This window comes from Pelobates fuscus, chromosome 6 (genome assembly GCF_036172605.1).
Source record: "Pelobates fuscus isolate aPelFus1 chromosome 6, aPelFus1.pri, whole genome shotgun sequence".
Taxonomy (NCBI): domain Eukaryota; kingdom Metazoa; phylum Chordata; class Amphibia; order Anura; family Pelobatidae; genus Pelobates; species Pelobates fuscus.
The window spans coordinates 87,238,006-87,310,094 of record NC_086322.1 but is presented as its reverse complement, the minus strand read 5'-3'; the positions used below and the strand labels follow the sequence as shown (position 1 = coordinate 87,310,094).

Genomic DNA, 72,089 nt, shown 5'->3' with positions numbered 1-72,089 from the left:
CATAGCCCTTACTACTTCCCTCCCGCAAGTTAAGGAAACTGGTAGCAGAAGCCTGTGATTTTTATAATTAGGAGTAGAGGACAAAATAGAAACACCCAAGGCCTGTCCTCTAGAGAGACTTAGGTGCGAGCGTTTCCCGGGCGGTTAGAACAGTTCGAGAGTAAATGACCCTTAACTCCACAATACATACACAAACCCTCTCTTCTCCTGTACTGTCTTTCCTCCTCAGAGAGGCGGGTATACCCTATCTGCATAGGTTCAGGAAGCAAAGATACCGTGGAGTCAGGACTTGGAAAAGCGGGGGCTAACCTAAAAGAAGGTCTCCGGTTCCTCTCTCGAGTGTTCTGTCTCTCTCTTAAACGTTCATCTATACGAGAGATGAACGAAATTAAATCCTCTAAATTCTCAGGGAGTTCTCTGGTAGCAACCTCATCAAGGATTACTTCAGATAAGCCATTCAAAAATACATCCATATACGCCTGCTCATTCCACTTGACCTCCGACGCCAGAGACCTGAACTCTAGTGCATAATCCACCAGTGTTTGGTTCTCCTGTTTCAGACGCAACAGTAATCTGGCGGCATTAACCTTTCTACCTGGAGGGTCAAATGTTCTTCTAAAAGCAGTTACAAAGGTGTTATAGTTATAAACTAATGGGTTATCGTTCTCCCATAACGGGTTGGCCCATCTCAGAGCTTTCTCAATAAGTAGGGTGATAATAAATCCTACCTTTGCCCTATCTGTAGGATAAGAGCGAGGTTGCAATTCAAAGTGGATACTAATTTGGTTTAAGAAACCACGACACTTCTCAGGAGCCCCACCATAGCGTACTGGGGGGGTAATGCGAGAAGAAGCACCCACTGTGGTTACCTCTAGACCTGAACCGACAGGAGAAACAGGGGTATTACGTATCTCCTCTGGTGGGTTATTGGCACGAGATAATAGAGCCTGTAGCGCAAGCGCCATCTGATCCATTCTGTGATCCATGGCTTCAAACCTAGGATCAGGAGAAGCCAGCTGACTGTTTGTACTTGCAGGATCCATTGGCCCTGTCGTAATGTCAGGATCGGGACAGGGATCCAACACGCAGAGTACAAACAGTAGCCAGATACGTATACCGGACCTTAGAATGGCCGGACTAACGTAAGTAGTACAGTATAGAATGGTCAAAGACAAGCCGAGGTCGAGGGTAACAGAAGACAGGTAAGCGAGAGACAAGCCGAATCAAGGGTAACAGAGATAAGCAGAGTAAGGTAAACAAGCCGGGTCAAAACCAAAAGGGATAATAGAATACACAAGCACTGAGTGACTAGAACAAGCTAGAACCACGACAGGGCAATGAGCTAATGAAAGAAGCTCTGTTAAATACCCTGTTCAGAGCAGTAACCACGCCTCCGAGGCTTCCTGATTGGTCCTGCAGCAATTGAGTGACAGGTCGTTCCGGAGGAGTGTCCTGATGACAACTTCCTGCCTAGATGCTGTAAAAGGCAGTCACTCCCTCGCGGCCGGCCTTGCATGACCGGATAGACCGTGGGGAAGGGAGCCATCAGGCCGTCTGGATGGAGGAACAGCTAAGTCTCTACCTCTTTCAGAGGTAGAGACCACAGGTACCCTGACAAGGGGGACCTTGCGGGCACTGCAGGATTTCAGTCCTTCACGGCATAGTGTGTTACCAATTGTTTTCTTGGTGACTATTGTCCCAGCTGCCTTGATATCATTAACAAGATCCTCCCGTGTTCCCTCCCGAGTTCTGGGCTGATTCCTCACCGTTTTCATGATCATTAAGACTCCACAAGGTTAGATCTTGCATGGAGCACCAGACTGAGGGAGACTGACAGTTATTTTGTGTTTCTTCCATTTGTGAATAATCACACCAACTGTTGTCACCTTGTCACCAAGCTGCTTGGCGATGGTCTTGTAGCCCATTCTAGCCTTGTGTAGGTCTAAAATCTTGTCCCGGACATCCTTGGACAGCTCTTTGGTCTTGGCCATGGTGGAGAGTTTGAAATCTAATTGATTGATTGCTTCTGTCGGCCATGACACTCCCTCATTGTAAGGAGTCAAACCACTACTCTCTAACTCCGCTGCTGCTCAGCAATGCACAGAGGACCCCAGGTGAGAAGTCAAGCATGCTGTAGTGGTTTTGGTGCACTGTCTTCCTTGAACTAAAAAAGATACGTTATCAAAGCTATTGATGGCTCCGTTCCAGCACGGACCTTACCTACTGCCAGTATAAGGATTTTACATTTTCTTGATATAATGCCACCTAACATCCGTTGAATGGACTTACCTAATTAGTCCCTCAGCTCCTCGTATGTCCACATAATCAAAGTTGACTTCCCTTTATTTTACTAACAAGCTCCTTAGAGTTCAGTTGTTGGCTTCTGTTGCTTGTTTTTGAAGCACTATACAAACCAGATTTGTCAGATGCAATGCCTTCATGTGGTTAATTTGTACAACTCAATGTTAAAAGTAAAATGTTTTTGTTCTTCTACATTTTAAAGTGGTGCCTATAGAAAGCAGATATCATTAGACCAGCAAACAGGCTGGATAGTAAAAGAATAGTAAAAGAGCAAGCAGCCAAGGTATGGGAGAGGTCAGATTCACAAGATAACAAGCTGAGTCAAAGAGAACAGAAGACAGGATTAACAGGCTCACATTCAGTTCAAGATACCAAAAACAGACAAGTAAATAAACAAGTAAAAATAGTGATATTAGGAATGCAAGACGCCAAAACAGGGTCCCTGGTGAGAGAGAGGTACGTATATAACCATAGTCTGTGTCTTCTTGATTTTAGCAAGCATCCTTCCTGCGTCTGTAATGTGCGTATCTGCAGACACACAAATGACACCCTGGTGCAGGTGTATGTAGAATGACACATATTAGAGATACTACTTAGAACATGAATGCTGAGTAAGGTACAGTGTCAGCAGACGGAGAAGAGTCCGCCTGGACCTGACCTGCATGTGATATGACACTAAACCTTTGAACTTAATGTCTATCTGAGAGGGTGAAGCTGGCACAGAATTTATGAGTGATGAGCGTGTATAGTCAGTCAGAGAGGGCATTAGAGGGTTAAGTGAGAAAAGGGAATATAAAATAAATGACATAGAAGCAAAACGGGGACATGGAGTTTGTGATGGGATAGAAAAGATTACAAAGAATTTATGGGAGACTTCATCAAGGAGTGGGGAAGAAAGAATTGACCTTTAGAGAGTATCAAAAGCATTTTATTCACATACAAGTAGACATTTTATTCTCAAGATTCGACAAGGCGTGTAATTTATAAAGGTATCTATAGAAAATATTTATATATACATTATTTTTGCCATATGAATGACATCATGACAATCAATTGTACAATAGATCGTAAAATGTTACAATATTCACATGTATAGAGAAAAGATTTCTTTGTTATACACGGTATATAAAATGATATTGTAAAATATAATAAATCCAAAAACTAAATGCGTCAACAAAAATAAAGTAGAACGAAAATGTGAATGAAAACGGATAGCATTAGACTCTGGACAGATTTTTTAGGTCTGTTGATGAGCCACATGAGGTATTATTATGCTCAGCACAAGCAACGAGAATCAATTGTATGTTGTATACTGAAGGACATTTCTTCTACCTTGAAGAGTTCTTCCTCTCTGACATACCATTCTAATATAGTTGGGGGCTGTGGGGACTTCCATTTAGTTGGGATGAGGGACCTAGTAGCCATCAAAAGATTAGAATTGAGCTGAAGGGTAATTATGATGGTTTAAAACGTCCCTCAGTCAGGGACATTTAAGTGGTGGGACTGCGCCTATCCCTTATTTTGTTTAGGACCAGATCCCAATATGGCTTAATGAGTGCAAAGAACCACCAACGATTTATTAGAGAACCATGAGACAACCCTCATCTGCAGCAAATATCAGAGATAGATGAATCCATCACTTTGACAGTTGAATGATACCATAGTGTTAGTTATTTAGCTGGATTAATTGTCCTGGTTACCTATTGTGCTCTGCTCTTATGAATAATGGTATTTTTTTTTTTTTCATAGAGTGAGAAAGACAATGATAACTTTGTCAGCCTCCTGGCGAAGGTAAAATAAGTTTTAAACCATTGGATAAGTTTCATGTGCTCTGGAGTGTTAAAGAGATAGATGATGGAGGACATTCTTTATAAACAGGTGGATGTTTGCAAGTTGACACACAAAAAGCAAGGTGCAATTTGTGGATAGACCTCCCATTGGCCCTCCAGCTCCCACGCCAATAAAAATCAATCGAAAATAATAAAAGCTGAAACTGATACTCATTTGAAAGTTCTTTGAGTTTCTTTTTATTCCCAAACATCACAAGTTACTTTCCAAAAAGGATTTAAAGATTTCACATCAAATACAAACCTGTTCATTTCTGAGACAAGACTCCAGATTAATGATGCAGGCTTGTTCAAATCAAATCATTTAATTACCACCTGATTTGCCTTTAGTAACTTAGTAAAAAAAAATATTATTCTTTATTTTTGCCGTGTATCATTCATGTCATACATTGTACAGCAAGAGTATGGTAAAAGGGTGAATATACATGAGAGAAACATTGAACTTTTTTTTTTTAATTTAACAAGTGAACTCTAGGCTAAGTCGCATTGAAAACTACAGCATATACGGTTGCAAGCAAGAAGTTAGTAACTTAGTAAATTTTAATATCACTTTTACTTATCCATGTAATCGACAATTCTGTATGTGTAGGGGTGTAAAAAAATGTTTTGCTGAGTAACGAGAATATCCTTTGTATTAGATCTTGTAATGCGACCTTGTAGCCATCTGATGGCCCAGGCAAAGTGGTCTGACATACTAAATCTTCACATAAAAGATTGCCAATGTAACAACTATCTTGTCATATTCACTGGATGTATAAAGATGACGAATATATAAAAATTGCATGAATGTATTTATTGTATTGTACTTTTTGCATATAAAACAATAAACTTTAATTATGAAAAAAAAACAAAATAATCGCAGAAATTCACAATTCTTTATCCTGCTGTGGCACCTCCATCTAAGCTCCCCATCATTTATTATTATATACTCAGTCAGTATAGAGAAAGCATACATAGAAGATGAGAAATGAGACCATGTTTTTGTTTCTACCGTGTCCTTTACAATATCTGCCATGACTGTGCCTTGCCTTGAACTGGATTTGAATGTCATTTTCTGAATATTTCATATGAATTTAGAAAATGGAGAAAATATGACTATCATTATTTTATTTAATAGAGTAAATTTCAGAGAAGTAACAGTTCCCCATTACTTAAGGGTATCTATTGCTCCTTGAAATGTGCTGATGTATTAATTACAAGTCGAAATTCCACCTAACATCTGAGGCATGGACTTACTTAATTAGTCCCATTGCTCCTGTCTTGCCTGCGAATACTGCTGCCTGACATCCCTTTGGTTTACTAACAAGGTCCTTAGAGTTCAAGATTTGGTTTCTATCTAGTGCTTGTTTCTATTGCTTGTTTTTGACAGGCTGATCATGGGAACTACACACATGTAACGCAACCAAATAAATGCATGTAGGTCCTACACACACTATTATTATCTTTATTTAAAAAACATCAACATTTTCCTCAGTACTGCACTATGGATAGACAACTAGGACAATGTATTACTGAGCAATAGAAATATTTTGGGTTGGGTGATGGCTGGATTTTCATGCTTATTTAGCAAATTGTCAAAATGTCTGGTTCTAGAGCAGGCTTCCCCAAACTCCGGCCCTCCAGATGTTGCTGAACCACAATTCCCATGATTCTCAGCCTATCTATTTTCATCCATAGAATCATGGGAGTTGTAATTCAGCAACATCTGGAGGGCCGGAGTTTGGGGAAGCCTGCTTTAGAACCAGACATTTTAGCCTGTTCTAGAGTATTATACTACTACTAATAATAATAATAACAACTAGTATTTATAATGCGCCTTTCTCCCAGTGGGACTCAAAGCGCTTTTCAGTGCACGCTCTCAGAATTAACCAAATAGTCAGCTAAATAGTAATAGATTCAGGTTTGTCTGGTATGGCTAGTGCAACACACAGGGATGAGGGAGTCTGACTTAAAATGAAGTGCTCAAAACTGGATATGGGCAGAGATTTCACCAAAAATCTGTCTGAAATGTGAAGTATTGTGGTTAACACTATAAGTCCAGTGTAATGGATCCAGGAGCTGGTTCACTTGAAAAAGGCTTTGTTAGAATTCAGGATAAAAACACAATATTTGTATATATGGTGTGTATACCTTTAAATCTGTTAAAAACAGAGTGGGATTAGGTACATACCAAATACTATACTTTGTGCAAAAAAATATATAAATTGGGATCACTTTCATGCATAGGGAATCAGTATAGGGAACTGTTTCCTATGATGTGATAGATCAGTATAAACTTGATACGTAATAACACGAAAGTATATGGTGTATACGTCTTTAAATCTGTGGACACAGAGTGGGCAGAGTATATACCAGATAATATACTTTGTTATACAAAGGTATGTTTCTTATAAAGTGGAAATACAGTATAGATGACTGTATTCCATAATATAGTAGAAAAAATAAAAATCAGTAAAATCCAATGAAATCCAAATGAAGTTAAAAATAATTCTAAATTTATTAGAAAAAAACGCCTATGTCAAGGCATTCAAAGTGAAAAAATATAAAAATATAAAACTGCATATAAACAAATAAATATAAGTCAGGGACGTTTTGCAAGATTATTACCAGCACATCTGTGTATGTTGTTCCGTTTTTGTTATAGGGACCGATCAGGATGGATATGGATAGTGTGTTACACTCCCTGCCGGCTATTCGTGAGGTTGGCGTGCGTCCCAGACCTCACTCTGGATGATGCACGCTGTTGGCCGGCGGGTCCCCAGGTCTCGGAACACTCTTCGTTGGATGGAAAAACACTGCAGCTGGATCCTTAATCTCCGTCCGTACCCTGCTTGCTTCTTTGTGGTCTGTAGTCTAACGCGTTTCGTGGGTGTCAGCCCCACTTCCTCAGAGACGAGATCTCCTCGAAATACTGTGGTAAAAAAATGGATTGAATTGTTGCACTTTGAGATAATACATAATGATTTCTATGACAATTATAACATGACCCTGAACGGTGTGGGGTGTGTTCCCCAACAATGGATCAATTATTTTTGAATCAGAAGGTTAAACCTTGTACTGTATTGAACTGGTATATATTTTATTTTCCTTTATTTCATTTGCCATGTCATGAGTATGCTGTGTGTTACTAACTGATTTTCTCTTTGAAGTTTAAACAGGCACTACAAGCAAACATTAACCCAATAATTTTGTTTAACATATTTTATAGATAATCCATTAAAAATATGCAAACACAGTTAAAAATAAAAACGTATGAAAATGGTCGTCATTTGCAAAGTGCTTTCTTTTTCTTGACATTCCCACGCATCACAATCTACTTGCGAAAGTTGATAGCTGAATTATGCTTGCTTACAAGTCCCTACATAATGCTGCTCCAACCTACCTATCCTCCCTAATACACAAGTATGTCCCATTGAGGCCCCTACGCTCTGCCAGAGACCTACGTATATCCTCTGTCCGTACTCCCACCTCTGATGCTCGCCTCCAAGATTTCTCCAGGGCTGCACCTCTTCTGTGGAACGCCCTTCCCTTCTCCGTAAGACTTTCACCCAGTCTCCACTCATTCAAAAAATCATTGAAAACTCACTTCTTCAAGAAAGCATATCAGTTAAACTGTAAGCAGGTTTTTATCCCTCACCCCCCATGACTCCTCTCCTGCAACTGTCAAAAATTACCTACTAAGCCCTCAATGAATACTTTTCTAACAACCTACTTCGTACCCCTACTTTTACCCTTTGCATAGGCGTGCGCACGGGGTGTGCCGGGTGTGCCTGGGCACACCCTAATCCCCGCGTCACGCCTATGGATTAAGTCCTGCAGGAACGTTCCTGCAGGCACTCAGCGCCCCCAAATGCCCCCCTTCCACCCCCTGTCATGGGGGGGGGCAAGAGGTGATGGACCCCAAACCCCCCCCGGTCGGGCGCCTGTCTTCATCTCAGCCGCAGCAAGGGAGCTGTGTGCTCTCTGCTTCCCCTCGCCGCGCGCCGTTTGCTGATGCCGGAGCCGGAATATGACGTCATATTCCGGCTCCCAGCTACAGCAGACAGCCCGCACGGTGAGAGGGAGCAGAGAGCACACAGCTCCCTCGCCGCGGCTGAGATGAAGACAGGCGCCCGACCCACTGGACCCCAGGGACAAGTCCACGCCAGCACTCCAGGTAGGGAGGCCGGGTGGACATTTTTAAAATAAAAAATAATAATTTGTGTGTCTGTGAATGTGTGTGTATATGTGTCAGTGTATGTGTGTGTGTGTATGTCTGTGAATGTGTATGTGTGTGTATATGTGTCAGTGTATGTGTCTGTATGTGTGTGTATGTGTGTGTCTGAATGTGTGTGTATATGTGTGTCTGTGAATGTATGTATGGGTGTCTGTGAATGTATGAGTGTGTGTCAGTGTATGTGAATGTGTGTCTGTGAATGTGAATGCACACACACACACTGGCATGCATACTCAGAAACACACACATTCAGACACACACACTCATACACACACATTGTGTGTGTGTCACACATTGTGTGTGTGTCACACATTGTGTGTGTGTGTGTGTGTATATATATATACACACACACACACACACACACACACACACTGGAGTGTATGTTATTTTTTTGGGGGGGGGGAATCTTGGGAGAGTTCCCACACTTTATTCTCCCCTGTCGGCTCTCACAGAACCGGCGCTATCTGAGTGCCGGCTCTGCTCTAAGCCTCCATGGGCCGGCGGGGAGATCAAAGATCTACCTCACCGGCCCACAGCAGCATTGAGGGAGGCAGGAGAGGACCCGGGGAACTCCAGACAGCAGCTCCGCCAGGTTCCTCTCGCGATATCGTGGCAACGCTCAGATCTCGCGAGAGTTAACTCTAGCCCCGCAGGCTAGAGTTAACTCTCCACTGGACCACCAGGGATGGCACATGGCAGCAAGGATCCCCCCTCCCTACATAAGGTACGAAGGGAGGGGGGATATTTCCTAATCTTCCCCCACCTCCCAATACCTCCAAACATACAGAACACACACACATACAGCACCCACACACAAACAGCACCTACAGAAATACAGCACCCTCACACAAACAGCACACACACAGCACCCACACACATACAGTACACATACAGCACCCACACACAGCACGCTCACACACACAGTACACTAACCACACTCTCACAAACACACAACACCCTCACACACAGCACACTAACAGCACTCTCACAAATACATGTCACCCACCCACACACATCAAACAAACAGCACCATCACACACACATCACACAAACAGCACCCTCACACACACAGCACACGAACAGGACCCTAACAAACACACACACCCTCACACCCAAACAGCACCCTCACAAACACACACACACAAACACCCTCACCCACATAGCACACTACCAGCACCCTCACACACATATCTCACTAACAGCACCCTCACACATACACACACACAGCAGCACCCTTACACACAGCACACTAACAGCACACACAGCAGTGTGTGTGTGTGTATATATATATATATATATATATATATATATACACACACATACACATTCGGCGTGTGTTTGTGCTTTAGGGTGCACACCCTAATGCAATAGGCTGCGCACGCCTATGACCCTTTGTGTCACTATACCCCACTCCCTCTAGAATGTAAGCTCATTGAGCAGGGCCCTCCACCTCTCTGTTCCTGTACGTCCAATTGTCTGGTTAAAATTACATGTCTGTTAGTCCACCTAATGTACAGCGCTACGGAATGTGATGGTGCTATATAAATAATAAAATAATAATAATTATATACAAGCCCTACTAAGCTTTGATGTGCTTTCTGATGGCATGTTCGACTGTGTTGTTGGATGCCGTAGGTTAAGCAGAAGAGACAAATGGGATGTTAGGAAGGAGAATCTGGGACAGATGATGCAGAGAAAATTGCACAACATTTAGTTTTGTTTTGCAAAAACTATGCAAAATTTGTAACCTGCATTGACAGCATTTGAAGGCAACAAAAACGAATTTAAAGCAGTGCCCCCAACATTGATTCACCTGGGTTCAGATCCTGCACTGGCAAGAGGTAGATGCAGATAAGGATTAAACTATGTAGACTTATACCAAACAAAAAGAGCAAGGTCAATTAGTTAATAATTTATACCCTTGAAAGAAACGTCCTCATTTTAAAGGGAACATTGTCTACCCTAGTGGATAAGATTAATGGCTGTGCTTATTTTATAAGACTTCAATATTATGTTCCTGTTAAGTATCAAATAACAGGTGTGAGTAATAAGCGGAAGTAGAATGAGGAGGGATACAGGTCTAATCGAAAAATACTTAAATAAATATTGTTTTATTTAGGGCATTTTGATTGCATTGGTGATAATGTGTGGCAGTAATATGCGCAGGAGAACATAGTTTGTAAAGATATTTTCAAGATACAGGCATACCTTCTAACTTGGGGTGGGGGCAATAGTTGCACGCCTGTGATTAAAATAGGAAAACCTATCCAGGATAGTGGAGGGGCCACCCACAGAATGGGTGAATGAATGTCAGTCTCCCAGCCCACAGAGTACAGATCATGCACAGACCTCTGCCAATACATTTACGGTATTTATTTATTTTAATAAGCATTGTTTCCTTTATTTAAGTATTACACCCTTTACATCAATACTATCCTGCTTTCTGTGTTAGGACATGGTGATAATAGGAAAGGTTAATGGTTATAGGTACAATTCCCACATTACATTCTAATTTGGTTGTGTGTGAATGTTGAATATTTGTCAGTTATAAGAGACACATTCTCATAACAAGCTCCATTCACCTGCTGTCAGGTGATTAGTGAATAGTCCTCAAAGTGTTCCCTTAGTTTCCAGGGTGTGTGTACAGGTAGCTACAGATATACATTGTCTGCAGTTCTACTGAGATGTAAATGAATTCACCTTGCCTCGCACAGTCACCATGATCAGTGAACAGGTGGAGCAGGTTGCCAGGTATTATCACAATGTACCTCTGCTAAAAACAAACATGCTCATCTAATCCATTTGACAAATGAAGATCAAAAGCCCCATGGCGATGAACAAAACCACATCAATGGTCACTACTTGTCATCAATGGTTACCAATGGTAACTACTAACAATGTCTCTTTTTTTTTAACACAAGGGGGATCTACTTACTAATGGCAAAACGAGTATTCTACAAAATGATAACAACTATGCTTTCTAGTTATGGGTATATGTAAGCCATGGAACACTTGGTGACTAGTGGATTACTAGTATTTTACAGCCTTTTGACAGGCAGGTGGGGGCTCATATAGAAACTGGGATTTGCCTTTTACTCCCCCTAAAGCCCAGACAAATAATCCAGTTAATTGACAATCCACTGTTTTTTTTGTTTGCTTTGCTATAGGTTCACACTACATTCCGTAGACACATTCCCTATAGCAATATAGGACGGTGTAAGTGAAAAGACTAACACCTATAAGTGTAGTGCTAAAATAAATATAAAACTTGCAAAACTTACCAAACGTTTCTTGGTTGAAAGTTTGGTGTAAAATACATGTAAAAGGAACAAAGGGTACAATATAGTGCAGATGGTACTTAAAAGTGAAATCCGATATATAGTATAGCAGACAGAACACTCACATTTGGAGGAGCATATGTACGGAGCCAGTACCTATACACAGGCTCCTCTTATCCCTGTGTTTTTTCTGCACATTGCAAGTGAATTTAATGACACACTTGTGCTGCATTTTCTTGTAACTTGTCTCTGGTGTCCCCATAAGTGGGATAACAGGGGACAGAATGTCCAGGAAGAGGGTTGTGCAAGTGTTTTGAGGCTGCTCATGGGATTGCATGTGTAGAGTGAACTGATTGTGGTGTGGTGTTTTGTGGCTCTGGAAGTGTATTGAACCAACAAGCTCACTTTGAGAGGGGGCGTGCTTCTCATTTGTCTGACCCCTCACCATTCCCACTGGGCCTTATTTTCCCTGTCCGTTCCTGACTGCAGATGTGTCCGTTAAAAAAAAACACTGGCATGAATCTTATTGCCTAATACGAGAAAAAATATATAGATATGAACTGTTCTAATTAATTTTACAATTATTTCAACATATGTTTTTGACCACATTTTACAATAAATAGAACTAAGAATTATGATGCAACTAAACAGTAATTTGTTTATTTTATTCTTGTTCTCTGAGTCACGTACCAACATGACTGTATAATGTATTTAGAATCCATGAATAATCTAATACGCATCTAGAAACAGATATGTAAAAACACATTGTAAACACTTACAACCAGCTATGATTCTTGCAACAGACTCCTGTTTTTTTCTCCCGTCTTTCTATTCAAATCAGAAATTGAATTATTCACTAAAATGTTAATTGTGATTTGAAAATTTTTGAAAAAAATGGCTGAACTGCAATATGTTCACACTTTGAGTAATTTGATGTAAAATTTGAAATTCATTTTAATTGCTATAATTCAAAGTTTATGTAATGAAACTGTATTACGCTGTATACATCTTTACAGAAATCTTACAGCTGAACCGTATTTACCATAATTCTAAACAGTTTAACACACATACATCCCAAGTGTCCCTATTTAGGAAGGACAGTCGCTATTTTGGACACAAATCCCTCTGTCCCTCTTAAATATTCTAATGTCCTTCTGTCCATATTATTGGTGTGTATAACCAGCTGCAACAGCTAAAATGTTATTAGTATACACCTAAAATTTCAGACCAGTCTCACACATGTTGGGACGTATGTAACATCGCTCCCACTGAAACTTTTGCGATGATCGGTATTGGCTGATAAATCACCTTTTCTTCCTCTCTCCGCCGATCCCGGATCTATGCAAAATATAAGGGACATTCAAAGGCAAGAAACTTTTTTTTTTTCCCTCTTCAAATTTAAGGGTTATTTCCAACCCGGGGTATCCCTTTAAGAATTAATTCAACATTATAGGAGAGTCCTGTTATCATTTCTACCTTGAAATATGTAGAATTATATATCAGCTATGACAGACAAGCACATACTTGTTTGGCAAGTATATCAGTCACATGTGCAAAGAGAAACCTGTTCCAGAGGTCAATTCATATCTAATTTAGATAATACAAACATTTCCAGCCCAATGCTTTGCTATATTTATATGCATTGATTTTAAAGGACAGACTTTCATTAAAAAGCACCTACTGACCAGCGAGGACTCTTATAACGACTAGACACACAAGGCATGACAAGATACGGCTCTTTTTAAATGATAATGTACATTGCACATTATATGCACTGGTTTTCTCATTATTACGTACAAATTATTCCAGACAATGTACAGTAATCAAGTTACAACTGTCATTAACTGTCACAATCATTAGTTCAAGAGCTGTCAGGTGCTTAAACCTTCTTAGTTCATAAGATATCTTCATCGAGGGTTGCATTATATTACTTAGAATTTTATTACAACTCTTAAGTGTCTATAATTATCATTCAGAAGAATTCCATTCTAGCCACAAATAGTTGAGTTTTCGATGAAGAGATTCACAGGGTCAATGCTATGCATGGTCAACTAAGATATCGATATGAGATCAGTAAAATGAGTTTCATTAAGCTCAATGAAGTGGTCTGGGTGCCGGGTCCCTCAGGTTTTATCCCTTCACATAAACATAGCAGTCTCAGAGAAACTGCTATGTTTACATTGCAGGGTTAATCCAACCTCTAGTGGCTGTCTTCCTGACAGCCGCTAGAGGCGCTTCTGTGACACTGGATGCGAAATTTGCATCCAACATGCAGAACGTCCATAGGAAAGCATTGAGAAATGCTTCCCTATGGACTGTTTGAATGCGCGCGCGACTCTTGCCGCGCATGTGCATTCCGCTCCGCACGAGAGCTGACGTCGGCGGGGGAGGAGAGGTCACCAGCGCGGAGGGAGCCCGGCGCAGGATTAAGGTAAGCTGCTGAAGGGGTTTTAGCCCCTTCTGCGCCACGGGAGGGGGACCCTGAGGGTGAGGGTCCCCCAAGGATGACATAGTGTCAGGAAAACAGGTTTGTTTTCCTGACACTATAGTGTTCCTTTAATATATTTTTTCCAGATCTATACTCACTTTGCGGTGTGATCTGTTTGTCCCACTTTCATGCCCATCGGTTCCAAGAACCCGGAATGTTTTAAGAGTTGGATATCTGTGCGTTTAAACTGTAATAAAACTTTATATGTTATTGTGTATTAATAAATTACTTTTTTATTGCTGTGTCTGACTTGTTTATTCTCATAAAAAGCTTTTAAGAGATTGTTTGACGTAACCAGATATCAAACATACATTTTAAAAAGAATTTGACATATCCATGATAATGTTGCACTCCAAGAGCATCTAACAGATATTTTCCTCTAAAATATGTCTCTTTATTTTTCTTTTTTTAAATATATATATATATATATATATATATATATATATATAAAGTTCAATATTTTCTTGGCACAGCCTGGCATTCAATGCAAATGAACTACATTCCATCATGGCTGATTATTGCAAATGTGTTACTACTTACCTCCCCTGCATGACCCAATACAATACAATTTAGTACTGGGGTAAAGTGAAATGGAGTTATCATTAATTAGAAAGTAACACTTCATGTAACTTTAGCTTCTTTAATACAATAAATAACAAAAATAAATAGTCAAACTAATTGTAAACAGATTGACATATTACTTGGGGTCTGCCGGTACCCCCTGTTGCCTCCTATGGACCAGGAAGTTTTTACTAAGGGCTTCCATGAGCTCATTGGTAGTTAAACAGCAAAGGGTTGCTTCATGTCATGGAATAGTTAGACAAGGATGAGTTATAAAAATAAAATCATATCAACAGGAGTTCTCATCAGATAGTACAGTGCAAGATAAGCATGGAATCACGAAAGTGTTACATGAAGGTAAAAAGTTATGGACTGATTAGCGTACTGATCTTTAAGTCATACTAAACACGAGATAACTACGATAAGATCAATGATGTGCTCATTGCTGTTACTTAGGTGTGTCTGTGGAAAATCTGCTGCATACCTAACTCGTGATGGATAGTTAGTGTGTTTGTCTGGGTAGATAGTGTGTGTGTGGCTTGTGTCCAGTTTGTTAGTGTTTTGTGTGTGTCTGGCTAGCTAGTGTGTATAGTCAAAGCGCCTTAAGGGTACCACCCCTAGTCCACAGGGATAGGAGGGTTGTGGAAATCCACCTCACTTCTTAGGGACACAGGAACCAGAAGGAAGCAGGAATCAAGCAGTCTAAACGATTTATTGATAAGAAAAACTATTTATGCATGTAAGGGTGGCATGCTGATATTTTTGCAGAGTTATTTACTATCGTGAGACTTGTCAGGAATTCAAAGTAATTTTAAAATGTACGGCCCAAGTAGCCAAACTTGAAGCACTGAAAGCAAATAACACCGTTGGTAAAAGGTTGTGTGTTGCCAGATCTCTCATGAGCACAATACACTACATTACAGAAACTGTTATCAGTACATTAAAAGTGAAACGGATGATGTAGTTATCGGTTTGATTAGAGTGCATGGTAGTGTGAGATAAGGATAGACAGGAGGGGTTTTAAGTACAAGAACTAAGTACTTTACTTATATTGTAGAACATCTAAAGTCCTATGTACGTTCTGTGTCAGGTTACATACATGGTTTTGGATATGTTCATATTAAATAGAAAAGTTCAAGGACCAGGACAAAATTAATGCCTGTTAGTTTCTCATTGTGAAATAACTTGGGGCTTGTTTCCAGTCTTGTTACTAAATACCTGCAGTAAGCTGTCACGACTAAAAACAAGCAATAACTAGTAGCAGCTTCTGATTAATGACTGGTTTCCAAACTAGTTGCTTCTTTTTATCGGCTTACAGACAGCAACGACTGAATGCGAATTTACTGATCGGTTACAGTTTATCCAGCTCATTGAAGTGGTCTGGGTGACTGTCCCTGTCAGTTTAACCCTACAATTGTAAATTGCTATTTTTGTTTAGAAACCAGTCATTACTCACTAATAAATATACCAGGCATTTTAGCAAATAATAAAAATGCCGCCCCTGTCAAAGTGCCGCCTGGAGCCATGCCCGGCCCTGTGTGTATGTATGTGGCTAGCTAAGTGTGATTGTATATGGGGTTTTGGGCAACACATGAAGGCATGTAAACTGGGATAGGGATGTGTCTAACAGGGCAAGCAAGTGATGCAAACACTGTCAGTGGCACAGCCCAGAGGGGCGGAACAGTGATGCTCACCAGGCTGACTACCAACTAAGGTCTATGAAAGTGCTGTTACAAAGTCTGATCCAGGGTGGGTGCAGATCATCCAGTTAGATCTAAAATTACCTCAGTTTTGTGAAACCATATAAACAAAGCATGTAGCAAACTCCAGTTAAAAGTTAATAGCAGTTTTAATGTATGTGTATATGACTTTTAGATAAGTGCGCTAAATGAATAAATAGAACATAATCAATATGTCCTTAACATTTCATCATCACCTGGTGTATCTTGGGAAGATCTCTTTAATGAGAATTCCACCTGCCTCATGTCTCATGTCACATGTCTCATTTACAGTTTCCTAAAGTTGGCAAGTCCCTTATACTGTAACTAATTACTAGTTTACTGAATGGAATATTTAATTAATTGCCTATTGGGTTTCATAATGGCCTTTACAAATCTAATTAAAGGACCGCTATAGGCACCCAGAGCACTTCAGCTCAATGAAGTGGTCTGGGTGCCAGGTCCAGCTAGGATTAACCCTGCCTGCTGTAAACATGGCAATTTCAGAGAAACTGCTATGTTTACCTATGGGTTAATCCAGCCTCGAGTGGCTGTCTCATTGACAGCCGCTAGAGGCGCTTGCGCGCTTCTCACTGTGATTTTCACAGTGGCCTTACATTTGAAATTCACTTTGAATTCCTGACAGTTCTGATTTTACGGTTTATTCAAAAATGACCGAATTCCAGCCATATGAATAATTCTCATATTTACTAAAGCCAAATACAGTCAGAATTTGGTTGGCCCAAGAGAAACTGCAGCGATTGCCCTGATGCATGGTGTCTGCTTTTTAAAATCTGAATTCTAAATAAAGTACAGCATATTCACAAAACACCTATTCTAAACTTAACAACTTTAGCGTAATGAAGCAGTTTTGGTGTATAGAACATGCCCCTGCAGCCTCACTGCTCAATCCTCTGCCATTTAGGAGTTAAATCCCTTTGTTTATGAACCCTAGTCACACCTCCCTGCATGTGATTCGCACAGCCTTCCATAAACACTTCCTGTAAAGAGATCCCTATTTAGGCTTTCTTTATTGCAAGTTCTGTTTAATTAAGATTTTCTTATCCCCTGCTATGTTAATAGCTTGCTAGACCCTGCAAGAGCCTCCTGTATGTGATTAAAGTTCAATTTAGAGATTGAGATACAATTATTTAAGGTAAATTACATCTGTTTGAAAGTGAAAAAAGTTTTTTTTTCCATGCAGGCTCTGTCAATCATAGCCAGGGGAGGTGTGGCTAGGGCTGCATAAACAGAAACAAAGTGATTTAACTCCTAAATGACAGTGAATTGAGCAGTGAAATTGCAGGGGAATGATCTATACACTAAAACTGCTTTATTTAGCTAAAGTAATTTAGGTGACTACAGTGTTCCTTTAATAGGGATCCAATGCATCCAGGAGGATGAAATTAGCAAATTATCGTTTACTTGCTTTCATGTAAATACTGTTTGCTCACTGGTGGACTTTAGTATATAACCCTGTATGTGAATACAAAGTGAATTTTAAATTTAAGGCCAAAATATATGAACTGGAAACATTACTGATTTTTTTTAAAATTATTATTTCAGCTGTTTTGGAGTTTTGTCGGCCCTGCAGCCTTGCCAATGTGAGCAGTGATGAGTAACAGCGCTGTTTATACATTTTGCAATCCTCGCAACTCTCACGCAGACTTTCACGCACATAGCATGCACTAGGGGCTTTGGATTAAAACAAATGAAATAATTGAATCTTTATTATCCAGACTGACTGAACTGAGAACCATTGGATTTGATGATGTTGATTCAATACTTCTCGTATATGAGAATGGGACTGGCAGATCTCAGAGATTGCTGCACTCTATGAGAAGCTTTTGTTTTGATAATGGTCAGCAATATTAATGATTTCTGCATAGGAGGATTGGGCTGCAGTAAGGAGTCTGTCTACTCACGGTTATAACTTTTTTTTTTCTTTTTTTTTAACCCCTTAAGGACCAAACTTCTGAAATAAAAGGGAATCATGACATGTCACACATGTCATGTGTCCTTAAGGGGTTAAAGGGGAGAGGGGATAGAAATCTGATGTTATAAAGGAACACAGGGGACTTGAAAATCATTAAAAAATATATTATTTATATCGAAATGTTTCTAAAAAAAGACAACAGTTACTTGCGCACTATCCCAAATTCCTATGCACGTTTAAATGAAAGGAGGTTTTTATTACCACTCCGATGGCCACTAAACCTCTTAGGTGAGTCCTACACTAACAATTCACCTTGCTGCTTTCAGCTAAAAGGTAAAATCTCTAATGAGACAGAGGGGTATTTTATGAACCCCTGCACACTTCTTAACCTTTAATAGGACACTGATAGGGTGGGAAGCACTGTAACGTGGCTGTGACGGCTCCTCCAATCTCTATTAAAGATTTAGTAAATTACATCAAAGTCCGGTTCACACAAGACAATGTCCCGGCAAACAATGCAGATGAGAATGAGAAATTTAAACTGTTTCATTTCTCCTCCTGTCTGTATGCTTTCTCTTGGCTGACTGCCAGATAGAAAGGGCAAAGGCCTCAATGTTATTCTTTTGGATAAGCTTTACAGATGATCACGATATACTGTACTAAGACAAAACATGAAACGGTTTATGTACAGAGATTCTCATAGACTATAACGGTGACCTCTGCAGATAAATCATTTGAAAAGAGACTGATCATTTGAAAACGCTTATCCTAAAGAAATACATAGAAGCCTGAGTATCATAACTAATGCGACAGCTCGATTAACATAGGCCCATAGGAGTTTAATTATTATTATTATTATTATTTTTTAAACACTGGTTCTTTCAAACAATATTGACAATCAAATGAAAAAAACATGTGTAGGATTGTCTACGCTTTATTCCCTGTTCCATAGACATCATGACTAATATATTCCAACTCACCAGAAATTAAACATGCACACGCTGTAATCTGTAGTCAGATATTTAGTAATAGTTTTAGAGCTAAAAGGAAGGTAATGACTCAATGACACATCTTCTACATCTTTCTTCAGAAAGGCTGATTTCCGGTAAAGTTGTCATTGTGGCGTCCAGGGAAGTGACAGACTATTTTTGTAAACAAACATGACACAACTCATTGTAGCTCATCCTGTGGTTAAATGTCTGCCTTGTTCACACACAGGTTAAGATAAGCATTGGGAATGCCATTATCTGTTATGGACATACTGTTTTAGAGGGGCTCACTGGCTAAATATGTGCTTGGTCGGCCAATATCAAGCTTGGCTGCTTTGTTGTTTCTTTAAATTCATTTTAAATTGCAGTGTTAATCACTAAAGTGGGATTTCTTGAAAATGTGGATGAAATTTAAAGTGAATTTCTAATTGTAAGCTGAAATAGTCAGACTTAAAATAAAGCTGGCCATTGGAAGGTATAATATGGTATTTAGTATCTACAATGCGGGGTATTGGGGAACATTATTTGATATTGCCTGAATGTATCTTTGTGCACACAAAAATAAAGAATAAAAATAAAATAAAAAATAAAGCTGGCTTAAAGATTTATTCTTCTTCGGCTTTTGTGACCTAAAATGTGGCTTGAATTCATAGTAATTCACACAGCAAGAACAGCTTGGATAAATAAATAATATATAATATCACAGAGAACCCTAGCAGCCTAGCTACATGAAATCACTTTGGCATGCGTTTATAGGTACCAGAACAATGGCATACATTTGGCTCCATCTAGTGTTCAAATTATATATTACAGATTCCACCTTTGAGAAATAGTTGTTTACCTTCCCGCATACATTTATTTAAAAAAATATTTTACCAGGATCAATACATTGAGATTTCTCTCATTTTCAAGTATGCCCTGGGTCCACAAAACATTGCATTGTTACAGAAGGATACAAAATTACAAAAACACTATATATATATATATATATATATATATATATATATATATAAGGTGTATGCCTGAAGTTGTGGGAGGGATTTAAGGCCTATATAAACCCAGCAAACCCCTGCTTACCTGTCTTCGTCGATTCCGGAAGTTCCAGCCTTCATTTCCGCTTCGCAGACCTCTGACGTCAATCGACCGCGACGCTCGTACACAGCCCGCCAGTTTCGTGAGTATTCCACGCGAACGCAAGCCATTCGACAGTTCATCCACAACCATAAGTCCACTGCATATAATTTTCATTATACTTACGTTCGTACGCGTTTATCATTCGTCGGCGTCTTATATTTAGTATATAGCAATTCTCTGATCGGCAATCTTGTTTCACTTACGCTCAAAACGCTGTTCGGCTAAATTCTTAAAAAACTGCATGACAGTATGTAGTAATCATTCATGTAAAAATGTATTTGTTAAACGTATGCCTATTCAGTTCGCATGTTTCATAGTCACATACTTTGTTTAGCTATTTCGTTCGGTTAAAATTATATTCCATAAAACGGGTTAATCTAGTCAAAAGTAAAATTACAATTGCAAACTTAATTTTGTTTTGATAATTAGATGTTAAGTTCATGGGTCTCCTCTGTATTTACTTTTTCTTTCAATTCCAGGGGTATTCTTCCAGGATATATTGCTTCAATTAAAGCTGAATTACAAATTATGGTTCGGTTAGTAATATTTCCTTCCTACACTATGTTATTCCTATCTGCCTCACTCATTACTAAGTAGGAATAGGTAAACTCATTCGTCCTACCATGAGCACAGTATAGTCAATAATATTATAATTTAAATAGTTTAAAAAAAAAGGGGGTTATAAACTAAAATATGCTTGTTTCTTTTTCTATTTCTATCTAACTCCTCCTGTGTCCATTCTCTGCAAATCGGGGCATCAGCAGTACAAAGCCGACAGAGAGTAAATAACTCCTTAGGTCATCTTAAAATACTCGTCAGAGTCGTCACTAATTCACGTTCAGGTAAGGATAACAATATTACAATACAAATACGTTCAGTCTCGCATTTATTCCCCCATCCAGTTTAGTCGTGGCTGGTTGTCAGGGAGCCCAATAGCGGTAGTCTTCTCCCGGCTTCTTCGCATTAAGTTAGGGGTCCCGCGAGGCCAACACCCATCCTCAATTCGGAGGTACTACGCCCCTCGGGCCAAATCATAGTTAGCCGCCTCGCATTTGGTATAGAGAGGGCCTCACCTGTCACCCCCAGTCTATCTTATGATTACAAGTCACCGAGAGGCCAACACCCCGCCACAATGCTCAGTGGCCACAAAATCCCCTTGCGCCAACTCATAGATAGAGCCTCTCAAGCCACTTGGCACTTAGCAGAGCCTCACCAGTCACCAACCTAGTATAATTGCTTCGCCACGGTGGCACTAGCTAGTCAGCCAGCACACATAAAAAAAATAAAAAATTCTAACACTACGTTTCCTCTCATGCCTGTAGCATGTCAAACGCTTCAGTACCAGACGATGAACTGTCAGTTGCAAGCACTCCGTCCAGATCTAGCACCCAGCCAAGACAGACCCTCATCCAGCTACAGATCCTGGACTATTCCAAAGATCACAGCCAAGCTGAATAGAAGGAACATTCCCTTCCCGGCTACAGCCAGGAAAGCAGAACTCTTCCGTTTACTTAACACCCAAAATGCGGAGGATTTACCAGGCCCTAGTTCTGCTGGTATAATACAGAATAGTTTGGCAGAACTACGGAGTATGATGACCTCTTTGGTAGCTTCAGTAGCTACCATAAATAACAAGTTAGATAACCTGGAAGCCACTGGTCAGTCCAGCATTTCAGAAGTTCAAGTTCCACTGGAACAACCAGAGACCGGCTCAGGAGGTAACTCCACTCCTATTCCTGCCAAAAAATCTAATATTATTAATCCAGTTCATTTAATCCCACAAAATCTAAAACGGGACTTACTAGAAGGGAAAGATGTTAATTTAGCTTCCCTCCTCATCGCCTCACAGGATATTATCGAGAACAGATCTTACACTTTCGAAGATATATCCGTAGTAATGAAAGCCAGAGACCCTAGACTTAATAAAAAACTTAATATTCCTGAATTCGTCTTAGCCTTTGGGTTATATAGGGACGTAATTTGCTCTTCTTTCCCACACCGTGGGGAAGAGCTGGATTTATACTTGCACAAACTGGTGGAACTAGCCTACAAGTATGGTGGTTATGCGTTCTATGACTATCATAAATCTTTTTCAGCCAGATCAGCCGCATCGCTGGCACAGTTCAACACTCCCACTGATTGGAGTCAGTTGGACACAGAATTGTTCTGTAGGCATTTCGCCGGGCTAAAAACACCAGCATGTGCAATATGCTCTTCAGCTTCTCATACATCGAACTTTTGTCCTAGTACCGCAGTAGGTCCGTCCACAAGTAACGCTAACCCAGACTATTTTTCTAATCAAAGGGAGATGAAAGACAAATTAGGGAGACCTATAGTGTTTCTCGGGAAAGCGCAAGTGTGTAATAACTTTAATGAGGGGGGGTGTAGTTATAGCGCCTGTAGATTTCTCCACGTTTGTTCAATCTGTTTCAGGGCTCACGCAAAAACAATGTGCCCAAACAAACTGTTTCCAAAAAAGGCAATGACACCAATAAACGTACCTAATTTACAACGTTACCTGACTGCACATCCTTCTTCACAGTTGGCGGACTTTCTCATCTCTGGTTTCACTAAAGGCTTTCACACAGGCTTAGTAGCACTCCCTTCAGGCATACTAGAATGCCCCAACCTGCTATCAGCAATATCCGAACCAGCCAGTCTTAAAGATCTCCTCGACAAAGGAAAGACCACCTTTCACGTCCTGGAGAACAAGCCCACTAGGTCTAGCCACGGGTAAATTTAACGAAAAAAGAGGTTAATAATTGACTTCTCAGCACCGCAATCTTCCACCTCCCCAAGTTTAAATTCCCTTATACCATCAGAAGACTTCTCACTACAATACGCAAAAATAGACGATGCCATTCAAGCCATTGTCAACTTCGGTAAGGTGGCCTGGTTAAGCAAAACAGACATCTCAAATGCTTTCAAACTGCTACCTATTAAGCAATCGCTCTGGCACCTACATGGAGTTAAGTGGGAAGGGGAATACTATTTTGCAACTAGGCTGACCTTTGGCTCAAAAAGTAGCCCAAACATTTTCAACATATTCGCAGAAACCCTGAATTGGCTACTACTTAACAAGTCCAGGTGCCCACTGCCCAGTAGTAATTCACTACCTCGATGATTTTCTGTATGTCGAACCTCACTACTACATACCACACAGCCTAAAAAGCGCACTCTCCTTATTTGAGGAACTAGGGGTTCCGATAGCCTCAAATAAGACAGAAGGTCCCAGTACAGAAATCACCTTTTTAGGTATCACAATCAATTCTGTAACCATGCAAGCTAGCCTCCCTCAAGTCAAAGTAGACAGGATTCTAGATCACATTCACACCTGCACCAACCTCGGGTCATGCACTAGGAAGGAGTTACAGTCTCTCTTGGGTTCTCTTACCTTTGCCATGAGAATTATCCCTCAAGGCAGGTCTTTCATCTCCAGGTTACTCTCTCTACTACACGGCCTCCCTGACGACGACACTAAGATCAATTTAGACAATTCGGCAAGGGCTGACCTAGAAATGTGGAATCTGTTTTTATCCTCGTGGAATGGTAGGTCATTATTCATTCCTCCCATCTCCGACGATTCCCCAGTTATCTGGACAGACGCTGCAGCTTCAGTCGGGTACGCAGCAATATTTGGGGACGAATGGGTATATGACAGCTGGCCACCTGAAACTGATACACTAGATAACTTCGAGAACACCTCAGCGTTATTCGAAATCTTTCCCATAGTGGCAGCAGCACACATTTGGGGAGAGAATTGGAGGGGTAAAGCAGTTAGGTGTTATTCTGATAACATAGCAGCCTGTAGTATAATTAACAAGGCCGTTCTCAGTCCCTGTCTATTATGAATCTAGTGAGAAAGCTCACATGGTTGGCAGCAAAATTACAGTTTTACATTTGTTGTATGCATGTTCCAGGAATATTCAATAACGCAGCTGACGCTTTGTCACGTTTTAATTTGCAGGAATTTTTCAGACTGCACCCTACAGCGAACAAGCAACCCAAAACTCCCCCGCAGTTCAGAGATCTAATCATGCTTTAGACCAATTATTGGCCCACAGTAGAATTCTAGCTCAGGCAGGGTTATCAGTGAACACAAAAAAAGCATATAGTAGAGCATTTGGAATGTTTACAAAATTTGTACGCGACTTTAACATAATAAATCGTTTTTCTGTAGGAACCATGGTTGCATTTTCAACGTTTTGCCACATCTCGTTAAAACTTGCATACAATACCATCAAACTATACTTAACAGGTATACAACACTTCATGCTTACTCTCTACCCGAATAAGACCCCTTTCTTATCCACATACCCAATAAAAAACATTCTAAAAGGTATCCAGAGACTAAATTACCATAAATCCCTTAAGAGACTCCCAATAGATAGTAACATCTTTAAAGAAATCTCCAAGCTATTAGATAAAAATCCTTTTGAATATTCTACTAACCTAGTAATTAAGTCCGCAGCTTATTTGGCCTTTTTCGGGTTCCTACGGCCCAAAGAGTTTTCAGTAGAAAAGATAACTGACACAGACACTTGCCTTAAACAGAGAAACTTGACTAAAATAAATTATCATTATGTATTAGCAATCCCCCGTACAAAAACAAATCAAGCAGGCCCCCCAGTGGAGGTTAAGTATTTCCCTACTGGTATTAAATGGTGCCCAGTTCAAGTGCTGGATAATTTGTTAAGTCAGTAGATTAGGAATCCAGAACTGCCACTTTTGTCCCTACAAGGAAAACCACTCACTACAAAACACTTCATGCTATACATACGTTCATTATTACTTAGACTTGCCCTCAATCCAAATTCCTTCTCGGGACATTAATTTCGGATCGGAGCAGCCACCACGGCCTCAAGTAATCAAGTTCCATCACATATCAAAAAGAGAATGGGACGCTGGAAATCTGCAGTGTACAACCAGTACATTCCAAACCCAGAGAAAGAGATCAGACTCGCTTTCTACAGTATGTCTAAATAATGTTACTATTGTGATATTAATAAATAATATAAACGTTACATACTTTTTGGCCCTCTTTTTTGCAGGCCTAGCCTCTAGTCGGTTTTGGCACACCTCAACCGACTATTATTTATCAAAACTAAACCTACTTGAAATGTACGCCCCTTTCATAATCCCGTACACAAATAGAAGGCGTATGCCTGAAGTTGTGGGAGGGATTTAAGGGCTATATAAACCCAGCAAACCCCTGCTTACCTGTCTTCGTCGATTCCGGGAGTTCCCCTCCCACCACACCCTCTTCACATATCATTGTAACCAGGTGGGCCCTCTTTTTTGCAGGCCTAGCCTTTCGGCACACCTTAACCGACTATTATTTATCAAAACTAAACCTACTTGAAATGTACGCCCCTTTCATAATCCCGTACACAAATATATATATATATATATATATATATATATATATATATATATATATATATACACACACACACACATATCATATAACAGGTGATACGTGTGTTTGCATATTCGTTATAACACAATATGTTAGCACGGTCTATTTATTCATAGTATAATTTAGTGTTGTATGTTGTAACATGTGACCACATCTCATGTTGAAAATAACTCCATAATGGCCATTTGAAACAGTCTGATTTTTAAACATACCCAGTCCAGCATAGAACTCAGAGCTCCATCAGCTGTTCCATGTCCATTCGAAATAGGTAGCCTTCTGGAAGACTCACATTTCATTATATTTCTACATACCCTGTTAATTTTGATGTATGTGTGTTTTTATATTTAGTGACTATTATTTAGTTTCATTATTTTCAATGTATACATTTTCATGTATACTTTGTAACTATAGCCTGTGCTAATCATGCAAAGTATTTTTTATCACCTTTGCCTTTGTCCATCATGTTAAAAGTTAGTTTAACCAGCTCAGGCCCATATATCTTTCCTGTTGCTTGTTTAATGGTTTTATTTCCCTACTTAAATACCTCTGTCTTATCTCTGTAATTCTCAATCTTAGCTTTTGTTTATCTATCTGTCTGTCTATCTATCTATCTATTTCCTAATTTATTGATAGTCTCCCACACAACTTTCAATCTCCTGAAATGACAGGTGCAAACACTGATCAAGTAGGTATGCTGAAATCATAAAAGCAAGGCGGTTTAACTAATGCAGAGCAGTACTGAATAACTCCCTATACTAAAGAGAGAGAAAGAGACTATATATCAATGGAGTGTAAATTGTGGGAAAATGACAGCATCTAACAGTTCTGGAGACTTCATAATAAATTACAACACTGCCAATTGAGTTATTAATTAATTAATGTCTTCAGAACCCCAAATTCTATTCCGAAATATGCATTGATTAGCCACTAAATTAAAACCACTGATGTGAATAATATTGATTAAATCTTTACAATGGCAGCCGTCAAGGGGTGGGACATAGTAGGCAGCAAGTGAACAGTCAGTTCTTGACTTTCACGTGTTGGAAACAGGAAATATGGGCAAGCGAAAAGATCCGAGTGACTGACAAGAGCCAAATAGTGAGGGTGAGACAACTGGGTCAGAGCATCTCCAAAATGGTGTCTTGTGTATCGGGCTGAGGTAAGAACTTTGTCTTTACAATGGATAGTGGCAGGTTTTAGCATTTCTCTTCTTTTCATTAACCCATTGTTTTATAAAGACCCTGGTTTTAGTTGGAGTAACCCTTTAATCATGCACATGAGGTTCCTGTAGGCTCTATCACACTTTGCAACAAAGGAAGTTTAAACATTAGATTTCTTTTTACAGGAAATGTGCATGGAGACTGTAAGTCACAGCCAGGGAGGAATGACTACTAGAATTAAATAAATAATTGGATTTAACTCCTAAATGGCAGATAATTGGGCAGTGAGACTACAGGTACATGATCTATACACCAAAACTGCTTCATTAATTTAAAGTTGTTTGGGTGTTTTGAGGGTACTTTAAGCCTCCCCAACACTACGCCCCAAAACACCTTACCCCTTACCCATTTTTTTTCTTACAGTAGAGGCATTTAGTTGTTTGATGCTTAGAGTATGCCTTTAATTCAGCCTCTCTCCTGATATGCTGAGTGAGTAGCTATTTAGAGACACACTGTATTTGTTTCTTCATCATTTTTTAAGCATTTAATTGTTTCAGGGAGTGTGTAATATGGCAAAACAATTCAACAGAGAGCGTTCGGGAACTTCATCATAAAACAGGAATCCCTCCATCAAGAGTTCTTGTATCTTTACTCTCAGTTTACAAACAATACTACATTTATTGTATTAGTTGCCAGTTTTCCTATTGTTCAGTGACTAAATCCCAATCTCTTAGAGAATGGTGTCCATCGCCAAATTACAGAACTTTACAATTTTGACCTGCCTTCCTTAAATTTTAAATTCACTTTGAATTCTCACTTTTAGTGAGAAACCCTTTACATATACATAAACACAAACACACACCATGCCCACTCTATAAAACGGTAATACAGTAATAGTTGGTGATTAATAACGAAGGAATCATTGTCATGCTTTGCAGGCTCTTTATAAATTATCATATTCACTGTAGATGAATCATGTTTGTTTAGAGTTTACAGATTGGAGTTAGCATGTATTTAGTCTGCATTCCAGCCTGTTCCTGCACCAGTCAACGTCATGAATACGGGAATTTATAGAGCGAGATAGATCTAATAGGATTGTGAAGAATTAGTTGGAGCTGACAAAGCAAGATAAAGGTACAGATTAAAACTAGCCTAATATGAGCATAATCCAATGTTCGTGCTATTCAACCAAGGTTACATGCTTTAGCCAATGTAATGTATCTACAGTGTGAATGCTTCCTGTACTTATATTAAAGTAGATTGTATTCTCTGACAAGCAGAGGCAAAACAAATCCAAAATAACTCCATGCAGAACAGTTCAACTTCTCAAGCTGATCCATAACAATGTGTAACATCTTGAAACCATGGGATTTTTTCCATTAAAAAAAAAAATTCTATTTATTAACATGAATGTGTCCTATTTAACGTACAAACAGATCATTACAACCTTAAGAAAGTGATTGATTAGCATATACTGTTATTATTAGAAGCCGTAGAATTAATAATAAATATAATTAATATATCAGCAATTATCTCATTAATTATATCTATTAATAAAAAAACAAGTCTTAATAAATGCTGCAGTTGGCTGCTTGTTTTTATTTATACAGCAATCGAGCTTGGAGTGATGGCCTGTTCAGATATTCCAGTATAATAGTGAGTTTGCCTCATGCATATTCATGGGAGTGCTAAGCTCCTTCTCAAGAGAAGGATAACAGTAACTATGTCAGTAATAGTTTCACCAATCTCCAAATCCTAAATTAAGCCCATTGCTGTGTCAGGGATATTGTCTTTCCACACGCTGGAGCAAGTGATATTCCTATGCTAAGAAAAATACTAGGGGTCTTTAGGGCCTTTTCATGTTAACACTTGACATTGGATGGATTGTGTTTTTGGCACCAGTGAAATAAATGGGATTTATTATCTGATCAGCGTTATTTTTCTAAAACAAAAGGATTACACAGAGATAAGGTAAGTCAACCAGATGATAATCCAAGAGACTGTGAACTAAATCATAAAAAGCAACTAATTAATAATATATGTATTTATTTATATTGATAAGGTACATCATGGAATATGTCCTTTTTGATTGTGTCTATTTATATTGTAAATTGAAAAAAAAAACAATTATACCAGTAATGATTGAGCTATAAACAAGTTTTAATAAGAAATGTTCCTTTGTATTGGTTTTTTATATTTTATATTACACAAATGTTTGAAATTTTGTCTTATCTTAATTGTCTTAAATTGTATTTTGTAGGTCAGATTTTAGATCATTTTGTAGACCATTGTAACCCCTTAATGACACATGACATGTGTGACATGTCATGATTCCCTTTTATTCCAGAAGTTTGGTCCTTAAGGGGTTAATAATCTATCATTTTTTTTTGTTATACTGTATTTGTGAACTTTTTTTGTAAGTAAGCTGATACATGTTAAAAGAAAAAAGTCATACTGAATGACAAACCCTTTAGTAGTAACTCATTAATAGTGAGTTTTGGACATATTTATTTAATAATACAATAATAATATATTAAATGCTAAATAGGAAAATGTTTGAACTCACCATTCCAAATCTTCAATGCATCTGGCAAAATATTTATTGCTATTGATATTTTATATTAATTGATGGTATTGGTCAATTAGACAATGCCGCTTTATGTAAAGAGATTCCACATACATATAGAATTCTAGAAGGAGAGAAAGAGAAATCGTGGTTATTAAATAGAAACATGGCAAATTATTTGGTGTACTTATATTGCTTCAGCTTATCTCTAACCAAAAGAATTGTTTCTCATATTCCTGTAGAGATCACTAATTAATTCTTGTATGTACATATCATCTTAGCTATGGAAATGACTGGTGGATTCTGTTATACACATAACATGCGAGTTATGGAAATGACTGGTGGATACACCAGGTGGATGTCATAGCAACCCCTTTTGCATACCTATGCTTTATGTGTTGGCTATAGATATTCTTCGTGAATTCTGGAATAAACAAGTCTGGTATATGTTCACCTGAGCAAGCAGGCATTTTATCACAAGAACTATTATAATATTATAATTATTAAAATATTTTTAGGTCTGATCTGTCATGTCAGTTCATTAGGAGGAGGGATTAAATATTCACAAAGCCACGTGGATAGTTCGTAATGCGTGTTTGGGCAATATGTGGACTGGTACTACCAAAAAATGGACTGCACAAAAAAAAATTAGAAATGACTCCAAACCAATAATTTCTGATTGTTAAATAATTCTTCTTCTTTTTCATATGCTGCCTTTACAGTTATGGGTGAATCCTGTGACTGTGGTTACACAACGAGTAGGAATACATATAATATATCAATAAGCAAAAATATGCTATACTTCTATGTTATTGTATTCCTTGACAATATTCTAGTCTTCTACATGACATCAACTGGAACACGGCTCGTTCTATGTCAGGAGTACATTTGAAGGGTGCATAGACCATCAGCTCAGTGGGCAAGATGAGAAATAAGAATTTGAGAAACCATGTAATAATTTTGGTTATATTCATCTGAAACATGTTTAGACATTAATCCAAAAGTTATAACTGTCATGGAGCCAGGAGAGGGAAACACTGAAAGAGTTACAATGATTATTGCACTGAAGATATGACATCACGATATGTCAGTCGGTAACACACCCGCTGTCACGGAAGCCATGACTTATCACATGTTCCCTTCAATTCGGTACTGTTAAACCATTGAACACAGACTACCCCTCTGGCTCGTTAACTTCACAGAAAACACCTAACTCAAGTGCTCTCCATGGGTGGCCGCCATTCTTTTGACCGAAACACGTGCTCCAGTTAATGGCGTCCATGTTGTCTCCTGAACGCAGGCAGCGATACTTGGTGGTTGAGTTCGTGGAACTATACTTCGGACATATAGTCTTGCGAACCCCGGGAAAATTGCACTGCTACCTACTCTATCCCCAGACAAGCCAGGAGAGCGCTGTTCAGGAAAAAGACTCTCCCAAACAGGTGACCATTCACTCCTTATGAGCCAGGTGGAGCCTTTCGATTACAAGCAAATAGGAACTCCCTTAAGTTGACCAGCCGCAACCCCTTTTCCTATTGAACTATTTTGGGCAGCTGCCACGTGTGCGGTCAGTTAAAACTTTACCCCGGTGGCGATTCAGTTATACTACGTGGATCTGAGCGCTATTTGAACAACTTGGGCTCTCAGTGTCACGGGTGGCGGTACAGAGACCGGGACCCCTGTGTGCTTGATGATGAAGGGAGTCTCAGCGTGGAAATGGACTATCAGGGCCTGGTGCAGGGTAACCACACGCCCCCTGGTGTTGAGCACCAGCATTTTTTGCGGCAACGTACCAGGGCCCTGATGCAGCAGACCTCCCAGGAACTGGATAGGGAGGCTCTGCAGCAGATATGTATCCAGTGCAGAAACAAGGCAAGACTAGAACAGGCACCTAACAAGAAAACAAGACAAGACTAGAAGAACCCAGAACCGGAGCAGGACAGAAAGCAGAACCCAGAACATGTGCACAAGACATGAGGGAAACATGAACAGGTCAGGACAGGACTGTACATGAACTGGGAATACAAGACAAAATAAATCAAGACCAGAGATGCAAGGCAAAACAAGAGGAGACATAACTAAGTACTAATATGTGCAATAAACATTGGAGATTTAGACATGCATAAATGGCCAAGATGTATGCAACCCAGCACTGCATCAAAGTACTCCAATTAAGGTGGGTTCCTAGACTGCCAAGATATGCATGACTAAATAAACAATTATAAAACACACACAGCACTTACCTGCAAGAAAGGGCAGAGGACTTGAAACAACTGCCTGCAGGAACCAACTGAAACAAAAAGGATTAATGGGAAAGGAATGGGTGTGGCAACAAAAATCAAACATTTAAAAGAAGCCAAGAGACTGGGAATTCCAGGAACGGAATACAGGAATGAACCTAGAAAACCCAGCATAAAGAAACCAGACATGGAATAGAAAACCAGAAAAACGAAGAAAAACTAAACAAGAATTGTAAAAGAGTACTGGATACCAGAAGCCAAGGCCAGACATCTCCACAGAACAGAGCAGGATGTGACACTCAGATCCAGGCTATCCAGGGATACCATGCTTGTGAGGGTTCCTATCTGTTTTCTATATGTTTTGTTGTACTATATTGTACCTCTAGAGCCTGGGAGATAATTAGTTTAAGCAAAAGTGCATGCTCTTATCTCCCAGACACAGAGATGCCTGGGCAGGGTTACTATAGTATTGTATGAAAACCCCATGCTGGGGGTCTGGGTATATAAGCAGGCAACTTGGCCTTAATAAAACATTCCTTGTACCCAATACAACTGTCTGCATCCAATATATTGGGAAAATTTCTATATGCAGTGGGAGAGCTATATCACTACTAAGCACATCTGGAACCAGGATTAGCGGATTAAGGAAGGAACGGCGACATTAGCCTTGCAACCCTTGACACCCGCTCTTTCAAGCCTTCAAATTAGTCTAATAGTGGGATTTGGGTGTAGTACAGGGCATGGCATGGCAGGACTGCAGGCACTATAACAACTTCAATAAGATGAAGCTGTTAAAGTTCTTACAGTGTCCCTTTTAAATCTGGTGTTACCAGATTCCGTATTTGACCTTTAATCTCTTGTAGTTGTGTATTGAAAGTGACCCAAGCCACACCACTCATATCTTTAGTACGTATTGTTGTTACAACATTGTGTTTTAGTTTAGAAAATTAGAAGAGCTGATAGTTAAGTAAAAGTCTTATTTATTTTACATAATTGTTAGTAAACTTTTACTGGAGACTGTGTTTTTTAGGGGTGCCATCATTTTTATTGTAACAAATTTAGTATTGAGTGGCATCTTTCTTTGAAATGTAATACCAAGTCTGGACTGCTATATTGTTGTGACCCATTAGTAAGTAGAGTATATTGACTTCAGCAATCCCAATGTAAGTGATATTGTCTGTGTCTGCATCTCATTCACACAATGTACACTGGTAACGGATTATCTTGTTCCTGAGTTCCATAAGGATTTAAGGTGGCAATGGGAATAGCCTTCAACTGCCTGCATTCACCACAGATGAATTGTCAGGTTCCCTGGGTGAGTTGAAAAGGGATGTGAGGAGTTTATGTACCAGGTCATGCTTCACACATGTCCTCGCTTTCTAGCATCCCAGGAGAAGATGTAATCAAATTGAGGAGATAACCTCTGCACGCTGCCTGATTTGGGTGTTTTCTTACCTGCAAGGGAGCAGCAAGAAAGGTGTGTGCAGTGGCACTCAGTATACATACTCAAAGCCTCCTGCTCATTCATGTAAATGCCCCCCTTTCTTGGGAAGAAGTTAGGCCTGGTAAGGCCGATTTCATAACTGGGCCCTAAAACGTAAAGCATATGGATAAGTCTACCCCTGTCAGGTGGTGTTTGATTTGAAGGTCTCTACATGGTACCGAAGAAAGAAAACAATTTAACATGAACCTGTTATCCATGCTAAGCAAATATTATCATCTATCATCTTAGAATTATATATATAGTAAATTAGCATGAATTTATATAAATTTTATGAACTTTTTATGATGTAACCTGTGCAAGATTTCATCCTAATCACCTACATCGTTCATTCCATTAGACTCTGTCTAGTCTCCAGTCTTCTATGAAATCCTTATAAACCCATGGTTTTAGAGAAGCATATCTGATAACGTTTGAGCAGGCACATTTTATATTCTTATCCTGTATCAGCCTACAACCGCATTCCTTGTGGTTTTCACAAAACCCATTCTATTCTCTCCTCTACAACTAGCGTACGTCATATAAATCACATACGCACCACATAGTATTAGTAGTAGGACCCCTAATCTGTTTTTCCCTTGGATGTGCTGCACTTTACTTGTGTAATTATACTACAATTTATTTAGACTGTAGTCTTGCTTCAACTATCATCTTTGTATCTTGTTCTTGTACGGCAAACTTGTTTTGTGATAATTACCCAAAAGGTTATTATAGAAATGTGTTGCTGAACCTATGTGTGATGAGTTCCCTAAGGATTGTCTGAGTGTCATACTCTAGTGTCCTTGTCATTAAAAAGGCCTCTCCCTACAGATGTTCAATTTGTTCTACTGTCGCAGTTCAGATCCCACCAAACACTCTTGCATTAAGGGTTTCTTCTGCGTTTAAATATGCATGACCAACATCTTGCAGCTAGACAACCTTTGTTTTAACCTCAATAGTGACCTTACCAGTCTTCCTCACAGCTGTGACCTTGGCTTTGTGATACCAAAGAGGATAGCCCAGTTGGCCTGCAGATTATAGAGCAAGGCCACATAATTGGCATGAGTAATCTTGGACTTCCTCTTAACGATTGGCATTAAGATTTGTGTGTTTTAATCCTAGCTTCTTTCCTTTGATTTCCATATTATACTAATGTTTTTTTTCTAGCTTTTACAGGGAAAAATGTTATCATTTGCCAACAGTTACAATGCATTTGTGTGAACATTGTCAACCAATGCACCAGATACCAATCTATTAAAAAACAAACAAAAAAAACCAAAAACATTTTACCACCAATTTTACCAGCAGACAAAAAACCATCCCTTGATGTGTGTTGCAATCTGCATACAGATGATAGGATAATCTAGAACACAGTGAAACAGAGGAACAACACCACACACGTGTTTAGCTCTTCATAGCTCCACACTCAAGGGGAAGGCGGGGCAACAACTTTATTGTACCATAGACATGAACACTATTGAGAGCACCTTGGGGTTATATCTCAATAGCTAGTTATAAGCGACTTAGAGTTTCTAAGATCTTTGGCACAATAACAGGTTCTCCTACTCCTAAGGATTTTACGTTAGACTACTTTAAAGTTTTGTTATATAGAAAGTTTGTACTGAGAGGTGTCTTGTTCTGTGAATTAATGTCACATGAAATCATGAGATAGAGTTATCTATAATTAGACCTCGGTTTAATATTTCTGGATAAGCTTTTCAAATGATTTCCTATTTTTTGAAGAGTTTTTTTATATTTCTTTCAAAGTATTAAATTATCAAAAAATATATCAAATATAAAATATATATCAATATATCAGTAAATTTTTTTTAAATATTATTCAGAGTATTAAATCATTTTAAAAGCGAATCCAAAGATATTAAATCCACGCCTCAGCAAGCATTATTCCCTTGTTCTCATGTTTTCTGGTGTTTCCCTATGTACACTGCCCACTGTCATGGTTCATTCTGAACACCTGGAATTCTGCGGTTGAGTAACAATGATTGCGCTGCAACCTGTTGTCACGGTCACAAACTGTACACAACCAGTTTCTGTATGTAGAGATATTAAGGGTCTGTACATTGTGACCTATTCGCTTTATATAGAGGCCATGCACAGAAAACTGAACATAAGAACATGGAAGTACACATGTTAGACAGACTAATTCTGGGCCAAATTCTCCTCTTGATCATTATCTGGGTACCAGTATCAGTATCTGGGTTTTGCATGCATTTTGGTCAGCTATATGTTTTTATAGGAATAAAACAATAATTATATCTGTGTACACCTGGCCATCACTAGAGCATAAATTGTGGATCTAGTAGTACATCAGATTTAAATTAGTATTTTGTTAAATAAAGTGTAGACAGTCATTTTCCCATGGGTGCACTGCACGCCCAATTTAATATGTTTCACTTGCTGCCTAGAGTTATAAATTGTTACCCCAGGCAGCATCTCGTGTTTTGAATATTAATAATAAGGTTCAGAATGAATGTTATGTCTATTACAAAACTATAAATATAAAGTTATAATCTTAAAGTACAAAGTTGCTGGAAGCAGTTGGGCAGTCAGAGGCAGTTTTGGTCAGAATGACAACAATAACATAACATCAGGAAGTATATTACGCAATAGCAGGGACTAGACAGCATTTTTCACAGTTAATCAATGAATGAATACATGAATAAGCAGAGAAGTACTATATAGTAAAATATAGAACACAATAGACTTCTCACAGGTATACCACATTACATAACACCAGCTTCAATAAGCCAGACATAAACACAATGCACAGCTATTGCAGTTTAAAAGATCATTTACAGAGTTATTCAATAAAATGTAAACTATCAGGAATTAAAACTGAAAACATACATGACATGGTAAATTCCTCTAGTTCAATTATTTCAGCCTACAATTTGAAATTACTACTGTCAATTAATGAATAATCCTGTGAAATTGCATTTATTTGAGTTTAGAAATAATAAAAATAATAATCATTATTATTATAATAATGTCAAAATAGTGAACCAAAAAGGGACATTTAGCTTTATCATTTTTTTAAATAAATCGTGGGGTCTAGATGTTATTATTAACTATAATACACTAATAACACACTATAATATACTATAACACTAATATTTTACTTTAAAATATACAGCTAATATGACAAAATAAACAAGAGGGAGAAGTGGTAATGCTTGTGAAGTATGTGTTTATTGAAATTTCTTCCATGCTCTTGAAAAAAAAAGTGTGAAAACCAATTTAAGCCGTAATCTGAATAATTCCTATAATGGAATCTATAATTTACCATTGGATTGTCGATTCTAAATGCATGATTGCCAATGGCATCTTATTGTAATACTTATATTAGGTCTTATCTTTCGGATTCCCTCTCATTATCCTTCTGTCCTTTACGAGTTCACTTAATTGACTGCACATGAATTTCATTTGTGCCACTCTGCTATAAATAAGTGCAGCAGATTAATGTCTAATTGTTCTTTCACAATTTTTTTTTTTTTTTTTTTTTTCTCTTTTTATTTCAGACAGTACCTGCCGATGATTTTCTGCTGCCGTTCATATAGTTCGGACTATGGTACTAAGTCATCATTAATATTTCACATTATCAAAAACAAAAAACATAAAGACAATACAATACAAACATATAGATGGTGACAAAGGTCCTCAGTAATGTTCCCATAGTAATAATTAGAGTAACTAGCTGATTATCTTAACATTTATTCTTATTTTCTTTTCTTTTCTTTTTCCTTTCTTTTCATTTTTTTCCCCCTTTTTCCCTTCCCTTTTCTTTTTCTCCTATTTTCTTTATCAAATTAGAATGCGCACAGCTTATTTAGCCATATATCTATATCCATCTTTTTTTTTTTTTTAGATTTATATTTAAGCCGCTTTCCATTTTTAGCTGAAAGATTAACTGATTTTTTATAGTTTCCCAATTTGGTATACTATTAGTTCTCCATCTTCTAGCTATAGAGATCTTTGCCGCTATTAGCGCATGAGTAAGAAAGTATTGAAAATCCATATTATATTGGCTAAGATTTAAGTGTAGTATAAATAATTCTGGAGACAAGGGTATTTTAGTATCGATTATTTCTTGGATTTTGCCTGTAAACATTTTCCAAAATTCTATTATCAAGGGACAGCTCCACCAGATATGTAACATGTCTCCCGTCGCACTATCACACCGCCAACAAGTAGCTGATATGTTATGATCCATTTTGTTCATGCGACTTGGGACCAGGTACAGTCTATTTATAATCTTAAAATGTAACTCAACTAAATTTAAGCATTTAATATGTTTAACCACAGACACCCAAGCTTTTTTCCAATCGCTTTTTTCCAATTTTTTCTTTATTTTCAAATCTTTCTCCCATTTCTCAATGGCCGGAAAAATAAGATCTTCTTCCTCGAGTCTTAGTATCGAATTACACTTTTTTACTAGATTTTTCGTGTCATTCGCTTTCAGCAGATGACATAACTTACATTTAACTTCTGAATGTTCTTTATCTAGTACTTTGCTTAAGTAACTGTTAATCCTTATGAAGTTATATTTTTCTTTTTCTGGAAGAGCGAATTCTGTACTTAATTGTTCAAATGGTTTAAGATTTGATCCAATCATTAGGTCTTCTATATTTTGAATACCTGCTTTGGCCCAATTTTTTACATTTAGATCTTCTATATTGTTTTCCAAAATTAGAATTGGTAAAGTGTTAATGATACGATTGTTAAGACCCATGTTTTTTCTTATTTTGTTCCATGCTTCTCCAATATTTTGTAACACTATACTTTCAGAACATGGTTGGCAGTTATCTTTCTTTTTTTGCGTCAACCAAAAAAGGGTAGACAGATCTTTATTATATGACATTTTTTTTTCTATTGCATACCATCTCTCATGTTTAGACTCTGTATGTTGTGAAATAATGCAATGAGAGAGAGTACTCGCTTGATAGTATTGTTGTATCAGCGCAAGTCCTACTCCTCCATTTGCTTGTTTAATTGCCAAGAATTTTCTTGCCAGCCTAGGTTTCTTTGATTGCCATATAAATTTAGAGAAGGATTGTTGAATAAGTGATAGCCAGCTGTCGGGTACCTTCAAAGGAAGCATTCTGAATAGGTATAACCACTTTGGTAGAACATAGGATTTAACTATATTTATACGGCCCCACCAGGAGAATTCCAGATTTCTCCAATCTTTTAATAGCTTGTTCATTTTTAGAAGTAATGGGAGGAAATTAATCTCAACAATTTTGCTTGGATCTGTACAGATGTTAATTCCCAAATAATTAAATGATTTTTCAATCCAAGTAAAGTCGAACCTCTTTTTTATCTCTTTTTTTTCTTCCATATTTACATTACTCGCCAAAATAGTTGATTTGTCTGTATTTAATCTGTAGCCAGAAACCTGCGAAAACTTTTCTATAGTTGTCATGAGCTGTGTTATTGATTGTAACGGATTTTCTAAAGTTATGATCACATCATCTGCGTAAAGGTTTATTTTTATGTTTTCTTTCTTATGGTCAAAACCCGAGATGTTTTCTTCTTGTCTAATGGCAGATGCCAAAGGTTCTAATGAGATTATATAGAGTAAGGGGGATAGCGGACACCCCTGTCGTGTTCCATTAGATAATGGGAACCACTCTGAGCTAAAGCCATTCCCCTTTATTCTTGCTGTTGGACCAGTGTATAGGGCAAAAATGTTCTCAAGAAGTCTTCCCTCCAATCCAAATCGCTGAAGTGTTTGTCTCATGAACTCCCAGTTGACCCTGTCGAATGCTTTCTCAGCATCTAAGGACAGGGTCAACATGGGAGTTCCAGTGGTCCAAGCGGAATCCAATATGTCAATCAATCTTCTGATGTTATGGGTTGAAGACCTCTCCGGGACAAACCCGACTTGGTCTCTGTTTATTATTTCTGATATAATTTTTTTTAAACGTTCTGCTATCATAGCAGAGTATATTTTAATGTCGGTATTCAACAATGAGATTGGACGATAATTCTTTATCTTCTCTGCATCCTTTTCTTGTTTAAGGATAGGCACTATATTTGCTTGTAACAGTTCTGCCGGTATGCTATTAGGTGTAACAAAGGAATTGAAAACTTCAATTAGGTCCGTTTTAATATTATTTCTTAACAATTTGTAAAAAAGGTTATCAAATCCATCTGGACCAGAGGATTTATTATTTTTTAATTTGTTGATACAAAAAATCAGTTCTTCTTCTTGAAAAGTTTTATTAAGCTCCTGCAGTTGTATTTGTGAAATTTTTGGACTCTTTATGTTCTCGAGAAATGCACTAATGTTCGCCGTTTCGGTAGGATCTTTAATATTGTATAGATCTTGATAGTAATTTTTGAAGGCTTCTGCTATTTTTTCAGGTCTCAAGATAGTCTCTCCATTATCAATAATTTTGGTGATGATTCTTTTCGATTTTTCTTTTTTTATTCTGTTCGTCATTAGTTTTTCTGCTCTATTTCCGGTGTAGTACCATTTCTGTTTTAAGTAATGCAACGCATTATTAGCCTTTGTCATAAGGTGTTCATTAATTGATTTTTCAGTGTCTATAATTTCATTAGTAATACTCCGAGATGGTTTATTTTTATTTTGTTCAAGTAAATTGTCTAGTTTTATGTACAATTCAGCTAAATTTGCCTTTTTTTTTATTTAATTTATTCTCTTTTGCTGCTAAGCTTATAAAAAGGCCCCTTATTACTGATTTATAAGCACACCAAGTCATTGCTGGAGAGACATCTTTGTTTCTGTTTTCTTTGAAAAAATAATCTGTTGTATCTTTGATTTGTTTAAGATTGTCTTCATTTTTAAGTAACCAGTCTTTCATTTTCCAGTCAGCTCTTGTTCTTTGATGTTGTTCTTTTATATCTAGGATGACCGGATTATGATCTGACCATGTAGTGGCTATTATAAAAACCTTTTTAATTTGGCTCGCTAAGTTTCTATCCCCTAAAAAGAGATCAATTCTAGAATATGAGCAGAAAGCTTTTGAGAAACAGGAAAAATCCTTTTCCTTCGTATGAAATATCCTCCAATAATCTAAAAGTTGGGCTTGTTTAATTAATTCTGAAAATTTTTTAGCAGTCATCTTCAAGTTTCCATAGTTACTGGTTTTTGTTTTAGAACTTCGGTCTATCTCAATATCGGGTACGCAGTTAAAATCTCCCATAACCATAACTCGGCCCATTTTCACACGTTCAGTTTTATTAAGCACTTTTTTAATAAATGCAATTTGTGATTGATTTGGTGCGTATATGTTCACTAACGTATATTTTTGATTATTAATTTCTGCTACTAATATAATGTATCTGCCTTCCAAATCAATTTCTTGGTATATAATTTTTAATGATATACTCCTAGAAAATAAGAAGGCTACTCCTCTTTTCTTTTTTTGACTCATAGAGGCGCTAATTATAGTAGGAAAAGATTTAGATTTAAGATTGTTTTTATCTTGCGTTCTCCAGTGGGTTTCCTGTAGGGCTGCAATCTGGATTTGTTCTTTTATGAGAAACTCAAGGATTGTATATCTTTTAAATTGTGAGTTTATCCCCTGTGCATTAATCGTCGCTAGCCTCATTTTATTTTATGTATCCTATTTCTTTTCCTTCGAGGACTGATAAGTTCACCATCTGTACTAACAAACATATAAAACACAACATAAAACGTACAATGTCTGCCTTTTACTAGGCAAAAAACTATGTATCTATTCCCTCCCTTGTGTTCCTCCCTACCTAGGCCTCCCATAGCCTTCGGGGGGAAGCCCTGCCAAAAACACAGGGAGAGAAAACAACAATCCAAAAACGACACCGACTCTCTAATCAGTGACGTCGAAAATGTCCCCATACTCTATGCTCGCAGAAAAGAAAAAGTGTCGAGATCTGCGAGCTAGAGTTTCTCCTTGGCCGGACGGGTATAGTGGATAAAAATAATACCAGAAGGGAAAAAAAAATAAATAAATAAATAAATAAATAAATAATTATTCCCATTTCATACTTTTTTTTTTTCTTTTTTTTTTGCTTCTTGTTTTGCCAAAATAGCTCTTTCGTTAAATTTTAGTGTAAGTTTAAAATTTTAATATATCTTTGTTTCTCAAATATTACATTTATTTACATTTATTTTATATCAAAATATTTCTATAAAGTTACTTCTGATATTTATTCCCATTTCATTAGTTTTTTTTTTTTTTTCTTTCTTTCTCCCTTTATTTGATCTAAATAGCCTTTTAATTAAACCCAAAAAATTGTTTTTAGTGTATTTAGTGTATTTTATATTTTAATATACCTTTAAGTCCAAGGTATTACCTTTATTTTGTGTCATAATCTTTCTATCAAATTACCTCTAATATATCGTGTATTTACTTATTATTATTGTGGTTAGTATAAACACTCCTGTTCTTTTATCTATTTTAGTTTTTTCCCCCTTTTTTTTTTCTCCCCCTTTTTTCTCCCTCTTTTCCCTTCTCTTTTCTTCCCTTTATCACTTCTTTCTCCCATTTTTCTTAGTTTTCAGGAGAGATTTAGCTTAATAGTGTGGGACCACTCTTTACATTTCTATGGCCTCTAGTGTAGCTTTAATCCTAATTTATTTGTTTTATGTTGTGTTATATATGTGCGAGGAAAAAAAAAAAAAAAAATACCTTGTGCAATGACTTATTTTAAATTCCCTTCTAGTAGCCATTGTTCTAATTTCTGCGGTTTATCAAAGGTCAATCTTTGGTTATTATGTGTTAGGTTTATGCGTGTCGGGAATCCCCAGGCATATTTAATTGCATTTTTTCTAAGGACCTCTGTCTGATTGGTAAAAAATTTCCTTTGAAGTCTGGTCTGGTATGAGAGATCTTGAAAAATCTTAATTTGATGGAAGATTGACCCCTTTAGGTCTTTTGTTGTCATTGCCTTCATAATTTGCGTCTTGAGACGGAATGATTGTAGGCAAATAATTGTGTCTCTCGGGGCTTGTTCTGGTACGTTACCAGGTTTATAAATTCTATGACATCTTTCAATGCCGCTTGTACCATTATCTGAATTAACCCCCAGAAACAAAAAAAGTTTCATCCAATTTATTTATATTATCCGTATTGTTTTTTTGTTGTATATTTATTTGGTCCGTCTTCTCTTCTAACAATACCACTCTTCTTCCTATATTTAGAATCTCATTTTTTATTTCTCTAGACTGCAGGTTTATTTCTTCTTTTATTTTCTCAAATTGGATATGCAGGCATTTGGATAGATAACCGGCAGTGATAGATACATTTTCTTCCCATGAGCTATCTGACAAAGTTTTGTCTATCTCAGTCTCTTTGGGGTCCAATATAGGTATTGATTCTTCTTGTATAGATTTAGAACTACTCCCCTTGTTTAATTGGGGAGAGAAAAAACCTGAAGTCCTCCTTTCTATAGCTGGTTCTTGTTTTTTAGCAGTTCTTTTTAAATTCTGTTTACCTTCTGAGTTTTTTTTTTAGGCCATTTACTCCTCCTCTCTTTCCCTTCTCTTTCACTTTCTCTTTCTATTAGCGTTCTATTTCTTTCTCTGTTTTTTTTTTTTTTTTTTATATTTTTTTTTTTTTGTTTTATGTTCCTATATTTTTTTCTCAGTAAGGTTTCCTTTAAATCTTAATAGTTCTTAGTAAATGATTAAAGGAAGATAAGGATATCGATTACTACGATAGTAGTGCAATAATAGTAAATAGTAATACGTAGTAGGGTATAAAACCTGAATATGGACCTTAATGTACACTTAGTGACTGAGTGACTGGGTGATATATAAGCTCTGTTAGCTAATACGTGGATATAGCATACATGTAGCATATATATATAGCAAACCAGCCGGTATACTTATCCACTTCTCCGTTTAAGTGTCCTGGGGGGTCACTCCCATCACTCCCATCACTCTTTTCCAGCAGTCACTGGGCGGACGGAATTAGTTTTCCACTTAGAAAAATAAGCGTTTGGGACCTGTCTTCTCTCTCGACCGCTCAGCAACCGCTCAGCAACACCGCATCGCCCCGTACCGCCAACCGCAGCGGAAAGCAAATCAGGCGTCTTTCCTCACAACGCCCCGCTCTGCTCAGTGTCTCCCATCTTCCGGCCAAGGAAAAAAACCCGCGAGACGCGGCGTGCCTCCGTGCGCCGTCCCACGTCCTACGTCATCCCCCCGTGTAAATATTAACTATTTTCTATGTAATTTCTGTCTGCACTATCATTTGTTTTTTTCTATTCCAAAAGTCTTTCACAATTTGTGTTTTATTCATTAATGTTTTTACTGTCCACTAAAACAACTTTAAAGGAACACTATAGCACTAGGAATACAAATGTGCGTAGTCCCCTCCCCACCTGTGCCAAAAAAATTAATTAATAAAGTATCTACTTACCTTTTTCCAGAGCCGAGGATCCCTCGGTGGTGCTCACCTCTCAAGGGAGGTCATGGCCTTCTCCATGATGGTCCAATCCAATGTTCCTTATAGAGGAACATTGTATTTAATGCCTCCCTATGAGCTTCCATGTTGCTTGGTCAGTGCAGTGGAAGCACCTACTTTGACTGTCAGGAAGATGGCCATTAGAGGAGGACACTACCCTGCAAGGCAGTTTTTGAAAAAACTGTAATACGTTACATTGCATGGGGTAAAAGGAGAGGGACACTGCACCCAGACAACTTCGATGAGATAATATGGTCTGGGTGACTATATCAGGCCTCTCAACAGTCCTGTTTTTGTCAGGACAGTCCTGATTTCGCTTAAGTTCCCTGGTGATTCAACCGCTCACCCTGTCTTGATTCTGGCCACGATTGATAGGAGGTATGCTATATTGTCTATTTAAGTCCTATGTTAGGGGCTTAAAGTGTCCCTCTAAATACATATGTGATGCTTCAAAACGGGAGCAATCTAATTACGCAAAAGCTTTCTACATGTTCAAAAATGTCCGGCCTTTATCCTTAATTCTTCCAGTATGTGTGTGAGCATGAGGTATCCTGCTTGCTGAGCATTATAGGAATTGCAGTTCACAAACATGCTCACTGCTAAGACTTGACATTAATGCTCCTATTTAACCTGCCACAATTTAGTATGTTACATGCTATTAGGTTCAAACCAAGGCTAAAGAGAATTTCATATAAAAGAAAAACCATTGTTAAACAATTACATACAGGTGGTACTTGAAAAATTAGAATATCGTGCAAAAGTTCATTTATTTCAGTAATGCAAATTGAAAAAAAAAAAAGAAGTGGAGCGATGTTTAGATAATAAGCCCCATGCCACATGCAAAAAAAAAAGAATAAGAAAAAGAAAAAGAAAAGGGACAAAAAGGATAAATATACTTGTTACCAGTTTTTAGCACTTTCAAAGCCAGAGCAGTATGGTATACATAAAGGAAGAAAATCAGAAGAAATAATAATAGTGCAGATCTGTTAAGCTGTTTTGTTGCACTTATAATGATAAAGTCTTCAACATATTCATTGTAGTCAATATTGATATTGATGATAAAAGTAACAATGTATTTCCATATAAATGCACCAATTCAATTCGTCCAGGTGGGTTATGCAGAAATTTCAGAGTCTTAGCCGCCTGGCCGCCGTTCTTACCTCCCGGCTATATTCAGCTCCGCCCACCACGATACTAGCTGACGTCACGAAATTTCTGCATAACCCACCTGGACGAATTGAATTGGTGCAGGGGAGTTCCCCAGTACACATAAGCGAGTTTGTGAGTAAACAGGATTAATATACCGCTATACTCACCACCTGCTCTTGTAAGCAGCAACCTAACAGCAATTTAGTTGCTTTTTACTTTTGCTTATTTTAACTTTTTATTCTGTTTAAAGATTCTTTTAAAGCATTATATGAAAATAAATTGTTACTTTTATCATCAATATCAATATTGACTATAATGAATATGTAGAAGACTTTATCATTATAAGTGAAACAAAAAAGCTTTACAGATCTGCACTATTATTATTTCTTCTGATTTTCTTCCTTTATGTATACCATACTGCTCTGGCTTTGAAAGTGCTAAAAACTGGTAACAAGTATATTTATCCTTTTTTTCCTTTTCTTTTTCCTTTTTTTTTTTTTTTGCATCGCTCCACTTCTAGATTTGTTTTTTTCAATTTGTATACTAAATGTGGTGAAGGGGACACTTTGAAGTGTTTGCAGCGAAATTAACAAAATGAATAATTCCCCAGATAGAGGGTTGAATAAATTAATATATTTAAATTTTATTTAGCGCTCTGATATATTTTAATTTCTTAAAGTATTTCAGTAATGCAACGTAAAAGGGGAAACTAATATAGGAGATAGACGCATTACATGCAAAGCAAGATAGTTCAAGCCATGATTTGTCATAAATGCGATGATTATGGCTTACAGCTCATGAAAACCCCAAATCCACAATCTCAGTAAATTAGAATATTACATGCAATCAATAAAACAAGGAGTGTACATAGAACAATATCGGACCTCTGAAGAGTATAGGCATGCATATAGACTCAATACTTGGTTTGGGCCCCTTTTGCAGTAATTACTGCCGCAATGCGGCGTGGCATGGAGGCTATCAGCCTGTGGCACTGCTGAGGTGTTATGGAAGACCAGGATGCTTCAATAGTGGCCTTCAGCTCTTCTCTATTGTTCGGTCTCATGTCTCTCATCTTTCTCTTGGCAATGCCCCATAGATTCTCTATGGGGTTCAGGTCAGGCGAGTTTGCTGGCCAATCAAGCACAGTAATCCCACGGTCACTGAACCAGGCTTTGGTGCTTTTGGCAGTGTGGGCAGGTGCCAAGTCCTGCTGGAAAATTAAGTCAGTATCCCCATAATGCGGATGGAAGCATGACGTGCTCCAAAATCTCCTGGTAGACGGCTGCATTGACCCTGGACTTAATGAAGCACAGTGGACCAACACCAGCAGATGACATGGCTCCCCAAATCAACAGAGACTGCGGAAACTTCACACTGTACTTCAAGCATCTTGCAGTGTGTGCCTCTACATTCTTCCTCCAGACTCTGGGTCCTTGGTTTCCAAATGAGATGCAAAAGTTGCTCTCATCAGAAAAGAGGACTTTGGACCACTGAGCAACAGACCAGGTCTGTTTTTCTTTAGCCCAGGTAAGACGCTTATAACGTTGTTTGTTGTTCAGGAGCGGCTTGACAAGAGGAATATGACATCTGAAGCCCATGTCCAGGATCCGTCTGTGTGTGGTGGCTCTTGATGCACTGACTCCAGCCTCAGTCCACTCCTTGTGAAAGTCCCCAACACTTTTAAATTGCCTTTTCCTGACAATCCTCTCCAGGCTGTGGTCATCCCTGCTGCTTGTGCACCTTTTTCTTCCACACTTTTCCCTTCCACATAAATTTCTATTAATATGCTTTGATACAGCTCTTTGGGAACATCCAACTTCCTTTGCAATTACCTTTTGAGGCTTTCCCTCCTTATGGAGGGTGTCAATGATGGTTTTCTGCACAACTGTCAGGTCAGCAGTCTTCCCCATGATTGTGATTCCTACTGAACCAGACTGAGAGACCATTTAAAGGCTCAGAAACCCTTTGCAGGTGTTATGGCTTACTTGGCTGATTAGAATGGGACACTGTGAGCCTAGAATATTGCACCTTTTCACAATATTCTAATTTACTGAGATTGTGGATTTGGGGTTTTCATGAGCTGTTATCCATTACCATCGCACTTATGACATGTAATGCGTCTATCTCATATATTAGTTTCCCCTTTTACGTTGCATTACTGAAATAAATGAACTTTTGCACGATATTCTAATTTTTCGAGTATCGCCTATAGATTATACAGATAATGAACAGCTGTAAAATTTCCCAGATATACTTCAGAGTCACAGAGATACAAAGCAGCAGCAGGTTTAGAACTTTCAATGACCAGTCTTTATTACAAAATTCTCCTTCTTTAACCCCTTAAGGACACATGACATGTGTGACATGTCATGATTCAATTTTATTCCAGAAGTTTGGTCCTTAAGGGGTTAAACATGTGTTTATATGGGAAAATATGTATTTTTTTTAAATTTAGTGACTGAGAAAATGTTTTATTATTTAAGTGTTTTATCAAGCACTACTAAGCAACAAGCATGACTTTATTTGTAAGGTCGTGGTGTGGCACAGTGAGGCACACTATGATAGAAAAGACTGTCCCCCCTTAACATCTTAAAAAGACTGTCCCTCCTAAACAATAGGGACTGTCCCCCCTAAACTTAGATACTTGGGAGGTATGGTATTATTTCTGGTAATAAGTAAAATCAAGTGTTAAACGTTATAGTAAAGGAACACTCCATTGACTATTTTTTTATATATAATATAGTAAATACACCCCCAAAGTAAACATGTATGATTTTCTTTTTCTATATGTTTGCTAGGGATGTTTATGGGGAAAGAAAACAGCTTACAAGCGCTGCAGACTTGCTGCCTGCAGCCTTCACAAGTCCTCCTTTTTTTTCACCAGCATCTGTCTGTGCCAGGAAATCCTCCAATCAGAGGCTTCTCATTGAAAAGCCACTGTGCTGTAGTCGTGTGTGTGCGCATGCATGCATATGCTTTCTCTGCTTTCCTATGCTTCTTAATGAGCTAGAATACAGGCTTACCATAAACAGCTGTAATACAGCTCATTGAGGGAAGGTAGGTGCGTGGTAGTTATGTGGAGCTACTGGAAGAAGAAGAAGAAAACTTCCCAGGCTGTCTGAGTGGCAGCCAGGGAGGTTCTCCTGCTCTCAAATTTAAACTTTTATAAATTGCCTCAAATATGACAATTGAATATAATTTTTAAGGGCTTTTCATATCTAAAGAGCAGAAAATGTAACACTGCTCAGCTACTGTAGGTTATTTGAGTCTTGGATAGTTGAAATTAGCATTCTGCTTATGTAGTTTACTTTATAGGAGATGAGGGGGTCCTATATAGAGAGCATCCTGCTAATGTGTTATAAAAGATTAAGGGAGGTAGATTGAGCATACCGCTCAGATAGATTGGGTTATAATAGGTACTGTGAGCTGGAGAGAGTATAGCGCTAAGGCAGTGTGCTTGTAAGAGACGTTTGGAGCTGATGGGAACCTGCTGCCATGTTCATAGGAGGTTTAGGAGCTGGAATTAGCATACTGCTCAGGTAGCGTTCATACTTTCCAGAACGGTTTAGAGCAAAACATTTATCTGGATTAGTGTGCTAATGTTTTCAATGTACTGTGTTATTAAATGTATATACTACAATTGCATTGAACAAACTTGATGAAATATATATATATATATATATATATATATATATATATATATATATATATATGTAGCTATATAAACTTTGATTTATATATCTATGGTGAAAATTAAAATGTGCTATATATACAAAAAATATAAACAAGATAATTTATATTTATAAAAGTAAAAAAAAAAAAAAAAAAAAAAAAAAAACAATATCAACAAATGATGTATATATTATCAATGAAATTATATTTGATTATATCTTTATTTGGTGTTTGCTACCAGATATCACAAAAGCAATTAGCAATATTTAGCATAAGCCAAAGATAAACTTTTTGTAATGCTAGAAAACAGGTACCTTTCCATTAGGCCAGTAAAACAAGAAAACTGTGCAATGTTGCCACCTAGTGGTTTTATATTGTTGTTATATTCATAAGCAGGATGTTTCTTGGGTTATTGCTAATTATGTCTTTGTTTTACTGTTTTGGCGTAACATTATCAATTTAGGGTGATAATTTATCAAGATTCACTTGCAATGAATTAATCTCCAACTGTCATGTAAATCATTATTTCCTGGTATATTATTAAAGGGACACTATAGTCACCTGAACAACTACAGCTTAATGTAATTGTTCAGGTATTATCTATAGCTCCCTGCAGGCAATCTAATGTAAACACTGTATTTTCAGAGAAAATACAGTGTTTACATTGATTGATAGGAATACCTCCAGTGGCCCTCACTCAGACGGCCACTAGAGGGACTTCCTATCACGCAGGGCCCTAAAAAGGCCCTGGACACGTCAGACGTATTAAAATACGTCTGACGTGTTCAGGAGAGAGAAGGCACTGTGTGCGCGCCTTCTCTCTCCAGCCCGTCAGCGGAGGAGGGGGGCAGGCAAAGACCGCGAGCTGAGCTGTCACTCAGCTCGCGGCCGCACACACCGCGCGCATGCGCGGTAGTGCGCTCAGGACTTCAGAGGGCGGCATAAATGCCGCCCTATGAAGTATGTGCGCATGTGTGGCGAAGCCAAGCATGCGCACAAGGGAGCAATGACACTTCCAAATGGAAGCGTCTGATTGCTCCCTGCTCGCGACCGCCTATTTCGTCATTTTGACGAAATAGGGGGGGTGGCTTCACGAGGCTCCCGGCGCTGGAACCAGGTGAGTAAAATTGCCTCCCTGGAGAGTCCCTTTAAGGAGAACTGTAATCTTTCTAGAAATTACACTTTTAAATAAAACGTTGAAGATAACCTCATTTTACTAAACTGTTTTCTATGTGATGCTCGCTTTTCTTTTAAATTTACATTAAATATTTAGGAAGTCATATCGCAGCCCAGTTCAGTCCAGGGCACACATTGCAATGAAATGGATAAAGAAACAAAGATGGAAAGTTCAGAGCTTAAAGCAGGCTTCCCCAAACTCCGGCCCTCTAGATGTTGCTGAACTACAACGCCCATGATTCTCAGTCTATCTATTGCATTCATAGAATAGAGTTGTAGTTCAGCAACATTGGCGGAGTTTGCGGATGCCTGGCTTAAAGGGACATTTCATTAACCAGAAACACAACAGATTAATGTAGTGGTTATGGTGTCTATAGCATGGGCCTGCAGTGTTAGCACAGTAAATACTGCCTTTTCAGAGAGTAAAAGCTCTAGTGGCATTCACACACACGGCCACTGGAGGTGCTTCACAGTGTGCAGCACCTACGTTCAGCATCTCCATACCCTGCATCGAGGTGCAAAACATTCCCAATAGAGATGCATTGATTCATTGATTCACAAATGCATAAATATTTATTATAGGGGATAAGTAAACATAATAGTAAAAAAAAAAAAAGAGGGGTGTCAACCCCCTTTAAAGGAGTAGTTACGTTAAAATAACTTTACATTAATCCAATGATCAGAAAATAGCAGCTTAATCTGCGTTATTTTCTAATAGTTCAAACATTTTTAGCTATTTTTAATAGGCTTTAATCTGATTTATATTCATTATAAGCATTTACTTAAGCACCCTTACGCCTCCCCACCCACCCACCCAGCCCCCCCCCCCCCCCCCCATACAGCACTGAGTTCATCAAATAAGTATAGCATTCCCTAGGGTCTTTGAAAGTCATTAAGTGGTTCAAGTGGTGAAAGTTTAGGATCTAGTGATCACCAGTCAGTGTGGTTTAATATAAGAAAAGTGACACCACACAAAAACAAACGTTTTAGATTTTTGAAAAACAGACATTTCTAAAATTAGAATATGCATAAAGGAGTCTTATCAGACTGGAGCAATTTAAATGGAGTCCAGGAGAAATGGGATTATTTAAAAGTTGCACTACTGAAAGCAACAGAAAGTAAGACAATGATTAAGGGACTCTCTAGTGCCAGGAAAACAAATCCGTTTTCCTGGCACTGCAGGACCCTGCAGTGCCCCCTCCCTTCCACTCCACATCCCATGTTGCTGAAGGGGTTAAAACCCCTTCAGTGATTCATCTGAGTACAGCGCCAATGTCCCTCAGCGCTGGGTCAGGTTCCACCCACGTTCCTTTGGCAGGGGAAACCTAATGCGCATGTGTGGTAATGGCCGCGCGCATGCATTAGACCTCCCCCATAGGAAAGCGTTATTCAATGCATTCCTATGGTGATTTCGGCGATGCTGGAGGTCCTCACATAGCGTGAGGACGTCCAGCGTCGTATAACACTTTTCATGCTCTAAGAACACGGAGGTCCCTAGAGGAGGACTTAACCCTGAAAGGTTATTATTGCAGTTTATAAAAACTGCAATAATTACACTTGCAGGATTAAGGGTGATGGGAGTTGGCACCCAGACCACTCCAATGGGCAGAAGTGGCCTGGGTGCCTGGAGTGTCCCTTTACTTAGTTTAAAAAAAAGAAGCACGGTATGTAGAAGAGGATAAAGGTCTAGCTGACTGCCTCAATGAATCTTTTTGTTCAGTATTTACAGATGAAAATGAAGGAAAGGGAAATCAGTTAGGAAAAAGGACAAATCAGTCATTTGTTACATGTGAGTTTACAGAGGAAGAGATTCTATTTCAACTGTCAAAAGCAAAGACAAATAAGTCAATAGGATACATTGACGGGATACACCCAAAGTTATTGAAATAGCTTAGTTGTGTACTAGCAAAACCATTAACAGATTTATTTAACCAATCATTGTTAACAGGAGTAGTCCCAGACGATTGGAAGTTAGTGAATGTTGTGCAACTATAGGCCAGTAAGCCTTACTTCAGTAGTGGGGAAAGTAATGGAAACCATGTTGAACATCTAAAACACATGGATTTCAAGATCAGAGACAACATGGGTTTACTTCAGGGAGATCATGCCAAACTAATCTTATTGATTTTTTTGATTGGGTAACTAAAATAATAGATCAGGTGGTGCAGTAGATATTGCTTACCTAGATTTCAGAAAGCTTATCAATAAACTGCAATCTTTAAGTTTGGATTCCAATATCGTTGAATGGGTAAGGCAGTGGCTAAGTGACAAGCAACAGAGGGTTGTATTAAATAGAGTATTTTTTCAAAGCAAGGTCTAGTAACCAGTGGGGTACATGAGGGATCTGTACTTGGACCCATTCTCTTTAATAATTTTAACAGGTTTGATGTTCCAGGAGGGATAAGCCAAATGGCTAATGATTTAGATAAACTAGAAAAATAGTCAGAGTTGTGGCAACTGACATTTAATGTGGATAAGTGCAAGATAATGCATCTTGGACGTAAAAACCCAAGGGCAGAGTACAGAATATTTAATACACTACAAACCTCAACAAAAGGTTTCTGAGGAAAGACATTTAGGGGTGATTATTTCTGAGGACTTAAAGGTAGGCAGACAATGTAATAGAGCAGCAGGAAATGCTAGCAGAATGCTTGGTTGTATAGGGAGAGGTATTAGCAGTAGAAAGAGGGAAGTGCTCATGCCATTGTACAGAACACTGGTGAGACCTCACTTGGAGTATTGTACGCAGTACTGGAGACTGTATCTCCAGAAGGATATTGATACTTTGGAAAGAGTTCAGAGAAGGGCTACTAAACTGGTTCATGAATTGCAGGATAAAACTTATCAGGAAAGGTTAAAGGATCTTAACATGTATAGCTTGGAGGAAAGATGAGATAGGGAGGATATGATAGAAACATTTAAATCAACACAGTCAGGGCTGGTGCTTCCTATAGGTGACTTAGGTAGGTGCCAGGAGCGCCAGCCCCACAAATGCTGCAGTCACCTGAGCACTCCCTGTAGCCCATAGAGAATCAGGGACTTAGGACAAGTCAATGGCAGGTTCTGGCACATGGCTGGGCATAGTGAGAGTTGCCAGAACATTTGAAAGGGATATCCTTTGTTTGTCCTCTAAAGGCACAGACAATGTTACTTTTCCAATGGGGCTATACTGGATATTTGCATTAATGGAAGACAGTATATCACTGCCTAGTAGATTAGCAGGGGCATGAGGGCTAACAAGTAGCCTTGTTACAAGGGCAGTAGAGTCGTGTAACTTCAATTTCAGTTTGTGGGTAAGGGGAATGTCACTTGGGATCCCATCCACCCCTACACATGATAATACATCTTCAGACTTCTCATACGGGAACACATATTTTTCCTGCAACAGTGATTTGCAGCACCTAGCGTTCCAAAACATTGATAATACCATATTATTATATTTCTCTACAACCACATTTGGTTAATTCAACTGCAGTATCTTGCCATTTTTGGGCGACTTCTACTAAGTCATTATCTTCTAACCAACCTCTGTAATTTGCCATGAATACCCTCCATATATGTGGGTATAGAGTGCCCTCTGAGGGCATGACAGCTTTCTTAAGTAACCTCTTAAAATTCTTAATTGCTCCTCGTCTTTTGTGATGCTTGACTATTGTCAAAGCCGTAAATCCCTCTTGAGTGCTTTGAGAGCTACCCATCTTAAAACTTGTAAGGGTTAATTACTTCCTTATACAAGACAAACTGTACAAAAACAGTGTATAAAACACAAATGGAATAAGTCTTGTCTTCGTTATTCCAAACACTGATCAGGAAATCTGCCCTCAGAGGATTCTAACTCGAATTATAAAACAAATGACAAGGCAAACAATAAAAATAACTTAAAACCCACAGATATATTCCACTATATCAAGATTCCTTTTACAAGACATAACACAACATCCACCTGAATATAACCATAATACCACAGAAAACAAGTTCGTTAGATCAGACGTTTTAAAAATCCTTATCCACCCGGACAGGGGTCTCAAAGAGCACCAGAGAGTGAATATCAATTATAGGTAGAAAAATAAAAGCTTTTCCTCACCCGCTGCAGCTGATTAACCGTCTGGGCTCCGAGCCAACCCTTCTGGATCCGGATGGACTGGATTCGTCTGATCCTGGGCACGGCACCAAAATTGATATAGATCCAATGTGATCTTTGGGATATTCAAGGGAGCCCAAATTTTTATTATTTGAAGTGAACTTACAGATAAGACATAGGGATGAACGTCATGTACATATAACAGATAAGTTCAGAGAAAAATGATGACTTCAAATCACTGAAATGGTCATGGTGTTTGGAGTAACCCTTTAATGGTTGACAAAAACTGAAAGAGAATTCTCCAATTTTCTTGTTTTTTTAAAATATCGTTTTATTGAGATAGTTTCAAGGTTAACATATAGAGAATTCTCCAATTTTCCTTATCCCAAATTTTCTCAATCTTCTATTTTCTGTCTCAATCATTGATCCTCACCAACCATCCTTTTCTCATCTTTACTTATAACATTTCCCCCCTATATTCCTCTCTTATTAACTTTATTGACATGTTCACGGCATATGCCATCTTTTTCTCTACTTTCCAAATCTTTTAATCTGTTTTTGACTCTTACGTTTTCACTTACCTGCTCATCTTTTCATTTCTACATTCTTTCCCCTGGTTTCCCTCACTCCTCAACAATGTAATTTCCAAGCTTACGGTATTCTCTATATCCCCATCTCTCCCATCTCCTCTGTCTCATTTTCTCCCTCTCCTGTCAAAACATCAAATCCAGTTTAATCAATTTTTCTTACCTTATCCTCTGATCTCTCCATCATCCCATAGATTGTTCCAAGACTAGTTCCACCTTATTCAAAAACTTCTGTAGCTTGATCCATCAGCTCTACCCATGTATGTCCCCTGGTTTGTCCAAACCCTGCATTTTTCCTATAAGGGGCAGAAGGAGTCCTTCCGTATTGCTGCCAAACTAGGGATGTATTCTCCTCCTCAACTTGGGATCTTGAATTTGAAAAGAAGTTTGTTTTGTTTTTTAATGTCAGCAACCATGGACCTACCATAGGGCACAAGCCTAATAACACTAACATATATTTCCAAGATTAGTGATGGCTACAGGCCATTTCAGCCATTAAAATTGTGTGAGTTGCTTGGCATGTATGAACTGATTCTACTTATGATTAGAGGCCCCAAACGGCACTGAGGTGATCTTTACATTATTCCTTATTCACTATGGGGAATAAATGCACAAAGCATATCACTGTAACGGCACCCCGGGCATAAAAGGGTTAAACCGCCATTTAGAAGATCTTCCCCTTCCAGAGATACAGGCACAGCTACTGCAGAACACCAAACTCCTGAACTGAATACTGAATGGAGGGAATGCTCCAAACTCCCGAACCGCATACAAAATAGCACTCCAAACTCCCGAACCGGGACCTCACGAATAGCTGCTAGCAGACGAACAGGAAAAGCACCCAAGCGGCTTACACTCCTGGCAATCAGTTTCTATCAGCATACAGTAAATCCCCCCAAAGACGAGACAAGGCTCCGTGTTGAGGGTCAAGCAGTGGTCTGGTTTATTCAGGGCTACCTGCCCAGTATTTATGCAGGTCTCCCACCTGGTGGACACTCCCCTAGGGGACCAGATGGGAGACTGTAACACAGACAGACATGTATCACATTCAGACACACAGAAGTAAAACATCCCCACAATGCATCCTAATTTCCCTCCCTCTATCCTGAAGATAATTGGGAAGTAATCCAATTATCTCCCAGGACCGAGGCAAAACTCCATTATACACGTGGGGACACAACGACAGCAAAACACTTTAAAATATGCAAAGTTACATTTTATACATAAAATACAGATCTGTCACATATCCCCAGATAGCTGGGATCTGAGCGCACATAACTACCGAATAGCGCTCAGATCCTATACACACAGGTCAATTTCCATGGAGCCGAAGTCTTTAATTACACGAATAGGCTCCATGGCATAGCTATCTGGGATAAAACAGTCGCATAGAAAAAGTCCTGATTAATCCAGCGTTCGACTAAACCACCACGAATAGAAGCAAGGAGGCTGACGGCTCAGCGGTGTTTGTGCAAATGTGTCTGTTTCCAGTTCCATAGTTTGGGCGCTGAACACCGCTGGCCGTTCAGGACTTTAAAATGGCCACGTATTCGGCAAACAAAGACCACCCAGTATTCGTCAATTTAGCTGCGGTTAACCGCAGCTTCTGGGAGGTAAATTTCCGACACACTCCAGCTCCCAGGTGGTCCAGTCATTCTTCCGTTAGTTCGGTAGATTGAATGTACCGACCGCCGGGCAGAAAGGCACGAACAAGCCTTTTCTGCAGGCAAAAGGAAGACTTTTAAAAATGGGGCCATAGTCCAGAGGCAACAGGCGGGCAACCAGGCTCCTCCAATGCAATGTGGTGAGATTGGTCTCGTCACAATCACCATTCACGTTGTATCAGAAATTACAGTACTGCCCACTTAAACATTCTCTCTTTAGTGAAAGCAAATCTTACAAAAAAACATTATTTTAATGTGTATTGTGAATTTTCTGAAATTACTGAAAGAAACAAACAGGAAACGTGGCACGTCCAAATGTTTGGGCACCATTTTAGTTGATCCACCAGTGCAGAGCTAGGCAACTTTCGGCACTTCAAATGTTGTGGACTACATAGCCCATAATGCTGTTACAGCCATAATGCTGCCAAAGCTTCAAGGGAGTAGTAGTCCACAACATCTGGAGTGCCAACGGTTGCCTTCCCCTGCACTAGTGATTTATTTTGTAAGATCAAAAATCCAAATTGCGATGTCACTGGAGTCATAATCACAATGGAACATTTTAGTAACTACAATACTAACTGAATACGGTGATTCTTTACTCAATCATTTTAGCTGAAATGTTAAGTATTACTGTATAATTCTAATGCTCCGGTTATTATGTACTATTTCTCCTCCTTTATGCTCATATACAAATCTGTGGAGTTGACAAGGGATAAATAGCTATCTACATACTAACATTGTGGTTTACCTTTTGGGATGTCAAAATAGAGCTACTACTCTAGCTCTGCAGCATGTGAGTTGACTAATGGAATATCTCTAAAAGCACTGATGAAAATTGGAATGGTAACGTCACTGCACCATGTCTAATGTTTCACTTTCACCGAAATATGCTTATTTGCAATCTACTTATTAAAGTAACATATTGGGCACCTCAAGGAGGTTGTTATGGTGCCAGGAATGTTCCTTCACAATAAAATAGCAAATAAGTATAGGTACACATATTATTTCATTATGTATTTGCACTAGAGGTCAGTGTGTACAGTTCTAGCTAGGTGCTTATATGGTGCTGCATTTAGAGTAGGTGCAGCCCTGCCTATGTTTTGGAGTGGTCATTTGCACATATGCAAATATATCTGTCTGTCTATTAGCACATGCAAACATATATTATATTTAGATATTTTTTTTACACTCCTACTGGAAATAGCAATAATTGTATTTTTGATTATATGCTAATATTTCAGATCCTGCCTGAACTTTTGCAGAGTACCATAAAGTCTCTAAAACATGTTATCTCGCCAACTTTGTTGTTAACCCTGACTAAATATAGGAAACGATAAAACTGTGCATATTTATATTATTGTGTTTTAGGTATCCTTATATATATATAAGTTATATATATATATATATATATATATATATATATATATATAAGGTATAAAGTTTATGTAAAATTAAAGTTATCCATATATGTAGTTATTTATTGCTAAATTGTAATCACATTTTCCAGTGATGTGCCATGGCTAATTTATGATAAAATCTATTATCAGAAGGTGTTTTCTTTTTTTAAAAGAATTAAATAAGTTTACCTTTGGTTATTAAATAAGTCTACCTTTATGTTAACAGATCTTTTCATGGTTACATAGTCATATTTTCTTCTTTTGTTTAATTGCATTAAGATGATAAGAAAATGAATGAGCACATAAGGAACCCAGTGTGCAATAAAGCAGTTTTATCACCTCCACACAGCATAGGAGGGAGGGAGATAAAGTGCATTAGTCAGTTGTATTAGGCAATGCCGTTCTATGTGTAAATGAGTCCTCTTGTAGTGTGTTGCAATAATAGTGGACGTGGATGTGGTATTTTTAAAGTGCGTCCATAATAAGAAAAAAAATATTTATCAAAATATTTTTACCCAAAACTCTTCCACTGAAAAAGTTACATTACATCTTTAACTAGCAATGTTTATTTTTGTCAACGTTAAAGTAATAGTACTAGTTAAGTAAAGTAAACCTATCGTGGATATCTGTCAGCTTCACTTTAATTGATAGCAATTCTGATACCACAAGGGAAAAGCTAAATATAATGCTTAATGTAATATAAAGTTTGTATTTGTTATCTTTCTTTTAAACTAATTATTACACTTTGTTTATTCACTAGGGAGACCCACGATGGCCAAATTAATCAACACGCATCATACACATGGTACCATTCCTAAACTATCCATACAGGACATGGACGAAGAGATAGACAAAATGGAGAATGGAGAAAGCAGGTACAGTACGTGGGCTGTGACTCCAAATGTTTGTAGATGCAATGGATTGACAACAGAAGGATCAATAGTATAGTCAGTAGAACAATATGCAATCATACAATGAATTTCATATATCAAACACCTTATTTTAACATCAGAAATGTTGTACCCAGAACAGAAGATCCTGGAAAGTGGATTTGTATTGGCTTTATATTTATTACAATACGATTGTGACCACACTGCTTGTGCATTTAGACAATGGAGGCTTGCCTTGAGTATGTGCTATACAAATTCATAGATAGTCGGATGGACAGAAGGACTGGTGGCCAGATAGATAGATAGATAGATGGATAGATAGATAGATAGATAGATAGATAGATAGATATACCAAATATAGATTTCTCTAGGTTGCAACATGACTCTGCATATTTCTTAACACAAAAAACAAACTGTATAAAACATTTCAATAATGTAGAAATTCAGGTTTGTACAGTGCCAATAAATTACAGACTGGCCCCAACAAGACAAAACTTGTCCAGGACGGTGCAAAGAGTACCCAGCATTCACTCTCTAAAGCAGGTTTAGAACTGCACAGATTTATAATAATGGCCGCTGCTAGAAGACAATCAATTGAGTAGTTCCAGGCTGCATATATCAATTTTTTCCAGCTTGAAGAGAGAAATTACTTCTGGTGGTGCCCATACCAATCACTGCACAGAGAATGGTTCACTAAACTGTAAATCAGGTTATGATAAAACTGATACCATCCATGATATGGCTGCTATCCATTTACAGAGCACACCAGTCCTCCTACGGATAAATTACTTATCTCATAAACCACTGCTGGACAGAGGTTTATTGAATAGGAATAGACTCCTTAGACCAGAATATGAGGCTTCTGACTGAAGAAACCTCTTTTTGTTGAAGGATGGAATTCCTAGAGCTAAAGTTAGCTTATGTCAAGTATTTCAGACCATCAACGCATTGTAAAATCTAGTGGATGGTGGATGATATAAATAAGATATATTTACTTGTGGCTGTCACTATAATGTTAAGTTGTATATATAGAGATTTAAATTTATCCTGCCTCTTTAAATTCATCTATATATTTTCTGTTGTTCAACTGCAGGTTATTAAAGCAAGAAGCCAGCCCTAGTGTATTACATACAGCAGAAAGCCCAAAATGTTTCAGCATCTACAACAGTAAGAACAGAGTACACGTTGTAACAGGGACGCTCCACCGGTACGTGCTGTCAGTGTGGGTACAGTGTTGGGTGAATGCATTTTCGTATTCAATAAGTGCAGTGTGATTGCATGGTTGTTTATTGTTTATGGCTGCAATGTGAATGTATGTGTTTATGTACCGGGGCAGAATAAATGTTATTGCATGTTTATACTTTCGTTTGCTGCGTGAGTGCTAATGTAAGTGTAATTAAGGGTTTTATCATGTGAATAAACACACGTCCAGTATAATCATGGCTATTCTACCTTATCAAGCGTGTGTTGGTGTAAGCACATTAGTGAGTTCCATGATTTAGCCACACATTATAGAGAGCTTCTTGACCTTCTTGGGTCCCCCTAGAAAAATCTATTTCTTGAACCAGACAAACTGCATTTGCCAGTCCCTCATTGGTGTCCTGAACAAATCCAAGTGATCTACTGATCAATCCACAACCATATGACACTTTACTGTTTGTAAATTAATCTATTCAATATCTGTATTTTGCCTTTATTCAAAATTACTATATTTTACATTTGTGTCCTAAAAAAATAGAATTTTAAGGGCTTTCAGGAATCTAAATGCCTTAAAGGGACATTGTGCTCACTATAAAAACTTCATCTACATGAAGTTGTTGAAGTCCCTACAGTTGTTCCTCTTTGGGTATTATTATTATTATTATTGCCATTTATATAGCGCTAACAGATTCCGTAGCGCTTTACAATATTATGAGAGGGGATTTAACTATAAATAGGACAATTACAAATAAACTTACAGAAGCAATAGGTTGAATAGGACCCTGCTCAATCGAGCTTACATTCTATAGGAGGTGGGGTGTAAAACACATTAGGACAGGAATTTGCAATCAAATAAGGTGGGCTGCCCTTTAGGAGAGGGCAAGAGACAGGTATGTGAGGTAGGGGTTAGTCTTGGAGGCCATTAGCTTTCCTAAAGAGATGGGTTTTAAGGCACTTAAAAGATGCAAAACTAGGGGAGAGTCTGATGGCGGTAGGCAGGCTATTCCATAGAAAGGGAGCCGCCCGCGAGAAGTCCTGCAAGCGCGAGTTGGCCGTACGGGTGCGGACAACGGACAGGAGGTGGTCACGGGCAGAGCGGAGAGACTGAGAAGGGACATACCTATGGATCTGTGAGGAGATATAAGAGGGGCTAGAGTTGTTCAGTGCTTTATAGGTGTGAGTTAGTACCTTGCATTGACTCCTATAGCATACAGGAAGCCAATGTAAGGACTGGCAGAGGGGTGAGGTGTGAGAGAAACGACTAGAGAGGAAAATCAATCTAGCAGCAGCGTTCATTACGGACTGTAGGGGTGCAGTATGGCTATTGGGAAGACCAATCAGGAGAGGGTTACAATAATCCATGCAGGAAATTACTAGAGCATGGACAAGCTCCTTGGTAGTATCTGGTGCAAGAAAGGGGCGGATGCAGGCTATGTTTTTAAGATGGAATCTACAGGATTTGGCAACATGCTGGATGTGAGGCTCAAAGGTGAGACCAGAATCAAGTATGCGCGCTTGCAAGGATGGACTGATGTTGGTACCACAAACTTGAAGGGAGAGCGAAAGAGGAGGATCAGTATTAGGAGGAGGAAAGACAAGGAGCTCAGTTTTTGAGAGATTGAGTTTCAGAAAGCGGGAGGACATCCAGTCAGAGATGGAAGAAAGGCAAGCAGTGACACGTTGCAGGACGGCAGGGGAGAGGTCCGGGGAGGAGAGATATAGCTGGGTGTCATCGGCATACAGGTGGTAGTGGAATCCAAAAGAGGTAATAAGTTTGCCAAGAGAGGCAGTATAAAGAGAAAATAGAAGGGGACCAAGGACGGAGCCTTGAGGGACTCCAACCGAGACAGGACGAGGGGAGGAGGTATCATTAGAAAAAGAGACACTAAATGAGCATTGGGAGAGATAAGAGGAAAACCACGAGAGGACAGAGTCACAGAGACCAAGCGATTGAAGAGTTTGAAGAAGCAGAGAATGATCAACGGTGTCAAAGGCCACTGAGAGGTCAAGAAGAATTAGTATGGAGTAGTGGCCTTTGGATTTAGCTGCGATTAGGTTGTTAGTAACTTTGATAAGGGCAGTCTCTGTAGAGTGGAGAGGGCGGAAGCCAGATTGAGATATGAGAGCTGTGGCTGTTACTTTCTGGCTCTCATGCCCTAGCATGTTGTGACGTCATGCTCATGCGCAGTGCTGTCACGGTGTGCCAGAGAAAATGATTACAGGCAATGACTCTCTATGGCAGAATCGCGGCATATTATGATTCTAGGAGGCGCATTGCATTGGATGGTCATCCCTGGGGTATGCCCCCAGGATGACATCAGGCAAGGAGAAGGCCGTGGCAGCACCAAGGGAGACTCTGCGCTGGAGAGGTGAGTAATTAATTTATTTACATTTTATTTCATTTTAAAACTAAGTAGGAACATTAAAACTGTACATTAGGAATACAGATATGTACAGATATGTATTCCTAACGTTACAGCGTCCATTTAAAAAGATGCATTTGATAAAATCCTTCAAACTATTTTCATGAAATATTTTCTGCTGAAATGCATATTTTTGGGGAAGTGTTAATACCAGGTAATTGGTCTCATGTGCCAAGGTGTTGCTTGTTTTGGAAAAAAATATATGAGAATGTTTTTTGGGGTGGAATTAAGTTTAGTTCTTTATGTTTACTTTTGGTTAAAAAAAAAATGAATTTAAAGTATATGAAAAAAGCAATAATGTTCCTGTATTTTACAGCGAGCAGCACCTTCCTGGTACCTCTTCAGGCTGCAACACCAACAACAGTAACAATAAAGATGAGTAAGTAGCTCACTTAAGCAGCTCTCTAGTTTATTCTAACGGATTACTACTAAGCTAAATATGAGGGATGGCATTAAAGAAACACTCCAAACACCAGGACTACACCAGAGCACTGTAGTTGTTATGGTGCCAAGAGTGCCCTGGTGCCCCTTATTGTAAGTAGTCAAACCATTTTAGTATGGTTTAGTTTCTTACCTAAAGTCTTTCGTGCTCTACTTTTCACCTATTCCAGCTCTCCCGAAGGCTGCAGAGAAGCAGTGCAGGTCTTGTTAATTGGTTTGAGAGCATCTGCTTATCTCTTTCAGTCTATGACATAAGCCTTGCACCAGAGGGCGTAACTTAAGCAGAGAGCTTCTGGCGAGATAGGAGGCTGCAGTGGAGGCAGCTTGACTTCTTACAGTGGGGGCACCCTGCAAGCTGTACTGGTTTTGGTGCTTAGAGTGTTCCTTTACAATTTACCATTCATGCATTAATGCAATCGTTTCAATGCCAACTTGTTGCTCAGTAAAATACTTCTCCAGAACTCAAATAATGTCCCACATTGACTGAGTTATTCAATAAACATATAGGACATAATAGGGCTGAAAAAATAACCGAGTTGGTCATTTCTTCCAACTTATCTATTATGTATTAAAAATCTAAAATGTTCTGGTCAAAATGTGATGGCACTGATTGTCAATGTTCCTTTGCTCTCAAAGGGCCAGCCTTGGCTAATCTGCTGTTATTGCATAGCTTTATAACAAAATAAATAATCAGCACAGACATGTTATTCGTCGACGGTATTTACTTACATTAGTTTTGCTTATTTTCAGAGAGGAGAAAAAGAAAAAGAAAAAAGAAAAAAAAGAGTAAGTTGTCCATTTTCAGACAGTTTTAGAAATATTCTCCGTACAGAGTTCAAAACAATCATGTTTCAATTACTCGTTTACAGAAAAACTGATCATAAAAAGGAAAAGAAGAAGGACAAAGACAAGAAAAAGGACAAAAACAAAGGTGATAAGGACAAAAATAAAAAGGACAAAAATAAGGACAATGCTAAGGAAAAGGAGGATGAAAAAGAGAAGGTAAAGGGGAAAGAAAAGGAGAAAGAGAAAGAAAAGGCAGATAAAGAAAAGGCAGAGAAAGAAAAGGCAGAGAAAGAAAAACAAGAGTAAGTACTAACGTATCTCTAACTCAAACCAAATCAGATGGCTGGGGGACTGGGGGCTTCCATAAACATTTGGTAGATGATCACAGAGTTCAATCTGCAGTGGAAGTGTAGCTAGGAGGGGTGTGACCATAGCGGACCAAAAAGTGAAAGCTTACTACAAGAAGATCGGGAGAATTGAGACACCAGTCACTCTCGCAGACAAGTAATTGGACACCAAGGACTCGCTGGTTATTATTGCTTATATGAGCACTGTTTGGACTTACCTCTGGCATTTTTACACAATTCAGATAAATTCACAATTGGAGCTTCTATTATTCTCTGTACTTTCCTTACTGGGTAAGCATTTCAAATAATTAAAAAATTTTGGATAAACTTAAAATATATATTTTTAAAAATATTAAAATATAAAAAAATATATTGTATATTAAAAAATATAAAAAAAAACAGTATTTTTCATAATATTAAATATTTGTATATGTTTATTCAAAAAGATTAAATAATTTGAAACGTTTATCCAAAAATATTAAATTAAGGTCTAATTTTTTATTTATTTATTTTTTTAAATACAGTTAAAAGGTAAAAAAGAAAAATAGGGTAAGATTATATGTAAAAAATATAGCAATGTCTCAGTTCATATAATAAAACTAGTAAATATCCCAAGAGTGACATATCGTGGCCACACTCTCTAAATAATCAGCTGGGGCTGCACAGTGTTTGTACATTCTTCCATTTTATTTTTAACATACTTGTTTGTATTTTTTATTCCAGAAAGAAGAAAGACATATATGTGATTGATCCTTCAGGGAACATGTATTATAATTGGCTATTTTGCATCACAATGCCTGTTATGTACAACTGGACCATGATTATAGCCAGGTGAATTTAAATGAATAGAGGAATACTATAAAGCACAGTATAGTAAAATATGTTGGACTAACTATTATAAGAGCGTGCCTCCTACACATATCCTAGGCTTATTAGAGCTAATAACATGTTACTGTGGGTTTGTTAACAAAGAGCTCAAATTCATGCAATTTTTTAGCTTTGGGCCCTATTTTCTAGACTTGTGCTCAGAAGGAAAATTCAGTTCATCCAAACCATTTAAGCCATAATGTTCTGTAATTTCCGGGCATTTCATTGTGGTCCAAGTTTTGTTTCTCAAAATTTCCATAATGAAATGTGTTATCTGATAATAAAGAGAGTTAGCAAGGAGGGACTGGATGGGTAATGTGAGGACACATTAGGTGATAAGTAAAGTATTGAAATGCGTGGGAAGTTGTGCTGCCTGCCCACTCCATACCAGCATCCTCTTGTCAGTTGGATGTGGAACAAATAGTGAAATATACATAGAACTTACCTTGAGCTCCCCCTTTGCACCTTATCCATGCAGAGGGGAAAATACCTGCGTGGAAGACCTAATGGTTCGTGGACCCCCTGGAGAAGGGATGTCTACTCTGTTACAATAACCCAACTGATTTGTAAAATATGCTTCAGTTTGGCTATTTTGTCATAAAATGTTAAATTCCTTTTGAATTCCACACAGTTCACTCAATTGTGAATAGCTATGACATTGGATATGGTGGCTGCATTGCATATGGTGTTTGGAGTGTTCCTTTAAGCCCTTCACCGAGTGGCTACCTGGATTGGTTAGCAGCGCCAGCACAGCTCTCTTGCTTTCCCCAGTGCTCAAACCCTGAAGTGCAATAAGAAATTTTATAAAACCTACTGTATAACTATTTAATATTTAAATAGAAGCATTAATCAACTGCCACTTCACAGGCAGGATTTTTTACATCAATAACACCCCTATAAAAAAAAACAAAGACTAGCTGAAATATTTGACAGTATATCTGAGCAACACGTTTTCACAGATTGTCACTAGTGTCCCAGCTGATTGAGTATTATTAGTGTACACTAGAACCCTGAGTGTCATAATAATATCTTAACTTTACATTCAATTTACATTCATTCAAATAGAGACCATCAGTCATTTGGGACATATATGCATTCTTACTTGTGTTCTAATCCTTGTTCTATGAGAAAGGCTAAACTTGATGGATTGGACGCAAGTCTCTTTTTAGCCAATAAACTATGTAAAATAAAAAATAAAATAAAAAAAATCTGACAGCTTTCGAACAGGTTGGTTTAAAATTCACTAACTGACACTTGTTTTATTCTGTAGGGCTTGTTTTGATGAACTTCAACAAGACTATTTAGAAGCTTGGTTTCTGCTTGATTATATGTCAGATGCCATCTACATTGCAGACATGTTTGTAAGAACAAGAACAGGTAAAAAGTTATGTTCTATGTCAGTTATAGAACTTAAAGAGGCACAATAGTCACCAAAACAATTTTAGCTTAATGAAGCAGTTTTGGTGCACAGATCATGCCCCCACAGTCCCACTGCTCAATTCTTTGGAATTTATGAGTTAAATCACTTTGAATGTGCAGCCCTGGACACACCATCTTGCATGTGACTTACACAGCCTTCCTAAACACTTCCTGTAAAGAGTTAACTAATGTTTACACATCCTTTATTGCAAATTCTGTTTAATATAGAATTTTGCATCCCCTGCTCTGTGAATAGCATGCTAGATCATGCAGGAGCCGTCTGTATGTAATTCAAGTTCAATTTGCAGAGCAGGAGATAAAAACATTCGAAGTTACCCGGCCTGTTATTTTCACGACACAAACATATCTGATACCAGGCACCCAGCCTGATTACTACACGACGCAAGCTGACCATTTACTATTCCTAGCACATCCTTAACCTGACTAGGCAACGCATTAGTGCTAATATATACTCAGCCTGGTAAACACTTGACACTAGCATGTACTTCACTATAGTGTCTCATTTCAATTAACATTTTTAACTAAATGCTACAGTCCTATTTAACCTGTCTTATGCAAAAATAATAATAATGTGCAAATACTTCTGCCACAGTTTAACCTGTATGCTTCTACGTACGCCGTTGTGGCGTGTTGACTTTGTTATGTACTCACCTGCACAATAAAAATAAAGAATAAAAAAAAAAAAAAAAAAAGGAATGTAGCTACATTTTACATAAGTATTAAAAAAAAAAAAAAAAAAAACATTCAAAGTAAGTTGCATTTGATTGAAAAGAGACCATTTTTATTAATGCAGTTTGTGTCAGTCATAGCCAGGGGAGCTCTGGCTAGGGCTGCATAAACAGAAGAAAAAGTGACTTAACTCCTAAATGCCAGTGAACTGAGCAGTGAAACTTCAGAAGCATGATCTATACACCAAAACTGTTTCATTAAGCTAAAGTTGGTTTTGTGACTATATTGTCCCTTTACAAAATATATACTTTGCAGTTAGTAGATTGGTTAATAATTACTGTATGCTTCTAATATCTTATTTTAATGCTCCTATTTTAAAGCTGTATTATATTTTGTAAAGTAATAAGAGTTTATTTTAACGCTAAGGTCTAATAGCAAAGATTTAAATCGTCCACAGTGCTTTATTTTTAAATGACAATTCATGACGAATTGCTGGATTGTTACGCATTTGTATATACCGTATATACTCGAGTATAAGCCGAGTTTTTTGGCACATTTTTTGTGCTGGAAAATCCCCCCTCGGCTTATACTCGAGTCAAGGTCTGTATTATGGCAACTTACATTGCCATAATAAAGACCAGGACCGCCGGGCTCATTACAAGCCCGGCGGTCCTGTTGGGGGCCGTCAGGAAGCGTTTACTTACCTTTACAGCAGTTCTGTGCAGCTCCCCTGTCAGCTCCGTTCACCTCCCCTGTTCCGCTCACAGTGTAAGTCTCGAGACACCCGCGGCCGTCAGAGCATTGCCACGGTTTACCGTGGCAACGCTCCGCACGGCACGCAGACCGTGAGACTTACACTGTGAGCGGAAGGGAACAGAGGTGAACGGAGCTGACAGGGGAGCTGCACGGAGCTGCTGTAAAGGTAAGTAAACGCTTCCTGACGGCCCCCCCCATTGCACAGCCCATCCACTGGACCACCAGGGAATGATATAACCCCCCTCCCTGGCCAGGTAACAAGCAGGGAGGGGGGGACTAATAAAAAAACAACCTAAAATTAAATATTAAAATAATATTAAAATAAAATTTAAAAAATTAAAATAATAAATAATAAAATAATAATATTAAAAATAATAAAAATGCCCCACCCCACCCAGTTTACACACACTACACAAACACACACACACTCTGCATCATATACACACACTGCATTCACACACACTGTATTATATACACACACACACTGCATTATATACACACAGAATGTGTGTGTATAATATGCAGAGTGTGTGTGTGTGTATAATGCAGTGGCGGATCCAGGGGGGGGGCAAGGGGCAATTGTCCCCCCCGAGATTCTCCCCTGCCGGCTAATGCAGGGCTGACATTGCCCAAGTGCCAGCCCTGCATTGTGCCTGCAGACCGGGGAGGGAGATCAGTGATCTCCCTCCCCGGTCCGCAGGCACATTACTGACAGCCGACCGGAAGGGGAGGGAGAGAGGACCCGGGAGCTGTTACCAGCAGCTCCTCAGGGTCCTCCTCTCGCGAGATTTGGAGCGTTGCCGCGGTTACCACGGCAACGCTCCAAATCTTGCGAGAGTGAACTCTAGCCCTGGAGCGCGGGCTAGAGTTCAGTTCTACCACTGGGACCACCAATGAACCCCACTGGGACCACCAATGAACCCCACTGGGACCACCAGGGAACGAAAGATGTCCCCCCTCCTCCCAGTAAAGGTAAGAAGGGAGGGGGAACATAACATTTATTTAATTAAATAAAAAAATAAAAAAACACACACACATTAAAAAAAAAATCCTTCTTATCACACACACACACACATTGCCCCTGCCCCCATACACACACACTGCCCCTGCCCCCATATACACACACATTGCCCCTGCCCCCCATACACACACACATTGCCCCTGCCCCCCATACACACACACATTGCCCCTGCCCCCCATATAAACACACATTGCCCCTGCCCCCCATACACACACACACATTGCCCCTGCCCCCCATACACACACACATTGCCCCTGCCCCCCATATACACACACATTGCCCCTGCCCCCCATATACACACATTGCCCCTGCCCCCATAAACACATTGCCCCCATATACACATACACTGCCCCCCATACACACACATTGCCCCTACATACACACACTGCCCCCATAAACACATTGCCCCCATAAACACATTGCCCCCACACACATACATTGCCCCACACATACACTGCAATACACACACACACTGTAACTGTCACACACACATACTGATCCACACACACACTGCACCCCTGACATATACTGCCGCCCTCACGTACACACTGCAACCTTCACACACACACTGCTAATACACTGTCCCCCTCACACACACACACAAACACACACACACTGCACCCCTCACACATTGCACCACTCACACATACCACTGCTCCTCTGCCCTACTACAGCCCCATTTCCCAGAGGACCTCAGGTAAGTTGTCAAACAGTTCTTAAACAGTTTGACTACTTACTCTGGGAGGGGGTCTTGGCATTATTGGCACTATAACCACTACACTGAGCTGTAGTGGTTATTGTGTGTGGATTATTTATTTAAATAATCTACAAGTGCCCCTCCCGAGATCAGGCTCTGGATCCGCCACTGATATAATGCAGTGTGTGTGTGTATAATGCAGAGTGTGTGTTTGTATGAGTGTGTGTATATAATGCAGAGTGTGTGTGTGTATAAAATGCACACACTCTGCATTATATACACACAAACACTCTGCATTATATACACACACTGCATTCATACAAACACACACTGCATTCATTATATACACACACTACACACAAACACATACACACTCTGCATTCATTATATACACACACTACACAAACACACACACACTCTGCATTTATTATATACACACACTACACACAAACACATACACACTCTGCATTCATTATATACACGCACTACACAAACACACACACACTCTGCATTCATTATATACACACAGTACACAAACACACACACACACACACACACTGCATTCATTATATACATACACTGTAAATAAATATTCAATTAATGTCATTTTATTGGGATCTAATTTTATCTAGAAATTTACCAGTAGCTGCTGCATTTCCCACCCTAGGTTTATACTCGAGTCAATAAGTTTTCCCATTTTTTTGTGGTAAAATTAGAGGCCCTGGCTTATATTCGGGTCGATTTATACTTGAGTATGTACGGTATATTTTTTTGTAAATAATTCAAAGTATTTTTGTGAAAGAATGAAAAGTGAATGGATAGAACGATGGGTGGCTGGATGGGTGGGTGGATAGATAGAAGTAAAAAAAATGTTTCTGTACATTTGCATATATATTTGAGTAACATCTATATTATAGTGCTTTGTTAAAACACTTATTTCTGTTTCATTTTAAGGATATCTTGAGCAAGGTCTTCTGGTCAAAGATGAAACCAAACTGAGGAATAAATACAAAAAGACTTTACAATTTAGGCTGGATGTTGTCTCAATGATACCCACAGATATACTATATTTAAAATTTGGAACTAATTACCCAGAACTAAGATTCAATAAATTGCTAAGAATTTCTCGGATGTTTGAGTTTTTCCAGAGAACAGAGACAAGAACCAATTATCCTAACATTTTCAGAATCTCCAACCTCATCATGTACATCGTGATCATTATCCATTGGAATGCTTGTGTATTCTATTCTATTTCTAAAGCAATAGGATTTGGGGCAGACACATGGGTCTATCCAAACGCTACTGATCCAGAATTTGGAAGGCTTGCGAGAAAGTATGTGTACAGTCTCTACTGGTCTACCCTCACCCTAACTACTATTGGTGAAACCCCTCCACCGGTCTTGGATTCTGAGTACTGGTTTGTGGTAGCTGATTTCTTAGTGGGAGTATTGATTTTCGCTACAATCGTCGGTAATGTTGGTTCTATGATTTCAAACATGAATGCAGCAAGAGCTGAATTTCAGGGAAGAATCGATGCCATTAAACAGTACATGCACTTCCGAAAAGTGAGCAAAGAGTTAGAAAAAAGAGTTATCAAATGGTTCGACTACCTGTGGACAAACAAAAAAGCTGTTGATGAAAGGGATGTCTTGAAATACCTGCCTGACAAATTAAGAGCTGAGATTGCTATCAATGTTCATCTGGATACATTAAAGAAGGTCCGGATCTTTGCTGATTGTGAAGCAGGCCTTTTGATTGAATTGGTCTTAAAACTGCAACCTCAAGTATACAGCCCTGGAGATTATATTTGCAGGAAAGGAGACATTGGACGGGAAATGTACATTATCAAAGAAGGCAAACTTGCTGTTGTAGCTGATGATGGGATTACTCAGTTTGTTGTTTTGAGTGATGGTAGCTACTTTGGTGAGATTAGTATTCTTAACATCAAAGGAAGTAAAGCCGGAAATAGAAGGACAGCCAATATTAAGAGTATTGGTTATTCTGACCTTTTCTGTCTCTCTAAAGATGACCTCATGGAAGCGTTAACTGAGTACCCTGATGCTAAGGCAATGCTTGAGGAGAAAGGAAGACAGATTTTAATGAAAGACGGTCTACTGGATTTAGACATTGCAAATTCAGGGGTTGATCCAAAGGACATCGAAGAGAAAGTGGCTCACATGGAAGGTTTAGTGGACAACTTGCAAACAAAGTTCGCAAGACTTTTGGCTGAGTATGATTCAGCGCAACAGAAACTTAAGCAACGAGTATCCAAAATTGAAACTATGTTAAAGCCAGAGGTTGAGGAACCACCAGAGGTGGAAGGTCCAAAAGAAGAAGCAGAGGCACCCCCAAAAGAATGATTTAATTAATTAAGTTAAAGACTTGCACCTATTGAAAGGCGTAACTATTTTGTTAAGCAAAGATTGTCACAAGATATGACAATAACTTTGTTTTTGTTGATAAAGTTTCTGAACATGTTTACACACTGTGACATTAATGCAGAACTTTATTTTCTCACACAATATAAATGTTTGGACTGGAGAGATACGGTACATTTTATCTACCTTCATGGAACGGGACACATTTACAAATACATTGTTTTTGAGTGGAAGTGTTTTTCTTTATTTAAAATGAACGTTCAATATCAAATAACAAATAATACTTAAAAAGCACATAATACAGTCAAAATTTTTCTTCAATGTATTTTCAAACTCTATACTGTAGTAACATTTATATTTAGTACTGTAAAGACATTTAGAACTACACTAAATCACAATTATGTAATGATTTTCCTTATTATGTATAAGCAGTGTTTATTATGATCTATTTTTGAATATAAAGAGATGCTAATTAAAAAAGAACAAACAACCAATTGTTGTTGGGTAATTGGAAATATAGTAACATCTAAGTTAAATAAAGCATTGTCCTGTGGAGATATGTTAATTATCATCAATAATCATCTTGAAGTACTTTAAAAAATTGATTGTCCAAAATTAGATGATTGTCCAAAATTTGAGTTGTAAAGAGTTGCAAAATGCAGCACGCAGTGGACAAAAT

General features: G+C 38.5%; 1 protein-coding gene across 1 annotated transcript; it reads left to right on the top strand.

Moving 5' to 3' along the window:
* Positions 1-28,818: 28,818 nt before the first annotated feature.
* On the top strand, positions 28,819-71,718 carry CNGA1 (cyclic nucleotide gated channel subunit alpha 1). The gene is made up of 9 exons (XM_063457928.1): positions 28,819-29,018; positions 58,256-58,370; positions 59,479-59,592; positions 62,325-62,387; positions 63,200-63,235; positions 63,319-63,537; positions 64,306-64,413; positions 65,720-65,826; positions 69,987-71,718. The coding sequence occupies exons 2-9, from the start codon at positions 58,267-58,269 to the stop codon at positions 71,390-71,392; spliced, it is 2,157 nt and encodes a 718-aa protein (XP_063313998.1). The 5' UTR covers positions 28,819-29,018; positions 58,256-58,266; the 3' UTR covers positions 71,393-71,718.
* The last annotated feature ends 371 nt before the right edge of the window (positions 71,719-72,089 follow it).

Excerpts from the sequence above, each read along its gene's own strand:
- CNGA1 (XM_063457928.1), top strand. The coding sequence starts at position 58,267 with ATGGCCAAATTAATCAACACGCATCATACACATGGTACCATTCCTAAA. Across the intron at positions 58,371-59,478 it reads ATGGAGAATGGAGAAAGCAG|GTTATTAAAGCAAGAAGCCA; the intron begins GTACAGTACGTG and ends GTTCAACTGCAG. Across the intron at positions 65,827-69,986 it reads GTTTGTAAGAACAAGAACAG|GATATCTTGAGCAAGGTCTT; the intron begins GTAAAAAGTTAT and ends TTTCATTTTAAG.